We start from the raw sequence: 72,042 nt of genomic DNA on the forward strand, positions 1-72,042 counted from the left end.
AATAGAAAATGTCTGACTGGATGCTGATTGTAACAGGTGTGTATGTCACTATGGTCATCTGTGTGGATTGCATGCTGAAGCTTATCATTAGTCTTTTATATTGTCTTCACAATAAGTCAATTTGAGACATGATGATAAAAACATCTTTTGATGACCGTTTATCCTCAAAAAGCATCATGATGTATGTCAAAGAGTTTAAATAGAAATGTAGATTATGCTGTGCAGTGTCTATAAAGTTGGTTCAAACAAAACACTGGAAATATTATTTATATTATTATTTCTATAATAATGTATTTGAATGCAACAATGCATCATTCCTTTTAAATGACAGGTGACTCAAAACTTTAGAAACTATTTCAGCAGTTAATTAGATGGATTTATTGTCTCAAAAACTTCTGTAAAAGAATGGCGTATGCAAAGAACACATTGTACTGGAGTGGATTAAGGAAACATCAAAAATTGGATATTAGAATGTATTTAAGCTCTGTTTTGTTGTTGTTCCTTTTTCCCCCTCAGTTGCAAAGCCCAAACGAACAAAAGCACAATTCTGGTCAAACTCTGCCATCAACTGGCTGCTGCGTCTTTGTGCAGGTTGATGAACATTTTTGGTTTATTTTAAAAATCATTAAAGATGAAGAATAGATAAACCTCTGTTAGTCCAACTAGTGGGAAGTTGCAGTGTCACAGCAGTTGCTAAGTGGCTCATATCACCTGATGGCTCAATCTAGCTGATGGCACCTTATTCAAAGCAACCATGACTTCATTTAGTATCGATTGTTAAGAGCCTCCGAAATACCAAGATTCCCTTTTAACAGACCAAGTACAGATCATACAGTGTGTACCGTAAGTATTCATGGAGGACGATGAAAGTAGAAGAACAATTTCTCTTACAATTGCAAGGTTGAAGGTTAACTCCCACCCTCCCCTCTTTATATGCTGAGGTGCCCTTGAGCAAGACATTTTACCCCAAATTCTCCAGATAGTTGGATTGAGTGTGCATGTTGACCAGTATAACACAAAATCCATGTAATATTTCTTTGTACAACATGGGTGCCAATGGACCTCAATGTTGCAGAAGAAAAGGTTGTGATGAAAATAAGAGCATTTCACCAGAGCAAGCACAAGCAACCGTTTCAGTTAATGGTCCGAGAGAGAGAGAGAGAGAGAGACAGAGAGACAGAGAGACAGAGAGACAGACAGACAGAAGAGGGAGCACAGACAACAAGGGAGGGACAAAAGTTAGTGACAGGTAAAACATTGTAAGCGACAAAAAATAGATAGATAATAAGCTCAGTGAAGGTCCTCTAACAGTCTTAACCTATAGCAGCTTTAGTAGAAAATGGTTCAGGATGGCCTGCCTGAACCAGCCCTAACTGTAAGCTTTATTAGACAGAAAAGTCTTAAGCCTAACCTAGAGACTGTGAAACTGTGAGCTGGCTCCACAAGGGCATGATAGCTGAAAGCTCTGCTTCCCATTCTACTTTTAGAAAACATAGGAATTTGTAGTGAGCCAGCACTCTGAGAAGGAAATGTTCTGCTGGGCAAATGTGGGACTAACATTTCTTTAGGATATGATGGAGCCCGGTATAAGTTAAAAGAAGGAGTTTAAATTCTATTCTAGATTTAACAGGAAGAGAAGCTAATATTGGCGTGCCTATATTATCGCTGCAGCATTTTGAACTAATTGAAGACTTCATAAGCAGTCATTCGGACACCTTGTTGAACGTGAACATCCCATCTATGGTATTCAAAACGGTAAGCCAGCAAATTAAGCAGTAGGACAGAAAAAATGGCAGAAAAAAAGAGCAATAGCCTATGGCTTCATAGAAGCAACATTTGAGCAGAATTCATCTTTGGAATTTAAAAGCGGGCACTTTGGTTTAGACGGTTGGTTACCGCTGCAGCAGACCACCTGTGAGGAATATGTTGTTCCACTCCGGTACAATAGGAGGCGCTGCGCAGCAATGAAGCACGTTTTGCGCTCCGGTCAAGACTCATTAGAAGGAAACGAACATACAGAGTGAAAGTGGAGTGGACCTGAACAAACAAATGATTAAAGTTTACCCTCCGAACATCAGCTCAACCAGCGTGTTTTATGGTGAGTCCATTCGCTCCATTAGCACAACGACGCGTCATTGTTAATACGTGGTTTTGATTTTTTGACACAACAAAAATAGAGCTGTGTGGAGATACACAGAGCTAGCTCCTGCTACCTCACACTGAGTTCAACACCCAGCTTCACTTCCAGCACTGCTATGGTTGTTGTTTTAGAGACACTGGATCCGGTGAGACTTTACCGTTTGGATGGGTGTCATGACGGAGTGCTCTTGGTTGGTCGCGGCCAAGCAGGCGAACATTAAGTAGAAAAACGACAACTCGGGTGTTTGAGGAAGCAAGGTTGCGCTCCGACACCGCTAGATGGAGTCCGAGGTTAAAGGAACAGGGCGTCGTGTGGGAGCCTGGTTCCTCCTCCATCCCCCTGGATCAGAACCGCGGTTGGATGCCAAGGCCCGCCTCCTGATCCTGCAGACATTCAGACAGGGAGAAACAACCAGACTTGAGTCCTAAAAAAACATCCTCAGCCTGAAATCAGGTCTCATAGCCAGCTGGCACCCTGCCCTTTCTCAGGCTGCTGTTCCCACAGCTTTTCCCTGTTGCTCGTTTTAAACTACTGCATGAATAAAACTCTTTGTTCAGGTTTGATTTTTCACTCATTTATTTTGTTTTTTTTCATTTTTGTAACACTTGCATTCAAGTTTGTACTATTGTTGCATGCATACACTTGGTTGAATAGTATACCTGTGCATACTGAATCAAGTTCATCTTACTTTAGCACACACACAAAACACGTTTTAGCTTGGTAATATTTTTGATATGTTTGGATAACCGAGATCAGTACTTATTTTTACACCACCTTGTTCTCTTTTTCTACCTCCACAGAGTGATAGCCGCCACACCTCCTGTGACTAGAAATGTACTGCGCTCCACAGGCAAAGGGTTTGTACCACTGTTTCACTAACACAGATCTCTTCAATTCATTAAAAACAAACTCCAAACAGTAAGCATTTTCCTCTTGTTTGTGATGGATGATGGCGCCCAGGGTTGCAGGACATGTGTTTTATTTTAATGGATATATAGTCATTGACAGTTTTTAGCATTTTGATTCGGTACCCCGCCACAAAAGAGTGTGAAATGAAACAATTAAGATTTGCTTTCTGTGCAGACCTTCACCTTTTAATATGAGCATCTTCACCTCAAATCAAGGTTAACAACGTAGGATCTACAACACTTCTAGTGCCACTGATGTAAGGGATCAGAAGTAATTTGGCTGTTCAGCTGTTCAATGGCTTGGTGTGTATTATTTCCTCATTATGTCGTTCATAGAGACCATGTCAAAATCGGACTGTAAATTAGAGTGGTGGAAATTGTCTTTGGAATCTGGTGAAGTCAACTCTGTGAAAAACTAAATACTACAATGCCATACCTTTTTATTATAGACCTGACTGTGTCTGAGTTGGAGCTGCTTGAAAACACAATTGGGCCAATGACAAGACCTGTATTCCCATCGTATCTGATTAGAGCAATTTCTGAGTAAATCAAGACAAAGACGAGTGAATGAGAGAACTTCCCCTCAAACAATAAGCAATACTACAGCTACATGAGACGGAACAAAAGAGCGCGGTGTCATTACCAACATCAGTTGGTGTTTATCTAAAATATTTATTGGGAATAATGACGTGTACATTCTCAATGCAACACCCAGTAATGAATTACTGGCAAAAGACGACAAATAAGAAAACCAATGCAATCAGTCTGTTAAATTTTTTTTGTTTGATGTAAAGGTTTGAACTCGCCCTCACTGGATTGATGTTTTGTAAAACAATTTTTTAAAGGCTTTTTTTTAACTAACTGGCAGATTGTGCACAGTCAGCAATGTGTCTATATAAAATTCCCTTGTCGTACGCTTGTAACATATCCAATTTATTCACCAAATTCAGCTCAGGTTCTAATCCGTATAATTCCTAAACTCATTCCTGAAATAAAGCTTTATTTTAGAGTTTCTTTCCAAAGTTGGTTTGCTAAGCACTGCTGGATTAGGTCAAGAAGTGTTTCATCGTATCAAAATCGCCATTGTTTTTTCTGTGTAGGTATGCGCCTCTCGACATTTGGGGAGAGTAGGTAGTTGCCGGTCAGTTATGGAGAGGCAATTAACATGGAAACGCCTCTTTAATAAGCATCATATTCCCGAAGTGCGAGTATCCTGTGAAAAGCCCTCTCTAGCACCTACAACAAAACACAAAAGAAGAGAAGTACTTGTAGAAGAATGTTGTGGCATCCTTCCAGTGGAGTTGAGCCACAGCAACCACTGCCAAGTCACACTGAAGCCGTTCTGGTGGCTCTAGTGACACCAAATGCCCCATTTAGACACTTGATCTTTGTGTTTCCTTTATTTTGGCAACTGCCTGGCAACATGCAGTCAGACCTGTCTGTGGTTTTGAACATTTCTCATTTTACTGATATCAATTTGTTGAAGTGGGAGACTCAGATATTTTTTGCGTTACATGAACTGCATTTGCTTCTCGGATTTCCAAAAATCTTGTTTGGAGTGGGGGAGAGAAGGAAACGGAGAGAAAAAAAAAAAAATCACCTTCCCAGAGGTGAACGAGTGCATGTACTCAATGTGTGTGTCCGTGTGATTGTATGCGGTGATAGGGTTATTATGTTGTAATGAATGGGGAGCCTCTAGCCCTGTCATTCGCCTACTAGCCAACACTGTAAAGAAGCTATGTGCTCAACATTCCTCGACTCTCCCCATACAAACAAGAAGACTGAAGTGGGTTGCGCTGTTTGTGTTTGTGTGAGTCCCCACGCACATACTATATGCGTTTTCGTTGGTGGGATGAATGGGCGAGAGTGGCGTGCATAGCGCCCGAGAATCGTAGGAAAAGTGCTCAGGAAGCCCTGCAGCCAATCAAGGTGTTAATCCAAGGATTATTTTTATAAACTGTAAAATGTTTTTGATTTTCTTTACGCATGTTTATGTTGAAATTAATCTGCAGCTTTGAGTGTTTGTTTACAGAAATAAAAGTACTCATTTTCAATCTGAGGACCTGTAAAGCATCAGAAGCCCGTTGTAATCTAGTGTGGTCAACTAAAATTTGAGTGGATAGGTTATTGTATTGAAGTTGTGATGTTTAAAAATAATGTGAGAGAGAGAGGGAGGGAGAGCGAGCGAGCACTCTTTTGGTCTGCTTTCCCAGGCTATGCATCAGGAAGGCTGTATTTTTTTACACCATGACCAGCGCATAGCCTTTTCCTGGGGAAATCCGAGACAAAATCAAGAGAGGCTGGTGCAGGGAGGGAGAGGAGAACAGGAAAAGTAGCCTTAGGAAGGAACGAGGGCGGGAGGTGGGAAGGGGGAGACATGGAGATGGTGGTGGGGGGCAGGTACATTGGAGGCCACACAGCATGAGCAGCCCGTGAAGCCGGAGCTTTTTGGGAAAGCTAAGTGGGACCCACGCACAGACAGACAATAAAAAGAAATCAAGTGAAACGAACACTCGCATCGCCTCCTGTTTCCGAGCCCGCTGCCCTCCGCGGGTTTCCTAAAATGCACCCAGCGAGTCTTCTCAAGAGTATTTTGGCTGCAGATTTGGCTGGAATGCAGAGCTAATGCTGGGTTCCTCTGCTGTCCAACCAGCCTCAGCTGTTAATCCGATGTTATGGCTGCGCTGTCATGCCTGTTAAAGAAATAATATTTGACGTTACGGACAGTCGGTTATGCCTGTTTTAGAAAATATTATTTCCAGGATATGACATCCTTAGCTGGGTGAAGATTTCGGTGGCACACAAAAGAAAAAGGCCCTTTCATTGTTATAACCGGTCACCTGGTAATGCTTAGATGTAGTGAAATAAATGTGTCGTCATTGGAATCCAAAACTGTCCTGGGATCCGATCCACTCCTCTTTGATGGCCTTGGCTAATTCTCACACTGTGGATCTTATGGTTTTTGTAAGGTTAAGGGACATAACACAATTCTAAGACCTGAGAAAAGTAATGCAGCAGTGACGGATTACTAGTGAAGTAGCGTTAGCATTAAATCTATACTTTGAGAAAAAATTCATGAAAACTTCTATGATAAAGGCGGCAGAAATTTCTGGAAAGTTTATCAACATAAACTGAGATAGAAACCTCATTTTTAGAGGTGATTTCAGATCCTTTGGTACATTTGCCAAATTCAGTACAAAATCTGATCAGTTGTTGCACTTAATATGTAGTAGAAAAATACAAAACCTGATTTCTTTAAAATCGCGAAGACTATTTGGTAATCAGACCTTTTTTTTTCTTTTTCTTTTTTTCTTTAGTTAGAGGATTTATACCTTACCCAGTTTTCACAATAAGAACATCAACAGACCACTTTCTGCAACTATCAAGTGCCGCAAACAGCCAAAGATGAATGAAAATTCTTTAAGTCCTTGTCATGTCAAAGGTTGGTGTGAAACCTCATCTAATGTGTTTGATCCTCCCAGGTCTCGACCCCGCCGTGCTGAGAGAGGAACTCTTGGAGCTCTGGAGCTGGAAAGATCTGCCGACAGTAAGACTCATTTTTCACCCCGGTGTGTCGTGTCCGTACGTCCATTACCGCGTTGTGTTTGTTTACAAAGGTGGCAGGATGCAGTCTTTGTGTGTCTCTATAAAGTTTTGCAAAAAGAAAAAAAAAAGGGGGGGGGGGGGTGAGGATCCAAGACCCCAACGTCTTTAAATGAAGCTCGGCAGTGTGTGACTGAGTGTTAATGAGGAAACCAGACTGTCTGTCAGAAGGAAGGAATTTGAGTTGCTCTGAATGAACTTGAGATCAGTGCGAGGAGGATATTGAGTGGATGACATCTGTTTTGCAAATTGGGATGCAGCGCGAGGCTTTCTCACACAGATATTCTTTTCGCGTGTGGGAAGTTTATAATGCCGTCTTTAGCAATCTTAAGCTCGTGCTGATAATGTGTGGCGAGCTTCTGTTCCCTCTGCCGGACCCAGACAGGGAAGCTACGGTTGCGGATTTCTTGTCATCAGCTGTTGTGTTTCGGTGGTTTCAAAGAAACACTCGCCAGTGGCCTACTTTTACCAAACATGTTGCGAAAACAGAAGTCTAAAGATGATACTCTTTTGAAAACTATCCCCCCCCCCCACATTTTAAAATCATTAAATGTCATAATAACAATATCCAGGAACTGTAGCTGGTTTGTTATCTCCCAGTACGGTCACCAATTTACCGACATGACTTTTGCGTCTTGCATCCAACACCAGGGTTTTTCTTGTTTCTGAGAGACCAAAGATGTTTATTGTATGACTTTACCAAACACGGAGAGCAACCAAACAAGGGCAACTTCCCTCTTTAAGATCTGTTTTGGAAAAAAATTGGAATAAAAAAATTCACGTTCTGAATATTCCACTTTGGTTTGCTTCGTTGAGTGAAATTTCGTATTTATTTGTAATATTGTTTACATTCACCTTTTTCTCTCCCAAATTACTGTTTCACTTCACTTCCCATTTCATTTTTTGTTTTTTTTGTTTGCTGTCAGTTCCACATTATAGCTCATCAGGGCTTCTCAAAGCTTTCCAAGCCTCTGGAGGACCTGCTGACCATCCTGGAGAGCTGTCCAGGGAAACAGAAGGGCCGGAATCAAACCATCAGCAATCAAATCCTCTCAGAGTTTCACACATGGATGAAGGAAAATCCTCAGGTAGCTGGATACTGCATCAGCACCAGTCTTCCGGGTCACATCAAGCAGGATAAACCTTTCTCTGCTATTTCAAGACTTATAAATAAATGCCTTGATTTAAATCAGTTTGTAAAGTCGTTTAAATCGTCATAACTTGTGGTCAAACATGACTTCTAAAGGTTGTTTTTAAGACTGTAAAAGAATTGATTTGTTTTCTTTAATTTCATTTATCTCCTTCCAACAAGGTGAACCTCGGCTCTTTACCAGAAGACAAAGCAGCTTTACTCCAACATCAGGCTCTCGGTCTTTTAACAGACACACATCCCAGCTTTGCAGACAATCTAATAAACATCTACCAGCTCAATTCCTTTGATCGAGCCGCACTCAAACAACACATACTGAGCTTACAGGCTCTCCACTGCTACAAAGAGGTGGGCACCTGATTGTGTAATATTTGTTCTATGGCACAGATGGTCTAAATTATGTGTAAAGTAATTTTACTGAACTGCTGGCACAAAAGTAGTTTTGAATTTGGCATGATATGTCTCTACAGGCTGCAGTGCTCGGCATGAAGCTGAAATTACAGAATGAACTGAGCATGGAGGAGGTGAGATGAAACATCTTCGTGTCAAATACTTAATTGATCTCGGAGGAAGTACCTTCATGAAATTACATGCACATATAAGACTGAATACACTCCAGCCATGCCACTTTATAATCCTTTATAAATGTGTTACAGAAAGACAGTAAAATCCTAACAAATACCTATCTAATTAGAAAGAAATACACTATAACACCACCAACATAGTTCATTCTTGCAACTCTGAACATAATGCAGTGGGTTAGAAATGATAAACTATAAAACACCAGAGTTTACGCCACTTTATACACAAGCTACAGAAGGATGGCGATTAAGATACTAAAAATAAAACTGCCTGTATAAAATGAGACACACATGCACAACAGGACACCATATATGTACCAATACGTACAAATGCTACAGGAATAAAGTTGGGACAGACAAAGCTGTGAGCCATTTAATGCACTTCAAAAAATACAATATTTAGATTTCCCAAATAACCCGAATAACTTTTCTTTTTTTTTTTTTTTTCCCCACTTCTTCTTCTTCTGTAGATGTGCATCCCGTTAGTCTTGGCGGACAAACTTTCATTGGCGGAGGCCTTTGTTGCAGGCCATAGTCACTTAGAAAAAGAACTCGTCATACTGCTGGACTCTTGGTGCAACCCCAACTACAGCATGGAGAAGATAAGAAAGTCTGTCTGTCTGCAATCTGTACATGCAGTGTGCGTTTTAATAGATATATTTATTCATGTTTGCACTTCTGGTTCCACAGGCAGTTCCCTCATCTCTCTCTTTCCAAACGCTTCTCGAGCCAGATCCAACCCAAACTGCTCACCAAACATGTCCTACGGCTTGTGGACAAATTCAAGATTGATCAAGGTAGGTGACTGGGCATATCGAACAGTTTTCGCAGATCGTAGTTGTGAGTCTCAGGCAGAAGTGTTGATGACCTCATGTTTCTTATTCAGGACTGTGTCCCAATGCTCTGCACAAGAGGAGGCTCGACTCATTGCGGTTCCTCATGTACAAAACATTCGTTGAGGTAAATGATGCTGCACATTCTCTATGAGCATTATTGAATGCAAATGCCGTGCATCCATCCATCCATCCATCCATCCATCCATCTTCTACACCGTCTGAAGGTTGTGAGGGCCTGAAGCCTATCCCAGCTGACTGGGCGAAGGCAGGCCACACTTTGGACAGTTCACACCGTCACGGGGCAAACGCGGAGAGACGCACTCAAAATGACACCGAGGGCCAATGTAAAATCGCCAATGAGCAGAGTCTTGTGCATATTTTTAGACTTGAGTAGGTGGCCGAGTACCCAGAGAAAACCCACAAATGTACAGGAAGAACTTGTAAGCGTAGAAAGACATCCATGCCCACACTAGACTCAACTGGAAGCATTTTGCTTTGGGTTGTAAATACCCTTAAATAAAGCAGAAAATTGTGTCACTGAAAATAATGATCCACGTATCACACATCTAATCAACTTCTCACCGGTGAGTTTCACTTAATAGTTTTCTCAAGGCTATAGCATTTATTTCACATGATAGCACATCTACTTTTTTGGTTTGGTGTCCATATGAATATATAGGGCCTTCAGATTAGTAAGTAGAGACAAGAAGGTATACATGTGATTTAGAGGAAGGAAGGTGGAAAGGTGAAAATGCCAAAAGGTGATGTAGTGATGAATAAATGAATTAAAAGGGTCATCCATCCAGACCGACAGTGCACAAAAGAGGCGAAGAAGAGAGAGTTGGCATGATGGAAGAAGTGGAGACTCGAGTAATGTGCTCTGAATTTGGTTTGGGGACATTAACACTGTAGACAGGAGCCTGAGTTGGACGTGAGCATATTGAAATTACACTGACAGTCGATGAAAACATCCAGGTTAATGGTTTTTGATATTTTGCAGTGGAGAGTCAGCAATGTATGAGATTTTAAATGTTTGGACAGAATGGTGTGAGAATTAGGTGGAAGAGCTGTCCAAGCAGAGTGTTGTCATGCTAAACCTATTTGTTGGAGAACTATTTATTTACCATTTCAGGGTTCACACTGTTGACTTGAAATGCACATTTAAATACTCATGTTTTAACATAAATATATCAGAAATGGTAAAAAAAAATCACTAATTTGTTTTTCTTGTAGAAAAGCATGACTGAAGAAAACTGGTGTGACCATGTGCAGGTGGGTTTTATTTGAACATGCAGAGTTTGGATTGTCAGTAAAATCTGCAATGCAATATATATCATTGTAAAGTGTGTGTGTGCTGTCCATGCATAGTATGTCGTGGGAGACGATCTGGAGCTGCAAATCCAGTTGGTGGAGAAGTTGGAGAAGTACTGTGGCCAGCAGAAAGCCTCTCAGTGGTCACTCAGATACAATATTCCCAAGAATCGACTTCCTTTTGGTGTGAGGGAAATGCTGCAGAGTCTACCGCCTGATCTACAGTGAGTTGGCCAGAATATGTATAAACAAATGCTATTATGCAATTACTTTATAAAAGAGGAAGAACTGTAACCACAACCAGTTTTTTTTGGCTATACATGACATATACTCTATAGTGTCTATTTTTTCACCACATCCCCTTTCTCAGATGTATGTCTGTCTGTTTCCTCCTTTGGTGACAAGATCTTAAAGATTTTGTACTTTATTGTTTCTGATTGACGTTTTACAATGATCTTCTGACATAAAATTGTTTTTTGTGCACGGCGAGTATCCCTTTGATCATCGTCTACCACATTTCTACTGGGCGTCAGTAGCTGCAGCTCAGCAGGTGACACGGTGGTTGTGAAATTTCTGTCACTTTCAGAAAAAAAAGATATCAGGATGAACAGCTGTAAGAATAATCGCCTCTCTGTGGGACATAAATCCATGGATTTTAAGATGCTGTTGTCACAATTCTGTCTTCTGAAACGACCAGTATTGGTGTGTAGATGCTGTGTTATAGTTTTCTCACAAATCTAATTTGCTAATGAAAAAGCACGTATCTGCTCAGACAGATGTCGCTGAGTGAGCCGGCACAAACTCAGGAGTGGGTTCCCCCTCGGTCACACCAACAGAAGTTCTACCAGGTACCGATCCACAAAGACAAGGTTGAGCTGGTGGACACGCTGGAAGCTCTCCGGACCTGTCGAAACATTCTACTCAAGGTACAAAGAGATGAACAATACTTAAATCTAGAAAATATCAGCCTTGCTGACAACGTCGTCTCGGAACGGAAACCTTTATTATATTGTGAGCTTTACAGACAGCGTTTTAAGTTAGCTGCTCTGTCAGTGGAATTTAACTACATTTAAATATGAAAAATATTGTCTCTGTTCATATTATGAAGGTCAGTGTAAAAGACTATGAAAAAGTGGCATCTGTTTGTCATTTGATACACTATGTTGGTCTGATTAGAAGACAGGGTTTTATTCCTGGAAAGAGGCTTTAAAGAATTGGATCGTCTGATATTCAAGCGTTAATGTTGACGTGCAATGGAAAGAGAAGTAGAACTGAAGCATGAGAATCAAAATAACTAGATTGAAACCGGGTTAAGGGGAGATCTGTGACACTGGGGACTGTACATGAAACTGCTTGTAACCACAAAATATCTGACAGGTTTGGCAAAGAAGCCCATGAAAGGTCACATACAGGTGTCCTATTTACCAGCTTTTAGCTACTGCTGTTTACTTCCATGTGATGTTTTTTTTTTTTTTTTTTTAACATAAAATTCATATCTTCATAAACACAGCAGTTAACTTGCAAATCCCTTTTCCCAAACATTAACCTCATAATTACTGTTGGACTATTGGACCAGTATTGTAATAATTGTGCTGTGATGACTGTGACATGTGTATGCGTTTCAATTCTTCTTTTGTGCTGCTGTCATTCTTGGCCGGGTTTCTGTTGAAAAAGAGATTCTACAACTCAATGAAATTTCACTGATTACATGACAATTAATAGATGGAAGAAAAAAAAACCTGAAATAATTACTGACCATTATTCTCCGTCTGTCTTTTTTCTAGGAGGGTGTTATAGTCGGTGTGGATATGGAGTGGCAGCCTACGTTTGGCTGTGCCTCGGCTCAGCATGTGGCCTTGATACAGCTAGCAGTTTCTGACAGAGTGTTTTTATTAGACCTTTGTGCTTGTGGATTCAGTCATCACCCAGAAACCATTCACTTCATCAGGAGCTTGTTTGCTGAGCCAAAAATCCTTAAACTTGGTTAGTAAGAGTCTTTGAATGACAATCAAATTCATGTGAGCTGCTTGGTTTTTTGGTTGTTGGTTTTTTTTCTTCCATCCTTCATTTGTTCACATGTTCCCCTGTTGTTTCCTTTCAGGTTACGGTATGGCAACCGGGGATCTCAAGTGTCTCTCAGCCACCTGGCACAAGTTACTAGACGAGCCACTCAAGTTGGCGGGGATGCTTGATCTTCTTAGTATACACCAAAAAGTAACGTTATCCTCTTTTTCGCATAACTCTGTTCAAGTGGTTCTGAATTAAATCCAGCAGTTGGCCTGAGAGCATCATGTTTCTGTAATTGACGAGGTTTACGGTTTCACAAAATCTTGTTTAAGTATTTAAAGCGGGTTTTTGATTTGAAAGCTATTATAATAATCTCTGAGGTGGTTGAGAGTGTGACTGTCACAATAAGAGTCTGCGAACACAATCAGGCATTCACTATTCTAGAAATTGATTACCATATGAGATATGTAATCTGTCTCTCAAAATGATCATAGGTATCTGCTTGATGCAGGACATTAGATTGAAGGAATCATCAATCATATTGTCTGGTTACTCTCAATTTTCCATATGACTCCATGACTTGAAATCCCTCATTGCTGCTATATGATTTATTTCACCCATGTTAATCACTTTTTCTGGTAACTACATTTTTTACTTTGTATTTGAGTTTTAATTAGTATTATTTCATGTACTTTAAATGTCATTTTGCCATTTTCTTTGTAGTTTTGCCCTGTTTTTGCCATTATATTGATTTTGTTGTCTGCTTAAAAGTACCTTTCTCTATTATTTTCTTGTTTTGACTGGTCCCTTGTCATTCCTTGTTTTTTGATCAATGAAGCAATCTGATTTGTACCAATTTTGATTGATTGATCTCATACAGATTCAGCGGAGTAAGGTCAACCGTGCTAAAAATGGTCCCAGCGAGGTGCTCGTTGGAGAAAACGGTGCCGAAAAAGGCCTCAGTCTGCTGGTACAGCAGGTCCTGGGAAGGCCTCTGGACAAGACAGAGCAGATGTCCAACTGGGAGAAGCGCCCGCTGCGCATCACCCAAATTAGATATGCAGGTAAGGTATTATGCATGCATACCCAGACAGACAATGACACGGAGACAGATGGTCGCTGTTCTCTTCTCTATAGCGTAATCAGAGATTATTTTGTTATCCCCTGACAAACTGCAAGCTAATAAATTGACCCCCCTCTTCTCTCTTTTTCTCGCTTCTTAACCTTCTTCTAGTGGCAGATGCCTACTGTTTGCTGGATGTGTACTCTGTTCTCTCCAGCAACCCGCCGCAGTTCGGGCTGCCAGCTGACCTGCACAGCATTTCCTTAAGCCAATCAGAGACGACCTCAGAGAAGAAGCGCAAAGAGAAGCAGAAAACTACTAAACAGGCTCTTGGAAAAGAGGTCAGAGGTCATTTTCTTTGACTTTTTTTTTGCTGAAAGTTGTTATTGACATTAACTTCTTTCTGTTTGGATTGGTTAAATGAATAAGAGTAATAATTTTCTCCAAAAGGCCACTCATTGTGAAACTTGATTCTACTCTTTTCTGTTTTACATTGAAGAAAAGATTTAATAAGAGTTTGTTCCAAGCTAACGGGTGCATACGGTTTCAATTAAGAAAACAAAACATCACTTTATAGCATTTTGTTATTTTATTTCGTTGAACTGTAACCAACATTTCTTTTTTGATTTTTCTATGAGCTATTGTACTTATTTTCCCGCGATAACATGTGACCTCTCGCATGACATGTGACTGAATACAGAGAAGCCTTGACTGACGAAGCAGAGTTTGAGCATCCAGCCTGCAGGGAGGGACAATACGTATTTGACTAAGACACTTCAGCAGTTCCTATCAGCTCCAGGGGTGCAGTTGTATAACTCACCCTGTGCTCTGACCCCCCTGAACCATGGTGCAAGTGAAAAGAAAATCCCCCTGTGGGGATCGGTTAAGTATCACATTATTGTCTCTGTCCATTTAGGAATGTCAGGGGGCTCAAAGGGTCAGTTCCACTCCTTCTGACACAGAGAAAGGCCTCCTGTGTGGCAAGAAGCCCTCGCAAGATTGCCCCCCTCTGCCCCCGCAGCAGTTGCGTGTGGTGTGTGACAACATGCTGCAGGGACTTGGGAGATACCTACGCTGTTTAGGAGTTGATGTGGTCATGCTGGAGAGCACTGATGATCACAGAGTAGCAGCACAGGTGAGGCACAGAAATGTTTTGGGGTTTTTTTTCCTCCATGCTGTGACGTGAAACGCAAAATGCACAAACACTTACATGGTCAGTCAGAGTACTGCAGCTGTCATGATATTTGAAAGATCAACTGACTTTCCACCGTATGCAGCCTACCTGTCTCCCTTTAGGGGGTTTAGACTTAGTGGGCTGCTGGATCAGTCTGACAACGGCCCATTTAGTGGTGTTCACAATTGTATTGAGGGTGTCTAGATAGTCCAGGTACTTAAGCCTGAATAAAATAGTCATGACTTATGTTAATGTTAATACTAATTACTTCAATATTACGCTCTCAAATTTATTTTATAATTTTTTTATGTGAAATTGTCAAACATGAAATAAAGAACAAAAACATGCCCACTCAGGATTTTAGTGGCATTATTTACATGCCAGCTCTTGATTATTTTGTTGTTGCCCTATTTAAGCACTAAATATTTCCACATGGGTCTTTTTTTGGTCCACAGATGCGCATGTACTGCACGTAGTATCTACAGTCCCGTAGATAAATGAAGAACATCCTGGTTTTGAAATTAGTGCCACTTCTTCATATATCCTACAATATACTTCAAAACATATTTCTAATTTGTTTGGACGTGATCTGAGTACATCCTGATGTGATTCATTCTTCTTTTTATTAATGTCAGTTGGCACAAGCTGAAGGCCGTGTCATCCTCACATGTGGACAGCCGTTCCAGAGTGTAAGTGCAAGATGAACTCCATTCACGAATGCAAAGGTCCTGAGACTGTCTTTATTTTTGTGCCACGTTTGTTTGCGAGTATTTCCAACATTTGTCTCTGTCTAACCGTATAGTTGCGTTCCCAAGTGGGTGAGGGTCGCTGTTTGTCCCTCGACTGTTCGGATAAGGCCAGAGACCAGGCTGTGCAAGTCCTCAGGCACTTCAACATCCGGCCCACTCCAAGTGACATCTTCAGCCGCTGTCAGGTAACCCCGTGTGTGGTAATGTTTGTAATTGGAGGCTATTTGTGGGTTTGCCCTGGTACAGGAGAGTGTGTGAACTTTACATCTGTTCTACTTTCGTTCAGCGGTAAGATAGATACAGTGTCACGTTTACAGCAAAGTAAAGGACAGCTGGATGCAGAGTGGATGGACTAATAACACGTTCCTTCTTAAAATTCCCGAACTTTTAATCACTGCCTCTCTGTGTCTTTAAGTCTTGTATACAAGTAGGATGAAAATAGTGACAGTTTAACAGTCGGGTTGGTACAAACCTGGCAATAATAGGTTGTGGAGTGTCCAATATTTGGTAGAAGCAACTGAGAAGATGGGGCAAAATTTAATTCCTTTTTGCAGTGTCTTGTGTTTCACCTTGAGTAAAAGAATGATGATTTTGAAGTTGAAGCACTGTACTTTCATGTTCAGAGTATCTAATTAGTCTCCCTCCTGGTTGCCTCCCTGTGGAGGTATTTTGAGCATGCCCATGTGGAGGTGGGGGGTGCCTTGGGCAGGCCCATGGGACTCTGAAAGGGATTGCATATCCCATCTGGCCTGGGAATGCCTGGGGTCCCCCAGCAGGAGCTGGAGGATGTGGCTCTGAAGAAGAATGTCTAAGTTACATTGTATTCAGCCACCAAAGGCTCAACCTGAGTAATAGTGAGTGATAGGTGAGAAAATTAATGGAGGAAAAATAAAGGGACGTGAAGGGATATTGGCATGATTTAGAGTTGGAGGATGAGAATTTGATTGAGCAACCAGGAAATCAAAATAGGAAGAAGTAGAACTCGAAGGGGAAATGAAACTTTATATATTTTAATATATTTACCTCTTGCAAAAACCTTTTCAGCGACATTTTCCTACTTCTTAAAAAAACAGTGCATACTTCTTTACAAGTACACTTGGAAGCGCCTCTCACCTTTGTTAATCAATCCCCTATTTATCTTGTTTGTGCAGCCTTTGTTGAGCAGATACTATCAATAACAGTGTGATTTACGGTACCTGACCTATATATATCTCAGTGGGTGGCTGTTTAGGAAGACTGTGTGCTACAATGATGGTGTTTGTGTTTGTGTGTGGTGACTGTGAGGGGGATCCTTGCTGGATACTTTCTAAACTTGGGTGTTCTGGCCTGCTCCGAGTAGGGGGGGGGGGGTCCCAAATGTGTCAAGATACACCACCAGCTGCTTTTCTTTCCAACACAAAATGCTACAATCCTGGACCACCTTGTTGCTACCTCCTGTCCTGATGATATGATGACACGAACACATGCTCACTCAGGAAAAAAAACAAAAACCTCCCCTCGAACAACCAGAAGCCAAATGGTGTACCTATCTGCCCCATTTATCAGTCAGTCCACATCATCAGGGGCAAGTCGTTGTGAACTCGGGCCAAATGTGACCTTTAAAATAATTAAGTGTTTCATGTCACTAGTTACTGCTCTGGTACAGATCCGTCTTTAACTTCAGGAGCAACCTGAGAAAGCTTTTGTCCTTCAGCGTGGGAAATATCTTCCAAACGTCTGCATGGGTACGACTACCTCTCCCTGAGCCAGAATCCATTTAAAGTGACTGACTTTGGTTATTCCCTGGAATTGGTCATATTTTATAGTTTCAATTAACTATGTTTAAAATAATCAAAATGGTCATTCTGAAATTTAAAACAAAAGACCAAAAATATAACATTTTTATAAAACTCTGTTTGTTTTAAACTATTAAAATTAGTCGTCTAACTTTTAAATAGTTACAGATTATCCCGTTTCTGTTCTGGAGAGTGAGTTTCACCCTGCAGGCTGCTCCTCAGCCCACCCAGGCAAAGTTAACCCCTTTGTTATCTGATTAAAAAGCTCTCTGAATAGCAATGGAAGGGTTAGTTTCTCTCTCTTTGTCTCTCCGTTTCTTCCTCATTCACCAACATCACTGATGAACGTCTCGAGAAAAAACAAGTTACATAATGAATGAAGCGGCCACTAAAGAGATTAATCACAAACCTGTACACTGTGGTTATGTCGTAGGGTTTGTGTTCGTCTATCAGTGGTTTACACAGAAATTAGAAACGGTGTGTCCACCATTGAGACCTCAAGAAAGAGTGTAGAAAAGCCTCTTGTGTATACGTGTGCTTTGCCTGCAACGCCGGATAATAAATACCCACTGAATCACCTGTCTTTAATCTGAAATGTCATGTAGAGTCTGAAAATACTTATCTGTAAGTCATCAATCTACAGTGTGCTCTGAAATAGAAAATCTGTTTTCCTCTTTATAAGAAAAAGTTCTTATTGGCTTTACTTCATCCAGCTTGTGGGAACGCAGGTTTGCGGTATGTTTTTTTGTGTGTGTGTGTGTCAGACAGGTGTACCACTCAAAAGATGGTACATAATCTGTCCTGTCGAGGAAAAAAAAACAGCGTTCACATTTTTCTTTTTCAGTAACTTAAAATCTTTACAACTCCACTTTTGCTATAGTCTGAATCATCTTGCTTCCTGTAGTAGGATGTAGCACATTCTAATGTTGAAATAGTGTTCTCAGTTATCCTGATTACATCATAGCTCCGCTACATACCACAACTTCTTAAGTTGTTTAGGGAAAGTAATCAATTTAATTGAAAGACAGGCAGTGATGGTTGATTTCTATTTTTATCAATTTCAAATGGCATCCGAATATAGGTAGTTTCTATATAGGTGGGATTGACATTTTCTGTAAGTCACTGTGCCAATATTTTGAACCGTTATTTGCTGTTGGTGTAGAGGGCAGACACAATATGATCCCTGTGACTTTTCATTGGATGCAGAAATAGGGAAAAGCCCCAAGAACAGCCGGATTCATAAGATATTTAGGAAGAAAAATTCTTCAAGTAAGTATTTGCAATTATTTGATACCAAGTGAAAAATTGAACAGCCTGCCCATGAGCAAAAATCAAAAACTACGGAAATCTGTTTCTAACTTCATGGGGCCTTGCATCTACTTGTAGTGCTATTAAGGCTGTATGCATTTTTTTTTTTGTCTGTCAAAAATATGGATTGAGTGAGTGCTTCTGTCCCTCCTATGGAAAATAACCAACTTTCTATATCTGCCGGTTATATAATATTACGATGTTTTACTTATTACATGCTGATGTTACAAATGCACGATGCTCGATATATCTAATCTGCGATTGTTCGAAGTATCGTCAGTCCTGCTGACGGGACGGGAGTACCGGAGTCGATGGTCATGTTCCAGTTATCATATTTGGAAAAATCAATGCAGCTCTTCGTTTGTTCAGGTGGGGCTTTTTTTTCCCCAAGACAGGATGAATTATGTGAAAATGATTATCTTGAGCAGTGAGCACAGATCCAGAAAATCCAGCAGTGGACTGATCCATAGCGCACGTGCAGAATATATGCTATTCTTGACATGTCTGGACTTCTCATGTTTGGGTGTACTTTAGGTCCTTGAGATAAAGTGGCATGTGTGACATCTTGCATCACAATTAGAAACAAAGAAGGAAGACGATAAAATTACAGGACAGGTTGAAGATCTCAAACTCTCCTCATTTTATTTGAAATAAGTACTTTTTGCTATAGTAATACTCTATTTAATTATATACTTTTTTTTTTACCACACCAATCTACCTGATTTATTTTGTTTCTGCATGTTTGTAGTTAAAGGTCACAAGTGTCATACAGATTTTAGCAATAGGTTTTTTTTTTAATTCTTTGTTTTGTTTCATGTAAACCCAATGTTTACATGAAACGAAGCTTAGTTTTGCATTATTTTCATTCTGATAGAGTTTTGGTAACCTCAAAGAACCTTTTGAAGTGTTAATGGGTCAAACACACGTCAGCACCTCTGTTAACGACAGTAGTCCTTAATCCTCGGTCAATCTGCACAGATTCCAGCATAGGGTTTGTTTGGAGGGTGCAGTTAGTTGCACATCACTAATAGCTGCCACACACACACACACACACACACACACACACACACACACACACACACACACACACACACACACACACACACACACACACACACACACACACACACACACACACACACACACACACACACACACACACACACACACACACACACACACACACACACACACACACACACACACACACACACACACACACACACACTTCCGTTGGGTTGTGCAGATATATCAGATGTGCCACACTGGCCTTTTATAGACATGTTTAGATAGCAGAGATTTCCTGAGAGATTGTCAAGTCCCCAACACACACACACACACACACACACACACACACACACACAGATTTAGATACACATTCAAAACTGATATATAGAAAAGGAGTAAAGTCACCACCATAGAAATGTTCACATCATCACCTTTTCACATATGTTTGAGGAGGCATGCAGTCTCTTTTGCAGCAGAACTGCTGGTTCCCACGCACCAGACTGCTGGGGAAGTGAAAACAAGAGCAACAGGAACCGCCACACTGTCAGAGGGAAGGGTGGGAGAGATGGCGAGGAGGAGGAGGGGGAGGGAGGGGAGATGAGAAAGAAGTGAGAAAAGAGGTGATGGCATGCAAGTATGAAGATGAAAAAAGGCAGCACAATGAAATGAATCGAGTACCGGCAGGTGAGTCAGTGAGCGAGACAAAAACGGAGAAGTTTACAAAAAAGGGAGTAGGTCAGCACATAAAAATTCAGCTTGTGTACAAGCGAGGTGTTTGTGGAGTGCGGAAGAGAGAGTGAAAGAAGAGGAGGAGGAGAGCAAGGCGATAGAAAGACTTGTCTGTCCTTTTGATCTACAAAGAGAGCCGCAGGCTGAGAGACGGGAGGAATGTGAGAGGTTGAGACACGTTTAATGTTAACCTTCAGAGTGTGTGTCTGTGTCTCGGTGTGTGTGTGTATGTGCACACGTGTGAATGAATTGCTGAAGTCAATGTCTGGACATGTTTGTATGACATTCCAAGATTAGTTTTTATGTCATTGGCTCGCGTGTTAATTCATGTTTACATTTTCAAACGCAACATTTGGACAGAGCCACAAATATGCACTTTGTCATCTCCATTTCACATTCATGCTATGAAACAAAAAGAAAACATTCAGAAAATTTTGCAAACCATTTATTACCCCATATCTTTTTTTTTTATTTCTTAACTCTTAACGAGTCGGAGTGGCCGCATAAAATCGACCTATTTGCACATAAGCATCCAAAGTTCAAGGAATTTAAACCTAAGACCTAGTAATGTGTGTGCGTGTGTGTGTGTATATATATATATGTGTATATAAGGGAAGGAAAAAGTTTACTTGAATGAGTTTCATTAGCGAGCCACCTTGGCGCACGCACAATCTGGTGACAGAGCGGGTCATGTTTGAGTGTCCTGTCATTTTCCCACTCTCCTTCCCCTCTTTTCTTCCCTCGCTCTTTTGGGAGACAAGAGGGGGAGGAGGAGGAGACAGTAGACAGGAGCAGGAGGAGGGGGGCAGCGTTCCATAGGCACGCCAAGACATTCCGAGGGAAACCATCCCAAATATTTCCCACTGTGTGGGGCGAGGGCTTCGCATCTCCTGTTACACACACACACGCACACACACACACACACACACACACACACACACACACACACACACACACACACACACACACACACACACACACACACAATGCGCTACAAGTGAACATTGGGGTAAAGTGTTGTTTGCACACAAAGTGACTCACTCTCACCCCTTCTGTTGATACACATCCAGGGGCAGTTATGAGTGGCGTATATGTGACTTGTATGTCCATGTCTTTTGTTTGTTTTCTCACTTCCTAAGGGCAGCATGTTGTGCGTTTTTCCTCTCTGTCAATAGGAGGGCCAAATCAGGGAAAAAGGTATTGGGATTCCTGACATTCCAATATACGGCTCTATGAATGAGCAAACAAGTATGACAGTTTCAAAAGTATCCTGTTGCTTGCAATTACTTACTCAAAGCTTTCATTATGGTTATGACCTCTTTACTGGAGACATGAATATGCCTCAGAAACTTGTTCATACCAAAAGCAAAAGTATGTCAGTTTACTTCACTAGAATTTCAGAAGCAGTTACTGCAAAGGGAAACAATTACTCAAACGAATTAGTCCTGCGCAAATAAAAATAACTAGCGTCGTCCCAAATTCATAGACAGTTGAGATACAATCTTCTATTTCTCCATGATTATATTAAGTATTTTCATTTATAAAGAAATGTTTGTTTTCTGACCGAAAAAAAAATATATAGTCAGCCAAGGCAGGTGCGAATCCCACAGAATAGAACCGCCCAAAATTTTCTAAAATAACGATGAAAGAACAGTACACTAAAATATTTCAGCTAAACTCAATTAGGTTCTCGAGGAGCATTAGTCTGGAAATATATCATAGTTTTTATCATCAAAATCACTTGTCATATTTAGATTTACATTTGTATTGCTGTTCAGTGTAAAATTATTATTAACAACTTATGTTTTATGTAACTATCGGCATTAACATTTATGACTAAAACTTCCGTTATCCATCGTGATATACTGTGCTTATTTGACTTTTTCCTTCATCTACAAAAGGATTTTCCCCGTTTTTTAATTTTTATAACTTTATTGTCTTAAATGAGATTGATTTAACTACAAAGTCTGTGTATGAATAACAGCACCTGGTCAAAACTAGAGAAAAAGCCAAAGGCTCTCGATGTGACACATAGCTTTGAAGTTGAAAGAAATGGATAAAAATATCATTTCAATAAAAAAGGTTTTCCACATCAGTAAATACAGAAATGTTTTTTTGAAGTGCAGTAATCTGACAATAGTAAAAATATGAAATTATGACACTGATCTGTTTAAATTTACTTACTTGCCATTAAAATGCTTCCTCGAACTTCATGTTCATATGCATTACATAAAGCTAAACTTAACTAATCATTTTCACATTTTGGAAATTTGCAGAAATATGATGAAATAATTTGTCATTTTAATGTGAAATCGTAAACAGTTGTTCACTTGTCGTCCTCCAAATTACAATGGAATGCGATTAAAGTCTTATCCCTTATTGTCATACTCTTACTGTATTTTCCCATGCATAGTTATAGTAGGTAAGTAGTCTATAGTTGCTGTCAAATGTTGAACTCTTATGAAACAGCTGGGGTTTTTTTGGAAATAGTGTGGAAAAACCCCCAGCTGTCTGGGCAGACACAATAGCAGACACATATATGCACGGCTAGATACCAAAGAAGATGAGCAATCACTCATCAAGCATTGAAAAAAAATCAGGCCTGCCCCTTTTCCCACAGTCAAGTTGGCCCCAGGATAGCATAGCAACGCAATGACACCTGTGTGTGCGGGGCATGCATGACATGTATCTGTGTGAATGTCTGTTTGCATGACTGTGTGAGAATATATAGTTTCCTCGAAGCCGCTCAGGCTTCTTGAAGGCGTTAGAAAGCTGGATGACTCTGCATGCACGTCGTATTGCAAGATTGAGTTATAGTTGGAATCAGTCCAGGGATAGAAATCTGTTAAGAAGCCATGTTTACAGTTTTTCCCCTGATGTGTCTTTTTACATGCACATCGAAATGTTAAAATGATAGCACTTCCTTTACTGTTAAATAGTTCATTCGACGATCCCACTTACAAACTTGGTTGAAATTGACTCATTTGCTTACAAGCAAAATTCAGTTTGAATTGAATCTGCAACGTGAGCGAGCCCGGCCTTTACCGATCAGGCTGGCTGAGATGCAACTTTAACAAGTGTTGTCACTTTAGTGCTTTTCTGGTTGTATTGTAAGCACAAATATAAAAGAGATGCTTCTGATAAAGGAAGATGAATTTCTTATTCTGTCGGGATTATTTTACAGTTGCATAATACTTGTTTGAAAGCAGATAGAAATATAGGGCAGTATGAACACCTGCATTGTGTCACCTGTTTGTTTAGGCACAAAGTAAACTCTGTCTGGAAGATGATGTCAACGTGTTAAATGGTTTAAGTTTGATCACTTCAGCAGATGGTGCTGACCATAATCTGTGGAGACTGCTTTTGTACATCAAACCCCCCCCCCCCCCCAAAAATTTGAAACAACGGCAATCGCAGAAATATATATATATATTTTATTTTTATTTTTTTAAAGTATACCGATATCTTCCCTCTCATCAGCTTTTTTTCCCTTCTGTCCCACTTTTTGCGCTTAGTCTTATTTTTCCAATTTATCGTAACTCCTCAATAATACAGGGGCAGTTTTGAAAATATATATTATACCATGATCAATGTAACCAAACGTATAAGTTCCCAGCATCTATTTCTCCTCAACAGCTGCTTTATCAAGGTGTGAATGGCTCGAGCTGATCACCACTCAATCTGGGTAAAAGAAAGGACAACCCCTTTTGAAAATCAAGGTTATTGTCATAAAACCAGTCAATAAATATAAAAGTAATACATCATAAAAAAGAAATATAGAAAAATAGATTAAATGCATCATTTAGGTATCGAGACACAAATGTCATGGTTAACCAATATTGGTTTAAACTGTGTTCACACACCTGTTCCTGTGAATGAGGATGTGCATTTGGCGAGGACCAAAAGATAAATTTCATATGTCGTAGTTCACGGTCACTTTGAATGCTCTGATGCAAATGCCAAAACAACAGGCAAGGTGTCGTCACGGCTGAGCACGATGATCTGAAGAGGGCATGTTCACATGGTCCCAAGTACTTTGTGCAGCTTGTTGGACCACCTTTTCTCTTTCCTTTCCCGTTTTAATAATGGCATTGCACGCTGTGATATATAAGTGGTTTGTGAAGACGGCATATCTTTGTTGTTGGTTGTGGTTAGTTGCTTGTTAATGGAGTTTGGTTCTAGGTTGGTGAGGGTTTTTGCCATTCTCTTTCTCCATCTTTGTCATTTTCAGTATGCTTCTGGAATAAGCCTCAATACATAGCTCCTCTGAATGTAGGAGCATTTTTTGTCCAATCTTTAAAAAAAATAAAGCACACAGGGACATTCTGGTGTGCTTGTGTTCATGTTACACTCTCACTGTACTCACCTTCTTGTACTTCGTTGCACCCCAAAACAGCCACACTGAGACCATTGTAAAAAAATGCTGTTCACACCCACCCTGCCTCAGTAGTCGGTCCCAAACACCAAAAAAGCCGACCTTGAAACCGGTGTCAAATCACCCACATCAGAATTGCTCTTATAGCATTGCTTCATCGTCACAACACCCCAAGAAGTTTTTGAAGTGTTCCCCCACTCTGCTCAGCAATCTGAGTTTGCCCGGCTTACCCTCCGTTTGGCCTGCTGACTTTCCATCTCCCCTCCTCTTCCAAAGTTCTCACCCTGCCTCCCCGCTCCGCTCCACTCCCAGTCTCACTCTCCGTTTCAGATTAGCCAAGGCGAGGAATCCGGTGCAGCCGGCAGCTGGAATGTCCTGTTTGTCTTGCTCTGTTTGTGTGTGACTGCATGTGTGAGTGTGAAGTTGGTGAGGCTGGTGCTGTTTTTTTATTTTGATGTGTTCCATTGTCTAAGAGCCAAGCTGCTTCCTGCCTCTGCTCCCCCCCCCCCCCCAAAAAAAAAAGCCCTGAGAGAAATACGGAGGATGAAAAAGAAAGCGGGAGAGAGAAATGGTGAGAAAACAGGACAAGGTGACAGGCTGAGATGGAGAGAGGAAAGAAAGTGAAGTAAGAAGGTGAAAATAGCAAAGGTGGAGATAACCAGGAAGAGAAAAATATGAGGCAGGAAGAGATGGAGGGATGGAAATGGGAGGAGAGAGTTGGCGAGGGAGGAAGAGAGGTAAGAAGGAAGGAGCGAGAGCTTCAATAGGGCTTTTCCTCCAAACACCAATACAATGAAGTAGTGCGTAATTTCCCATGTCCCCCCTCCACCCCACCACGCACGCAAAAATACACACCGAGATTCTCATAGGTGATACAGTTCTCCTCTCTGCGGTCAGGCTGTTATATATTGGTCTTTCTCATATGTGGTATGTGTGTGGTCCTGACATTGTGGACCACGCAAGCAACGCAGATATGAAGGATGGGGAATCTTTGAGGAAAGAACTAGTAAACAGAGCGATAAAGATAAGGGAGGAGATGCGGAGGAAGAGGACGTCTGACAAATCAAAAACGATTGCCAATTAAGAAAATGTAGATGAAGATAAAATAGTTCCAAATTCCATTGAAGTGTATGTGATGCATTTCCCTGCAAACATGTGGACGTGCATAAATCTGTGTGTGTGTGTGTGTGTGTGTGTGTGTGTGTGTGTGTGTGTGTGTGTGTGTGTGTGTGTGTGTGTGTGTGTGTGTGTGTGTGTGTGTGTGTGTGTGTGTGTGTGTGTGTGTGTGTGTGTGTGTGTGTGTGTGTGTGTGTGTGTGTGTGTGTGTGTGTGTGTGTGTGTGTGTGTGTGTGTGTGTGTGTGTGTGTGTGTGTGTGTGTGTGTGTGTGTGTGTGTGTGTGTGTGTGTGTGTGTGTGTGTGTGTGTGTGTGTGTGTGTGTGTGTGTGTGTGTGTGTGTGTGTGTGTGTGTGTGTGTGTGTGTGTGTGTGTGTGTGTGTGTGTGTGTGTGTGTGCGCGCGCGCGTTTCTGGTTGGTGTGGAGGGCTTTGACGTGGCAAAGCGGAGCATTCCTGCTGGGTGGTGATGTCATGAGAACTAGCTCTCCACTTGCAGACAGACAGCCCTGTTTATGTTCCCCTCCAGAGGAGAAACCACACTCTGTGTGCGTGTGTGTGTGCGCGACTGCGTTATTGGCTCATGGGGGAGGTGGGGAAGCCAAGAGGCACTCGAGAGGGTCTACTTTCCCCTGCCGCTCGGGGAGAGGGAACCACTTACTGATGCCTTCCTCTCAAACATACACAGAGAAAGAGGAAGTTTCTCATGTTTTGCAGAGCACAGTAGCTGCACAGCCAGACTGTGCTGCCGTGAGTGATTGCCCCCTGCTTCCAAATAGTCTCCTAAGGGAGGCAAAATTCTTTGCAGTGTAATAACAAACCCCAGGTCAGCTAATGACCGCAATACTACTCGGGGAACTGATCTTAAGTCATTAAAATTGCATTTGAACATGTCGTGTTGTGTAACTTTAAAGGTGCATTTCTTAGGTTAATGAGTCAGACCTCCAACATGTTTCAGGCCTCATGAGATCTGAATTACATTAAACTACATCTAAAAGTAGGCCAGATATTTGTTAGCAGTAGCAGTTCCTTTTATTTTACCTTTCAAAGTGTGTGTGTGCGTTTGTCATCTAGATTCGCTTCAAGATTATCCACGAATTCAATCTCTATCAGTAAAATTGAAATCAAGTAGGTAACTTAAGAAGAATGTTGTGAGAACCAGCTCTAGTAATCATGTTTTCCTCTCCCAGATACTGCTGGTATGATCGTCTTTGTGTCTGTGGTCATGGTTTAATGGTTTCCCTTGCGATAGTGAAATGTGATCTTTGGTCTTTGCAGCTTAGTGAATCGTAGATCATTCTCCCACACTCTGCATGCACCGCAACAGAGCAAGCCATCCGAGCTTGTTCAGCCTGCGCTGCTGCACACAACCGGCAATGATAAAGAACTCTTGTCAGCCGTGCTAATACCTGCCAGTGAGAAATAGCTGAGAGGTTTAAGGTTGTTATTATCACAACTCTCAGGCACACGGGCCCACTTTAGTGGCATGAGCCGCTCCTCCTCATGCAGCCCAGCTTTTGAGGTGGCCACACTTGCTCACATGTGAGATGACAAATGAGCTCTCTCAGCAATTCTTTTTTTGGGGGGGCGCAGGGGGCTTTGATCTGCTTGCCATGACTTTCAGATTTGAGGATAACTTGAGGGTTTAAAGAATAACGATGTGAAATACACATGTTTCTGTGCAGGCTAAGGTAGCAGCTGTACTCTGTTCATTGACTATTTCAGGACCATTTTTTAATGCAGTAGTGTCTCTGATGGACAGATGACCTGTCCAGAGTGCCCTCCTTGCTTTTGCCGATTCTCAGCTGCGATCGGCTCAGAACCCAAAGTCTGGATGAAGCTATAGAGGAAGTCTTCGCTGCATGATTATGATTTATTTATTTTTCCTACTGGTAAAGAAAACTGATTCTGGTTGACGTCTTTTTAACAACACTGGAGAAGGAGTAAGACATTGTCCTCTCCAGGTTGGTGATTGCAGCTTGAATACACTTTTCAAGCAAATTATGCTCCATTGCTCCGTGATGTTTCCTTAATGTTAGGTTACCAGATGAATCATTTTAGCTACTGTTCAGCTTATGATTGCTATCTGTGTGATGGTTGTGTGTGGTCTGTTGTCAGTGCTTTACAGTAACACAAGAGCGAGGGTATTTAAATTCTGCAGCTGTATGGGTCTTCCTGTCTGCAGTTAATGGGTTTGAACTGTTTCATAGTCAAAGTTCATAAAGGGGTGGATTTGTTGACTTCTTTTTGTATTGACATTAAACCCAGAGGGAAATTCTTTGTAGAGTTGCTGGAACAGAAAGAACATACAACATCTGGGATTAATAAAGTATTTCAATTCTATTTTATCAAACTTTTAGTTCACGTGGTCTGCATATGACTTCTACTCTCTGGTCTAAATTCTGTATTGGTCTGCAGCAACTGGTTTCATTTGTAGCCACCAATGGGGGAAAAAAAGTAAATTTTCATTGGCATGTGAATTTGAAGGCATGGAGAACCCCCCCCCCCAAAAAACAATACTGGAGTTCACTGTCCCGTATCTCTGTACAATACTAACCGTATGTCGACCATCTGTGTGTAGATTGATGCTGTGTGTTAGTTCAAGCTGGTGTGTGTTCGTTTTCGTGTGTGTCTTGCAGTTTCCGAGAAGTAGTTGTGTCAACAATTGAATTTAAACCTCATGGAGACGGAGATAATCAATGGTAACCCCCCCCCCCCCCCCGTAACAGTTTGTGGTTTGTGAACTAAACTAAACCACAGTGTGTGTTTTGATGGAAGTTTATGCATTTTGTGATGTATTGCTGTTTTGTTCTTACTTTGTCTGTCATGGGCAAAACTGAGTGCCATCATTCCAACTGTTTGTTTTCACAGTTCTTCGCAGAGGTATGTGCAGTCAGTGAGCGTTGTTTAAATAAGTGGAGCATGTTCGCTGCTTGTAACGTGCACTTGTACGTCTCTGGAATGCAGACTTGGATGGGCCAGAAAACCTTCAGCTATGTCTTGCAGTGGGTTCTTCCCAAAGCCTGCCTCTTACGTGATGTGATGTTATCAGGAGGTTAAAAGTTTGTTTGCTTTGGGAGCTCCAGGCTTGGCGGGTGCACACATGCACACATTTTCTCTTGTTTTGTTCTCTCTTTCTCCACTGCTGCTCACGGAGTCAGATTAAAGTGAAAGTCTTAGCGGGATGGGAATGGTCAGAGGCACACACCCCCTAACCCCTGGGAGCAAAGAGGTAGACGACTGGAGAGGTCAGGCTGCTTGGCCTGGGAGAGGCCTGAAAAAGCAACTGGGGGTGGTAGATAGATGGATGGGCATATGTAGATGGATTGATATAGATCAGAGGACAACAGAGAGCTAACTGAAGTGGGGTTTGTGGTCAATACACCCGTACACCCGTAATCAAGAGAAAGAGAGAGGAGGTGGTATATGTTGATGTATGGGGCAATCAAGAAGGTGAAAATGACAAATAGAAAACAGACTGACAGGATCATCTGCAAAAGCAGTAAGCTTTGTGAAGACGGAATGAAAAATAAGATGCCAAGAGTCATATCTTAGACTTTAGACTTACATGAAGCATTGGTGATATAAATGGAATGGAAAATTAGACCCACACTAGGTTTAAAAAAAAAAAAAAAAAAAGATGATGCGCTGCTTGCGTCTTTCCCCTTCACCTCCCCTAGAAGAACAAGGAACAGCCCTGTTTCTCATCGGAAACGCATCCCAGACCATTAACTGAATCCATGCAGTCTGAAGACTTTGCTTGCCTTTGTGTGTACTTTTTGGTACATCAAACTTTGCCTATGGGCCAAACGTACAAAACAAAAGTCCTGCTGGGTCTGTCCTGCTGGGTCTCGGTATCTCTCATGTGCAAATGCAGGGAGACTGTTAGTTTTGTCTACAAGTGCAGTAACATTATACACCTTTATCTGATTTCAGTACTATGTCAAAAATTAAAAATGGTTTTCTATTAGTGTTATAATCTTACCTTGAGCAAAGTTGTGACACATTACAATCAAATGTGAAATCTCTAAACAGCTTATGTGTGTTTACCGTTAAGTGTCAGTTCATTTGTATGAATAAACACTTGCCTTGTATGAATACAGTAACTTTCTCTTCTTGCTTATTTGAAGCTTCTGAATACCAACCATTCCAGACTCCTCATTCATTCATAAGACAGAGTGCTGGCCTTTGCACGTGTGCGTGATTGTTGATGTGCATGGGTGTGTGATGGTGTAATGTTACCGACTTGTCTGGGTGTGGGTATTTGTGGCTTGGGCGTTGCCTTTTTTCCATGAGCCTCGGCTTTTGACTGTCGGACCGTTAACATTGTCCATGTGTGGATGTGAGAAGACGCACCACCAGCGTGTCTCATCACCTCAAACCAAATCTGCCTATCTAATAATTCAGTAATGTATCAAGTCAAGCTGCCCAGCATCACCCTCTGTTGGGGAGAGGTGCGTTCCTGAGTACCTGTCGGTCTGAGCAATCCCATGCACCCACTACGAGCACACACATACACACTCGTAAGGCCTCCTTGAACGCAGGGTGTCCTTTCATTTCTTTCTTTCCCTCCATTTTCCTGCTGTCTATTTTGGTCAACTGGTGGCCCGTTCCCACAGTGCTGCTGTTCCCATGGTTATCGCCGCGGAGATAGCGAATGGGGGTTGGGGCGGTGGCGGTGGTGGGCTTGACAGGGGGAGAGGGAGACAGCGTTGCTCTGTTCGAAGAGATAGGGGACTATGTGGCTGTAGCAGAGGAGGAGGGAGTGAGGCGGGGTGGTTTGGGGTTGGGGTCAGGGTGGTGGTGGTGGGGGGGTGCATGAAGAGCATGGGGTTGAGTGTGTGTGAGAGTGCGAGATGCATAGCTCTCATCAACATCACAGGTGGCCAGTGAGGATTCAGCCAGCATGAACTTGTCAGTGTGGGATTATCTGATCTATCCTCAAAATTTCTAATTAAGGAGATTATTTGTCTGGATGAGAGCGTATGGTCACATTGGACATGGTTGGTGCAGACCTTCCAGAACCTTTGATATGAACTAATATATATATATATATATATATACACACCTTACCAAACTGCTGGGTGTGACATGTTAAGATGCTGTCTTCGGTAGTCGTGAATTTGCGCTGGGGTGCAAAAATAAAGGTGGCAAAGGAAGTAAAGGCGGAAGGGGGCAGTGATAGTGAGGGGTGACAAGGGCCAGCGAAAGGAGAGAGAGCAAGGGAGCATGGTAGGGCAGGCGGGGGGAGAGGAGGGGAGTGCGGGGCTCAGAAAGAGGGACGGATTCAGTTCCCACACTTCTAATTACTGTGTCACTGGAGACTGAAAGGGGACTGCCCCTGGCCCTAGGGAATTTGCCGGGGCCGGTCGCAGAGAGGGTGCAGTGGAGGAGGGAGGGAAGGGGGACAGGGGAGGGGAGGGGAGGAAAGGGAAGGAATGGTGAAATTACAAGAGGACTTAACAACACGGGAACTCTCTCCATCCTCCTTTCTCTTTGGTCTTACCTCACTGCCTTCGCACTAGAGGTGAACCCCTTCACTGCGAGTTCCCCTCACCCCTCCTTTACTACCCACATGCCCCAACCTCTCACCTCCGACCCACTTCTGCTTAACCCTTCTTTACCCTCCTCCACCTCGGTCCACTCTTTCCCTTTGGCCTTTGTTCACCATCGTGTACTGCTTCCTTTTTTGCCCCACACCCTCTTTTTTTAACCTCCCCCTCTACCTCGCCGCTTACCAATGCTGTGAGCCTCTCCTGCGTGTCCTGTTGACATGAACAAGGCTCCCAGAGACACTTTGAAGTGAGTTTGAATTCACAGACCCACACACACACTGGTGTCTTATCCCGTATCATTATTGCCACTTAACCTCAAGCCCTTTCCCTCTTTTATTTACCTTTATCTCACTCTCCCATAGCCTGTGCACTGTGGGCTGTGTGTGTCCTGATAATATCCATATGATGACTCTGATTGATGTGCGAATCTCTTGTCTGCTTTGGCCTGCAAGCTCTGCAGAGTTTGAAGCAGTAATTATGCACTATCTGGCTGAGCATCTTCAGACTTAGTTATGCCTCTGTGTCGATCGCAAATGGCAGTCCGTTAATTCAAAGCTGTCGTGGACCTTTTCAGACTTCTGCGTCAATAACTCACCGCCATTAACGCCAGGGGGCATCGGGTTTCTGAAGGATTTGTCTTGAAACCGCATGAAACTTGTTGTTAGTGTCATGGCACACTTGTACAGTGATGAAAACATTCGCCATGTGATTTGTTATAAATAATTTTATTTCTGGTGTATACGGATCAAACTGGAAAAGCGCGGTACCATAGATTTTGTAGTAGACCGGACCAATTGCAGCCTCTGCAGTCTGTGTTGGGTGAGACTCTGCGGGGGAGGGTAACGGCGATGCAGAGGGTTTGCGTCGCAATGATGTCGATGTCGATTTATTTCCCCTGGGTCTTTTGCAGTCGATTGGCCAATCAGACAACATTCACCAGCATATCACACAGATTTAACATGAGCTTCTCAGCACTGTCAAAAGCAGAAACGGTAATATTTAATTTAATACTTTTCACTTTTTGTGACTACTTTACAGCTATAGAACCCCTCATAACTTGTGAAATATGCAAGCATGAATAATTGCAGTGGATCTGCAAAAAACTCAGTGGCTCATGTTTTCTTGCTGTGTCTGGTTACCATCAGTCACATCTCATCAGTGAAAACCTGCTTTAATTTAGGAAGAGTGTGCTCTTTAAATGTCATGGTTTTTGTGTGATTGCATTTTTAAGTTAAATCTTTCTGTATTTGATTGCCCTCTGTGTTTAAGGTGTGGCGTGACAAATCGTTGGTCTGGGCCTCCACTCCACTGTCGACTTTCGCCTTGATTCATTTATTTTGCTTGTCTTCTACATACAGTGGTACTGGATGATGGCGATCAATTGTTTTTGAGCTTGTAAACTTGTACTGCATGGGTTTTTTTTGTTTTCTTTTATCGTTTTGTGTTGATGGTGTATGTTACTGAAAATCAATGTAGGTGACCGTCTTTTTTTTTTTTTTTTTTTTTAACATTTTTCAAGTAAGGGGCAGATAAATATAAGAAATATTTTCTTTCTCCTTTCATATCTTGGAGGTGTTCATTTGGAAATGTAAAGTGCATTAATGTACAAATTCTGCTTCCACTTTCATGAAATCAACTATATATATATATATATATATATATAACAGGTGCTAAACACCTTTCACTGCATGTTCTACTGTGTATAATTATGCTTGTGACAAATAACGGTCTTGACTTGAAATGACTCTCTACTCTGCATGCACATGTTGCTGCCCCTGCTGTTTATGTAGTTGGCAAGTTTTACGCATGTAGAACTCTTTGAAGAAATGAGGCCGATGATGCACAGATGCACAAAAGCACATAAAAGAACCTTAAAACTTGAAAGCACATGCATGAGCTCTGTGGCAGAATGAGAATTTTGTCATTTCCTGCTGTCAGCCGCTCGTATCTGATTATACAAGATTCACCTTTGATGTCGGTGAGCGAGCCTGTGAAATTATCTGGTGGAACCGCACTTTGACATTCACACTTTTTTTCTGTCAAAGAGCCATGTGAGAGTCTTTTACCCGCCGTTCCCTCACAGCTCGCGATGAGAGAGGAGACCAGACCAGCAGCAGCCACCACTGTCAATATTTACAGTCCTAGATGAATCACTCTGCATTACAATAACATTCCCTGCGTGCCTCGGCATCAGGAAGAGATTAGAAAAAAAGGAAAAGTGAGAGGAGGATTGGGGGGGGGGGGGGGGGGGGGGGGGTGGGAAGGTGAAATATGCGCCAGCAGCGATAAACGTTGAGCAAAGGAATCTGCCGGTGGCTCTCCCATGACGAGGCATTGTGCATGTGCAGATGAAGTTCAGGTTTGATGGATCCAGTGGGTGGAATTTCAGTTTGAGTGTGTGGGTGGAGTGACAGTTTGAGAACTGTTAGCGCATGTCGAGGAAACGCTGCGGATGTCGTAACGTCAGGTCGTATGAGTGCAATGAGGGCATGGGCTAAATAAGTGGATTTGACCGTTTTGATCTGGGGGGAGAGAAAACACAGTTGTCCCATCTGAGACAAACGTCAGGGAGAGGGGAGGCCATTTAGAGCCCCAAGTCGGGTCCAAATGTCGGCTAACTGTTGTGTGGTTGCTTTTTTTTTTTTTTTTTCCCTTCCTCATTTGAGAGAACCAAGTGGTTTTATTGCCCATATGACGGTACCACAAAAGCCTCCATTTGTGGGACCTGGGCAATTGTGCAACATTCAAAGGAAAATAAGCTGAAATCCAAAGTGTGTCAAAGGACACACTGCGATTCCCACAGGATTTCGTGAGAGTATGGTGGCTGGACCTCATTTGGTTTGAACATGTGGCCCTTGTATGTACTAAAATTCAAATACACTCTGTTATTAACAATATTGTGGCGGGACGTATTGTACACTATTGTACGCTGCCTCAATCAGGACAATCAATAAGAAAACTGGCCAATCTTTAATCAGTAAAATGAGCTTTTGCTGCTGTTGCCATCACGTTTCTAAGTCAGTCGGATTCAATGGCTGCTAGTTTGAAATGTTTCACATCTGATTAAGTCAGACTATGGGTGGGTGTACCTCTCTTGGTCCCTTGAGGGTGTCCAAGAAATTGGTGAACGTCTTGTTTGATTCGAATTTAAGTGCGTCATTCTGGTGCACTGATGCACAGGCTGGGTTTAACAAACACGCTGTTTAAGAAAACACAATGAAGTGTCTGTTATTTTTAGAATTACAGGGACCCTTCAAGTTCATTAAGAGTTGTGGTGAGACAAAGTAGACAATGGCTCACGACCACAATCTCCGTAATTAAAGGGGAAACATTGCTACATTTAAAACCTGCAATTATTTAGTTTGACTGCAACAATTTACAGGTCGGAGCTTCTCAAACACTGTGCAAAAAGTTTATTCAACATTTGGAGCGATTTTTAGCTGTGACTTTCAATATTTAGTGTTTTAATTTCAAGCCCTATTAAAGAAGGAACATATGAATAGAAACTGGCTGGAGGGTTTAATCCAGCTTTATGTTTTTAAGATGAGGTGTTTTCATCCCTCTTCAAAACTCATTGCCCAGTGAGCCGCATTGTTAACCGGCCTTTTCAGCTCCTTGTTTTCCTGAGCTGTTTGGCTTAGACCGGCCCCAGCTATCTGGCGTCTGAAGAGAGAGAGAGAAGAAAAAGAAGCACTTGGGGAAGGAGAGAAAGAAATGGGTTAGAGGTGATGGACAACCAGAGAGAAATGGAAGGTAACACTGGAAGGGGGTAGATGGAGCTCCGAGCACGACACGGAGGAGGGGAAGACGTCGGCTGAACTGCATCGGGAGGGAGAGATGGAGGTCGGGGTTGAAGGTTGAGTGTGTAAAAAACAGAATGAACTGGCTGTGCCAAGCCAAGGGAAAGCATTAGTGCTATTTGTGTGACGGCTAGACTGTTATCTGCTAGACTCTAGACTATTATCTTCTTCATTACCCCTTTTAGTGAGCACAAATAAAGGCAGGCCGGGCGAGCGAAAGAGGAGGGGGAGAGAAAAGGCAGAAATGTTGAGGGCAGGATGAGGGTGAGAAAGTGGTCGAAAGTGTAAAACAATGTCGACAAGGGTATTACACCAAATGAGGCAGACGACCCCTCAAATCTTAAAGACGGGATTTTGCAGGTTCACTAAATCAAGGCCATGATAAAAAGAGATATATGGTTAGTCATGCCTAATTGCTCAGATCTGAATGCACAGTAGATGCTTTTCAATGATTTATATCACTAAATGGCCTTAAGGGCTTTGCACACCTGTTTGTACGGACTGGGGTGCACATTTGAAGCAGACCAAAATGTAAATTAGACACAGAGCTGAGGATTAGCGTCTTGTTTCCATGACTACTGAGCATGACGACATCGGGAGTGGAATGTTTACGTGGCAAAAAAGGAAGCTCTGAAGAAGAATTGAGAGAAAATAACAATGAAGACAGAAGCACTGGTGCTGGTATTGTATATTTGTTCACAATGAAGCATCAGTTAGAAATAAAAAAACAACTAAAGAGCTCAGTCACAATGCACAATTCAGGTGGAGGTGTGAATTATTATTACTGTGAAGTATTGATCAGACAGAAATTATGACAAATTATTTCTAGGAATTATTATTGAAGACAAACAAGCAAAGCATCAGGTTTTCTACTGGAAACACTTTTTTTTTTTTTTCCATAAGTCATGGATGTTGTGTCCTGTGGGCCAGTGATCCCCGGGACCGTCCAGCACAGTTTAAAAGCTTCCGTCTGCAGTGGTTTTGGTTTTATCTCGTGCTCATTGCAATGTTATTGCTACTTGACATTTTCACGTTTTGTACATATGAACGCTGATTTCTACATTGTGTCACCTTTCTCTTTTTTTATTTTTTAATTAAAAAACATATTCCAAACTGCACTTTGCATGTTTTACTACAGTAAGGCTTTGTGTAAGGGACAGGATGGTGAAACATTTAACACGTGCACCGAGACCTGACAAGGTACTGAGGTATCGGGCAACAAAAGGAAAACCCTTCCCTGTGAAAATGAGAGACGCTGCTCTCCTCAGTTCCCATTTGCTTCCAGTTTAGTTAAAAGAAAAAGTGTCAAAGAACATAAAACTAATTGCCAGGATATGCAGTGATGCACTATTCTGTGATTTGTGTTCCTGGGAAAATCAAGGACAACATGATGGGACTTTTTATAATTTGCACTCCGTGCAGGTAAAGCGATTGGGTGCAACGTGAGTCAGGGATGGGCAAGGCTTTCATGTGAGAGTTGCATGTGGGTTTTTACATCTTTTGCATGCCTCTGCGGTGTGCGCCAGTTTGCATGTGTGTGTGCGCGAGTGCGGTGAGTCAGACTAAGGTGTGTGTGATGTCAAGTCCAGACAGGCTCTGCCGTGGTCCAAGTTCAGGTTGCTGTCAGGTGGTAGTGGTTAGTTAGCAGAGCTGGTAATTACCTCAGACTGTCGGGCTGAGATGCTGGCCAGATACCCTCGGGATACTGTGGGAAAGTACATTTAGTAGGTCAGCACAGTTTCCCCCACAATGCTCATCTAAGAGCTGAAAAGTGACCTTTACTCCAGGTGTTAAAACACTCGTGGACTTAAGGAATTTATTATGACCGTGTCCACCAGACAAATGTAGAAAGCGCCTTAAGATAACGGCACATTGTAAAGGATACAGTCGGTTGTTCATGTCAGTGTGGCAGTGCCTGCAAGACATGTGACAGTTCATGAGCTTGTGGTCAGAAAAACAAGATTTTTGTGGCAAGACAGTTCTTGTTTGTGCTTTTGGGTTAATTACTGTCATTAGAAAATGACCTGATTTGATATGGCAATACTTGTCAGTTACATGCTGCAATTTGTTGGGTTTTTTTTTTTACACTTTGATAACCCACTTTGTAAGTGTATTTTAATAATACTGTGGTTTCACACTTCATTTGGGTTCACAACATCCGATTTCTAAAGTGTTTGACTTGTCTCTTAGGTGAGCTAACCTGAGCAGCAATTTTCAAAACTGAGCTGTGTGAATGCTGCAGTTAATCATTTAAATCTTTTCTACCTCATTAGGTTTTTACTTAATGTGATTATAAGTTGGACAATTAGATTAAATAGTGGTTTCAAATTGTGAAAATGATCTTGCTCTACGGAATAGGTAAAAATCAAACTGTTGCTCACCTGAATATTTAATTTTCACTCAAAGACTGCGATTTGAGGATTAACACTTAAAGGATGCCGGCTTTTTTTTGAAGGAGTGATCTTAAATGTTTTAATGTTTTCATTCTGTTAAAGAACAAACTAAGGCACTGAACTTTCCTGCAGTTCTGTATCGCATGTCTTTCTGAAAATAGGCATCCAAAGTCACTGAACGTGACCTTAAGCACAACATGGGAAGCCACTGCTCTTCATGTCTGCTTAGTCATCGTTTTCTCACCAGAAGAGGACCGATGTGAAAAGGCAAATTTTTCCCAGTTAGGCATGACATGCCTCTTCCGCTGAGCTGGCATCAATTTACAGTGACAAGCTGTCAAAGTGTTTCACATTCTCTTTCATGCAATGATGGCAGCAAAAATGGAAGAAGAAAAAAAGTTTTACACCACAGATGTCCTCAGGCAGAGGACTACAAACTTTCTCAATGTGTTCATGCGGTCATGAAATTTACATAAATTACTGAATTTTCTTTTTTTTTTTCTTTTTTTTTTCCAAAGGTAAGCAAAAGATGTGTTCATGCTTCCCTCTCACTCTTCTTCTCTCCATTTCCCACGCTGCCCTCTTACCTGACTTTCCACAATTTGAATCAAATCAGCAGTGCCCAATTGGCTGGTCTAACCATGTGACCTACATCGGCCCTAAAAGCACCGCCTCTTGAGATCAGTTTAGGATTTTCCCATGGGAGCTGCCTACAGAGCCAGCGCAGTGTGTTTGAGCACGTTAGGGGGGGGGAAATCCCCCCCCCCCCCCCCCCCCCCCCAACCAACTCCTTTTTTCTCACCCCCCTCTTTCCTACCTCCTCCTCACTATCCCCCCCTCTCTGTTCTCTCTTTTTTTTTTTTTTTTCCACCATCTCCCATCCTTTGAAACACAGTATCACACTTTAGATAGCTTTTGTTGTCACGGCAAGGAGCGTTCAGAGTGTGAGAACGCAGGAGGTTCCCTGAAGAAAACTCCGAAAGAGCAAAAGGACAGAGCGAGCGAGACAATGCAGCAACCGCCTGAAACTTTGCAGAGTTAAATTAAAAAAAATAAATAAAAAAAGCCAACACTGTTAAATGCTTTGGGACGTTGGGGCTGGTTTGAATTGGGTGTTGAGGCCCTCCCGCAAGCTTTGAATTGCCGTTGGAAAACGGTTGAACCGCTTCTTAGAGCCCCCAATTGAAAGAGTTATTTTTCATGTTTGCAAATGTTTCAAACCGGCGCCGTTTGTGTCAAGCAGGGAAAGTTTGTGGTTTTGCACTTGGAGGAGAGCGGCGCGCCAATGTGACATCGGCATCAATTCTTTAAAAAGTGTCGAAGCAGGTGACCAATCTACATGTAATTGAAGCCGCATGAGGAACTCAAACATGCACGGGGGTTGATTTCTGTCCTGGAATTGGGTCAGTGGTGCTTTAAAGCTCCACAGGAGGCAGCTTTGTTTATTACCTTCTCTGTGACGGCGACATGCCTCCGGAATCCCGCACTTAAGTACAAAAACAAATCCCGGCTGTTCGCAGATATATTTTATGTGTTAGATCGGCTAATATCAGTGTGTGTCTGTGTGTTTGATGTAAATTAAACACACACACTCAGTCATCCTCCCACATTGCTGTCTGGTGGATTTCTGCTGGATCATTGCTCTTGTACCTAAGTGTTTGGATTAATTGTGGAGTTATTTCCATGCAGGTTTGCGTGTGTGCCCGCCTGTCCGTGGCTTAGCCCCGAGAGTTCAGAGCAGGTTCTGGCTTGCTCAACTCTGGGAAACTTTGAGCTGAGCAAATAGCTCGCTCTGCTTTCCTGGCGGCTGCCGCTTTTCGTATGTGTGAGCCATGTGTACAAGCTTGTGTGCGTTTGTATGCTTGCGGTTTATGCGCAGTGTTGTGTAGCTCTCTGCAAATTGTAAAGTATTTTCTCTCTGTGGTTTTTTTTTTGGGGGGGGGGCCTGTTTGAGGACAAGCATAAAGAGGTGAATGTGCTGAAGGAGAGGGAAGCTTCATTCCCACAGTCGAGGCAGGAGGTTACACCTCTGCTATTCCCACACCTCTGCTGTCTCTGTCGCCACTTTCTCCAGTCCTGAGCTCCGTCGCCACAGAGACGGACGCTGCTGCTCTGCGTGAGCACACAGAGGAGAGCACCCACTTTTGTGTTACCCACATTTATGCTCTTTCGGTTTTTTTCTTTCTCATCCCCTCATAAGTAGAGATGAACCTCAATCGGGCCTAAGATCCCGGGTTTGATTTATTGCGCACCTCTAAGTGGAATGCTGTTTGCTGGGTGGAGCTCAGGTGTATTGACAAGGTTTTTAGCACCGACACGCTGTCAGGATGGCCCACAGACAAGTGTGTGTGCTCACGTTGGGGGCCGGCAAACAAGAGCTCACTAATGTCCCAGCAGGGAGGCCTTTACCACCGAGGAGGACAAGGCAGCACGGACATGTGAATATTACCTAGGCGTAAACGCTGTCTGAACACTCACTCACACCGATCTGATCCCTCCTCCTGTGACACTTGGGCCCTTTCACACCAAAGCAACAACCTGGGAAAAATGTGCCTCTGCTGTCGACGTGTGAACCGGTCAACACAAGTTATCAAGCGGCCCCATTTTTACTTTTACAGTTTTATCTAGTTTATACAGGGATGTTTGGTAAACGACAAGCAGTGACTGATTATATGCCACCGTGTTGGCATCGTGCCATCGCGGTGTATCACAGCACAACAGTGGAATATGTGTGTAGCTCTTTTGAGTGAATTGGCAAACATGAAATGAAGTCTGTCCACTATTTCAGTTGTCGCTTTAGTTCTTTGTTCCTCTACACTAAATGAACAAATGACTTCTCTACAATAAAATTACTCGTGCCACACACGAGCTTCTCAGTCCAGTTGGAAATGCACAATAACATTGAATGGAAGTTGTTTTTGAAAGAGGAGCGGAATCATTGTCTCATTGCATTTTTCTGCAGCATGAGAAAATATGATGCAATCTAGTTATTAAAGGGTTAAAAACCATGTTGAACATCCGATAACTCGATGTTTAGGAGGCGTCAGAGCACAGTGTAAAGTGACTGCACAACTAGGATTAGACTGTCGCATATTTGAAAATGTTGTTTATGGTCTCCCTTCCCGTTTAAATAATCCAATTCTGTTCTCTGCAGGCGTGCAACAGCGACGAGTATGCGCCCGTACCCAGAGAAGACATGACCAGGATGCTGAAACAGAAAGGTGCATCAAACCTTTATCTCACCTCATGATACAAATCAGTGTGTTTAAAGATATATACACATGCCAGGAATGCTTCTCTCTGCTAAAGCGGTGATAAATTTGTATTTGCTTCGCAGGGTTTTTACCGGAGCAGGTCGACACTGACGACACGTGGCAGGAGTCCCACCACCAGGACCATGAGGATCTCACCCCCTCCGTGAACCCCAGCCTCCCCAGGTATGCCCTTCAGTGTCGCTGGGCCTCCGTCTCAGGGCTGGACCCCGACACGCTGGCTTTCCCCGGGGGGTCGCCCATTCAGCTCCACACCGTGCCCCCTGGACTGTTGCCGAGGATACCGCTGTTCTACGTCTGCACCAGGTGTGGCAAGGTGTTCTGGGAGGGCTCGCACTACGGCCGCGTCCTCTCCATGTTTCAGGAAGTCTTAATGCTGACCGATGAAGACGATGAAGCAGCTGCGGAGCCCTTTGCTGCGCTGGCACTGCAAAACTGACAAACCCGCCGGCAAATTTCATCTGTGGTCAGACACAAGTAAACGGTTGATTTATCAAAATCCCAGAACAGGAAGTAAAATTAACGTTAAACGTGAGAAAAGTGGAACTTTATGTTTTAAGTTATTTGGACATATATTGGCATATATCAAACATTTAGTCCCCCATGAGTATTCACCGATTGGCCTTGACATTATGTCGTTTGACAAGTCATGTTAGTGTCAAAGGGGAGCAGGAGAACCTGCATGACGGTAATCAAATGGTCTTAATGTTATTGCTGATCCACGTACAGGTGAGTTTTATTGTTCATGTTTTAAATCAGAGAAACTTTTCTTTAATTGTGAAATGTTGAAATACGATGGAGTCGTGATTAATAGTCATTTTCGACAAACTTTGTTATTGTGTGTTTGAAGTGAAGAAAATATTGGCTCACGTTTTTCCAAATCTCGACATGCAGCCTAATATATGTTGTTAAGTCTCGAACAATTATCCTCAAGCAGGAGATAATAACTGAGTTTTCATGGAGGACTAAATGAAGCAAATATCACACCTTTTTTTTTTTTTTTTTTTTTTTTTTCCCAGTCGACTTCCTGCCCATCAATTACTCTGAGATATAATGTTGTTACGTCTCTACTCCTAAATTTTAGTTGCACTTGTTTTAATTACATGATGCAAATAAGACCAAGTAAAAATTCACTCATCAGCTTCGACCTTTGGGGTTTTAACTCCAACTGAGCTATTTAAAGTGACGACAGTGAAGGACTCTCACGTGTTTTTTGCTGAATATCTGCTTTATTCTCACTGCCTCTCTTTTTTATTTTTATTTTTATTTTTTTAAATTCCAGAGGCATTTCTCAGATGTACGCTTTTATATTTGGGTTTTGAAATGGTTGTTAACGTGAGGCGAAAGCATATTTAGATTTTAGTAAACCAAAGAGCGTTGGTCGTCGGGATGGCATCGTTCGCGTACCTGTTAAGAGAAGTCATGATCGGAGTCGTTCTTAGTTTTAGTTGTGGCACGTTGACCTGCACGTGATATGTTAATTCCTCGGGAGCGCATTCATTCACTGAGGATTTATGTGATCAGACTGTAAAGCCTAAAACGTGTGCATCGCTGTGGATTTAGTTGCATTCGGCACTTTATGGGGTCACATCTGGTGACAGCTGTTTTTGATTTTACTGTTCTGACTTTGCCAACATTTCTCAAACTGTACTTTTTTCATTGTGATTACCTTTATGCAATGTCTTTTTTTTTTTTTTTTTTTTTTCGTTCCAATAAATGTTAAAGTGTTATTTTATTCCTTATCTGTGGGAAGCAGCATTAGCTTGTGATGGTCAACAGATGGCTTTTTCTAAATTCATGAAGCAGATGGCCGAGGACTAAAGGTGGGCAGATTGATGAGATCATCTGAGCTTCACTGATGCCTCTCAGGTGTAACATCAGCGTGGGGGTTTCCTGCCCCGGAGCCGGAGAGCAGTTGGGTCACAGAAGGTAACTCTGCACATACCGACACAATCCCCTTCGCATTTTCTCCTCCAATCCCTCAAGCAAGACTGAGTTTCCGTGGATTAGAGTGCGATTCTGGAAAATTCTGCAATTTAACTGTTGAGAAGCCAATTTTTTTCCTTTTTAAATTGAGTTTTTTTTTTTTTATTGAATCTTCTGGCAGTTTTTGGCTCAGTTTGACTTTACTTTGATTCATTTTCGTCCAGTTATTAAAAAAAAAAAAAAAAAAAAAAAAAAGATTTTTCCCACATTGCACAACATCATGCATATTCTTTATCCGGTGAAACTGGCTTGTCACAAACAAATTCTGAACTCAAGAGTGAAGCCACAATCGTGAAAAAGAAACCCATCACTTTATTTTCTTCACTTCTTGGTTCAAAGCTTTTTAATTTTTTTTTTTTTTATTGCTTTGCGATGAACCTGAAAAGTGTCATGCAGAGATAGACAATACATTTGTGTCAGAACATGTGGGTAAAGTAATTGCATGTGCAGTACTTACATCTTTGCTGGGTTTCTCGTGCTGGAAAATCAGTTTTTTAGGAAATTCTGGTTAAAAAAAACAAAAAGTCACACTGAAGATGTGGGGGTCTCAAAATCTCACCATCCCACATGTAATGTGCCTTTAAAGGGTTAATGTTACGCGGTAGGCTTTGCGTTGAAGCTGCATCGTATGGGTGAGTTCAGATTGTTATACAGTCATAAAATGTAGGGATCTCTAACCAAAGCCAGATGTGTGCCTCGTTTTATTGATCGTGTAATTTGCATGGAGAAAAAAGCCGGAGTGATTCTCAAAGACGGGTCACACTGAATCACCGACATCGGCGTGTTTTCAATGACTGCGCTTGATTCACAGCAGCTGCAGGATGAACAAGTTTTGTATCTCTGGGCATATCCTAACACTCCAGAACATGCACATTATCATCCCACTAATAACCACATCACAGTCGCGTGGAATTCTTCAAGTGTTTGATGTGTGCAAGTTCAAATGTGTCAGGTGGCATGGCACGTTATTACAACTGATGGAAGGTAAAAGTTACTGTGGAAAAACGCTGGACTCGAATCAAAATGCCGGGTCTCTGTATCCGCTTACTCTCCAGATGTGAAACTCATTGAAGTCTATTGAAAGAAATTGACTTTTTTTTTTCTTTTTTTTTTTGTAACCTTCCATGTTCAGAAGAAAGGATGCGGACTAAACCGCCTCAAGTCTGTGCAGCAAATGTTTTTAAAACGGATTAAACCTAAAATTCCTAAAAATATAGACGAAGTCTGACGTTGAATCTTTTCTTAAATCAATGAAATATGTTGGCCTTTCTCCAAAACGGAAGGGATCCGTTTTGCCTTAGCTGAGCAGCTCAGTATGAAAGCTGACTGATGTCTGAGGGTCGACTGTGAGGGAGAACAACCGACTGCACCTACAGCAGCTTACACATTGTTAGCCAGCTGGGCACTTTTACTTCCTATTATTCTTGGTATAGTCCTGCTATATAAGAATATAGTTTATTCCTATTGAGCAAATGAGGGGTACATAATCCAAAGACACTCAAAAGCACGTTACTTTGTCTCTATTTCCAATGTTATATAATTCCGTTTGCACTGAATTTGTGGGCCCAGCTATGAAAGGTCTTGCCTCCCTGTTATTTTCACTTACAGTTTATACTTTGTTTCCCATTGAGCCTCCGAAAAACTGGAGATGCTTGTCATTCTTGGATGCAACTCTGTACCAAGTCATCTGAAATGAGCCTAGAATCAGTGTGGAGATGGGACGGCTGATCATAAAGTATGTGGAGATAAATGGAGCAGATTGTCCTGCAGGGGAGTTTGGACCTTCTCTTGCCAGGTTACATCGTTAAAAAAGGAAGCGATCCACCAAAGATGAGATAATGTATATGATCTGTTACATTTCAAGCATACATCCTGAAATACAGAGAGAGCGAGAGAGGAAAAAAAAAAAATAATTCTTGGCATTCAGCCACCCCTCCTCCCAAAGCAGACTGTGTCATAACTGCAGTGACATCCAGCTTTCCGGAAGTGTTTTTATTGGTATGAACAAAGTTGACACCCTATAGCTCCCAAAGTAACCCTCTCTGCCTTGTCCTGGTCCTTGTCCGGGTGGTCGCAGCCCCGGCCTCTGCAGAGCGCGAGCTTTCTGCTGCAGCACCGTGTTATTTGATCCTTGCTCTTTCTTTGCTGGGAAGAAAAGCTCGCCTCTTTCCCACGCTCTGAGGACACGTGGTGCCCGGAATGAATTGGATTCAGTAAGAACCTCCCCGCCTGGTGAAACGTCACCTCCCTCTCTCTCGCTCTCCCTCTCTCTCTCTCTCTCTCTCTCTCTCTCTCTCTCTCTCTCTCTCTCTCTCTCTCTCTCACACACAGACACACGCTTTCAGTCATGTAAAAGAACAATACTGCCACAGCGTTGTGGCATTTGTGCGACACGTTTCATTTAGCTTCCCTCTTGCATCCCGCAGAGTGACTTTTTCCTATCTTGGCTCTCCAGCGACATACATCTTGTCCGGGCGACTGGACTGGACGGGACGGGAGGGGAGGGGAGGCTCCTCCCGTCTCGTCTGGTCCCGCCTGGCCCAACATGGGTGTCAAGAGTCTCGGTCCAGGTACACCGGGCTCTCGTTGCGCGGTCTGGCTGTCTCCATTCGAAGCTCACGTCTCTCGCTTCTTTCTCTTTATGGAAAAATATGCACGCCTTGTTTATCAACACATGGCGGCTGGGCAGAGATATGGCTGCACAAACAGAACCAGAATAGATTTGCGCTATCTTGGTGGAACCAGTTTCCATTCACAAGCTGGAGGGGGTACTTGATTCAGGGCACCAGTCAGACTTCACTGCCCCCAGTCGTTGAAAGTGATGACTAAAAGTCTTTGGGTTGAATTGCTTGAAAGAAAAAGAAAAATCTCATGCACTTTTACACAGTACAGGAATGCAGAAGTGTTTTTTTTAGCCTGGCAAAGTAGCGTAATAATAATTGGACATGAGGAATTAGAAAAAAACAATGGAGCAATTATTTTATCTCTGCTTAAGCGAGCATACCTTGGCTGCTCCCCAGGCACACATTACCAGGAAAGACTCCAGAGTGGAGTGTACTGTGTCTTGGGGAGGGTATTTGGGGAGAAACTCATCCAGTGGAGAAACTTTTGGCTCCTGCTGTCTGTGCAAATGTTTTCCAAGTGTCCAGACGCATTGCAGCTACAGCTCTGATAGCGGACAGATGTTCCTGATTTTCCAGAAAATGTTCTGCACTATTCAGTAACCAAAGACAAAAGGAGGAAAAAAAAATGCGGAGGATTGTGCAAAAGTTTTAGACATTAAATGTTAAAGGTGGAAAACAGTGTCTCCACCAATGAACTTCATTCAAATACAGTAATCTGATTTTTTTTAATTTTTTTTTATTCACTGAGCTAAACTGGCTTTAAAACCATACCAATGCTCCTCAGGTTGAGGTTTTGCACACTTGTACGTGGCAGGTATGCCGATGGGAGCATCTTGGAGAGCAGTTTCTGTGGCTTTTCAAACTCTCGGTTGTTTCTGTCCATTCATGTCATGTGCAGGTGGAGAGGGGACACGGAGGAAGCTATCTGTTGGTGTATGTTTGGATGTAGTTGTCACACTGCACAATGAAGTTTGCATCTTGGCATCTACTTCTATATCGCAAGTATCTTAAACTTTGGAGCATTACTACATGCATTAAATGAATGCACTGTTTGAACGGAGCATGCATTAGTCAGAATCTTTTCACACCCGTCAGTGTAAGCCAAGGCTGCACTTTTCTCATGGGTTGTTGATATTGCGTTATTTCTTGCTCACCGAGACAAGCCACACTACTCACCACATGAGGATATGGCAGCATTATTGATTTTAGCTCAAGCCTGTGAACGCGTGTTGCAGATGGTTGCACACCTAGTTGTGGTTGCTTTCACACTACATGCACTTCACCAGCGTGCGACTGGAGCTGCACCAGCAACCAGCCCGCTTGTTTATTTATGGCAATCCGTTGATCTCTGACATCACTTCACTAGTTGTCTTCATCTCTATTAGTTAGACATATAGACACACGAGCAACTAGTGACTAATAAAAGTCTTTCACGTTTAACTAGTTGGACCATACTAGATAACCACTCAAGCGACTTTCACTTCAGACTTCACTAGTGAGCACTTTTTGGAACTCACTAAATGAACTACTTCAATAAAGTATTCGCCAAGTAAGATGATAGAACTTGACTAGTTGCCATGTTGTATATTTTGGAATTTGCTCGTGACGGTTTCATTCTCATTAGAAGAAAAACATGATAGTTTATCGGTTCTGGAGCCATTAGTGCATTAAGTACTGGGGCTTGTTTTACAACCACTTCAACAATAGCATCACTAGTGAATGAAAATGAGTGAGTAAGACAATGTTTTACTGATTTGCCCAAGGAGTTTTGAAAAAGGCTCAACTCGTGAAGGACACTTATCGTATACTAGAGATAAGGCATACACATTTAAACAACTTGAAATAAATGAAAGTATCATGTTCACATCTGTCCTGTTGCACCTCAGTCTCTCTCTCTCTCGCTCTCTCTCTCTCTCGCTCAAGACTGGACTTGTCCTGTGACTCCTACTGACATGGCAAATCCACAGTTTTCCTGTCATTTTTTACTTAAAATTGTTAAGACTTGACAGCTGAATATTCCTGTTGTTCAAGCGAACAATTGAAACATGTCATCCAGTGGCTCCCTTTTTTTTTCCTGTAGCCGTGTCCTCACATCTCTGAAATGTACTAAACAACGTACAAATAAATATTTTTGTGTGTGATCTGTCTCGTGCATTAATTTTCATCCATCCTGACGTGAAGGCTCTCAGTGATGCATAAAAAGTAATTCAGTCTCCCAGGTCAAAAACTAAATTAATCCTATCATGAAGATTGGCAGTTAAGGTTAACAAATGCAAACTGCATTTTCTACTTTTTTTAGTTTTCACCTCTGGGAAACTACATCTGACTTTGGACCATATGAAACTGTTTTCGTCACATTTCTATGAATGAGTCATAGCTGAAGTCTTTGAGTGTTTGCAGCTGTGGGCTGCTTGATGCAAAGGAACTACCAAAAAAACAAATAGTCACAGAAAAGGAAGAATACAGATGAGTCATCGTCCCTCAGGTTTGATCTTTTGGACCTATTGTCCATCACTGGCAGTCATTTGAGCAACTTTACAGACATAAATATGAGCATTAGCAGTGTGTAATTACATAGCAGCTGACAGACACACTTATTTCTGGCTGGCTCACATAAGTGTGGTTAAATTATACTGCACAATGAGACTTTTCACCACATCGCCACGTGAACATGTGTTTACTGTTGGCAAAGACAGCGTTGCATTATGAAGTCAATATGTAGCTTCAAAGTGACTCATTTTTATTCAACATACAAAATACTCCTTTTTCAACCGACTACAAAACACGGTAATGGCCTGTTGTCAATGACCTTGGTGTGACCTTAATGCACTTGATGCACCCAAGCTGTTGTACAGTCCTTATAAATGTGGATCACACCACTTTGTGGGTGTCGTGGACGAATGAGGTGTTAGAAATGTGTCCATATTTATTTCAATGTATGCATTTAGTAAAACTTACATGTTTGTTGTGAGTTCACATTGTTGCACTTTACACGAGTTCACTAATAGTCTGTTTTGTGTGATATAACCAATGGCTGTAGCCAGTTTTCAGAGATGGCAGCAGTAAGCATATATACCCTGCTTAAGATTATACAATTGTCATTTTACCTAAACAGTCTGAACAAACGCATTTGATCTTCCATAGAGTACCAACTAAAACTCATGTGTGTAGATGTTTTAAACTACCTAGACTACATCTATATAAAACCATAGGGAAATGTTTGTATCCTAAAATGACATATGATAAAGGATTTCATGGGTTTGTCTCCAAATTGAGTGTTGAAAACAAATTGGTCTTTAAAATGACCTTTAAAGTATAGCAATAGCTTTTTACGCAGTAGGTCCTATGGAAAGTTTAATTCCACTCTAAATATATTTATTCCTTTATTGTGATGAAAATACAAGTTACTCCACTTGACACCAACTGGCGACACCACCTCACCAGGTTGCAAATATCAGGGATTCGTTAAAAAATGGGAAAACAAGGCCAGCTGATTTAAAAAATAAATAAATAAATAAAATCGTCCCTCATATTAAATAAAACTACTTGCTCAAGCCAGAGTAGGACTTCCTGTATTTTCAATCCATAGGTAGAGAAAGTAGATTTTATGGCTGCCTTCAGGAGGCTTGCCTCGCAGTCATAGGTCATGGGGCCTGTGTGTGAAGAGTTTACATGTTCTCCCTGTGAGTGGGTTGGTTTCTTCTGGGTACCCATCGTTTCCTCCAAGTTCAAAAACTGCTTGTGGGGTTAACTGGTGACCCTAAATTGCTTTTGCTCGCAGTACCATGCGCAAATGTTTACAGTGGCTCGTAGAAACGCCGTCATTCTAACCAGTTTGAACCAGAATCTGACCAAGGAGGAGCGGATCCTGAAGAAGTTTGGACTCTGCAGCTGCAGCAGGACGTTTTGGAACGGTTAATTAAAAATATTGTTTCTGAATATATTACTGGGTTTAGTCATACCTGTTGTTACAGTTAAAACCAAGTAGCTAATGCTAGCTCCTGCTAAGCATAAGATTAACTGTTGGGGTTTTTCATATTATACTGAATTTATTCAGTACAACTGCTCAATGGAGTATCCACTCCCAGGGCGATGTTTTTTTTTTCTCTCCCCTACATGACATCATAAAGGGAAAATTTCAGATTTACCTGTATGAGAACACATTCAATAAGTGGAGTAAACAGGTGAGGGCGATTACAGACTTCTGGGGCTTCATACACAGGCTGTGGAGACACGTTACTGTTAGAAAAGCATTATAAAGTGAATTTTGCATATTATTGAACCTTTACAGACTACAACAGTCATTCCCAAAAACATGGTATTAGAAGGCTGTTGATGAACATTGTAATTATTAACAATGAAACAAAGTGAAAATGTACACATGGGAAATAATCTGGAAAATATATTATTGTAATTAAGTAATAGTATAGTTACATAATGTGATCATTGACAAATGGAGAAGTGGCAAGTCTTACTTCTTCCTATCCATTTTCAGACATGTCGAATTTGAATCTACACACACACACACACACACACACACACACACACACACACACATATATATGTATTTATTCACATGTCACCATGGACTCTGAGAATGTCATTGCATGACGCAAGACTAACCTGACTCTTATCTGGAAGGTCGCTGACATTTGCGGTTTTCCATTGAGTGGAAATATAAAAAAGAAAGGCTATCTTCTTACGTGAGATTTCTTTAGCTGTTTTCTCCCACACAGACACACACACACACACACACACACACACACACACACACACACACACACACACACACACACACACACACACACACACACACACACACACACACACGGAGCTGCAGTCGCACTCCCTTGCAAAGCAGATGCGGTGGCAGACGTGCGCCAAATGTACAGTTCATAGTGTGGGAAAGTGAGGACAGTGTGAAAGCCGCCAAACCATCAGAGCGCAGAGCGGCTTTTTACGAAGTGTCACGCTCGAGACGGTGGAAGTTATCGGGGGCCGATAAACGGAGTAGACGGTTTGAGGAGGGGGCTGAGAAAGAAGGCTGGAGCCGCTGTGGTTTCCACGTGTTTTTCTCCATCTATCTATCTGTCTGACCATCTCTCTCTCTTTCGCTCTCTCTCTCTCTCTCTCTCTCTCTCTCTCTCTCTCTCTCTCTCTCTCTCTCTCTCTCTCTCTCTCTCTCTCAAAACACACACACACACACACACACACACACACACACACACACACACACACACACACACACACACACACACACACACACACACACACACGGGCGCCCAGTTCCCACGGTGGCGGGCGCAGCTGAGCGGCGTGTCAATCTGCGCAAAGCGTCACCTCTTTTCACTTGCAAAGAGGAAGTAGCGCAGGGCTTTTGTTATTTGAAGTCCCACAGTCTAGTCATTTAAAAACAACTGGACTATATCCGCCGTTTATGATTTAAACAGCCACCTATAATCTCCTGCTCGGAGGTGTTTTTATAAACGGAGAGGTACGGAGACGCGGACCGTTTGGAGTTTCTATTTTACTGCCAGAACCATTTGGTGCGCCGAGAATAAACCAGACTCTTCACTGATATTGGTTGAACATGTTTAAATGGTAAAAAGGTCCCACGAAGAAGCATATGTTGGCTATTCAGATTTTTATTTCTTTTAAATTCACAGTTCTGGTTGACTCTTGCCGTTAGATTACGCAACAAACACCAAACAGTTTTTACTTTTATTTCATATCTGTGCACAAATGAAGTGAGATCCTCACTGACATTGAAGAAAATTCGTGCAATTCTCTGACAATTCAGCACGCAAAATATTTAATATGTCCATGAATTAATTTAAATAAAGTGCCTTATGAAACTTTATTATGCAATGCATTTCAATAAATCAATCTCTCAGGTGAACATCTGTGATGTTTCACTTCGTGTCGTGACATTATTAATAGTCACATTTCTTCGGTATTCCAGAAATCTATCATTTCATTTGGAATTGATAAACTTCTCCCTCATACTCCCTTTGTTTATATCCCAATATATGAACGAGCCATGATTTGGATTTTAAATTCTCGCTCCTGTTGCTCATAATCCGATGTCCCTTCTCTCCATGGTGCGCTCCTTGTCATCATCACAGCCTCCTCCGGCTTTCAGTCCGTCTCACTTGGAGGGTCTGCCGGAGATCGGATATGAAGATCACCATTGCTGCGGGCGGCTTGTTTAATATTTCTGCAGCAACATTTTGGCGTCCCCCGATCAGTCCAAGCATCTCGGAACACCACGCCCCCTCCCCGCAGATTCACAGGGCTCCTGATCCCTCCCTCTAACCGAGCCGGCAGCCTATAACCTCCGCGGGTCTCCGCCCATTCCTTCACAGTTGATTCTTTGGGAAGGTATTGTCATGCAAAGCAGCCTAAAGGACGCGTAAAATATTCCCCCAGAGCGCAGCGCCGGGCAGAGACTCACACGGACCGCGAGAGGACACAGACCGGGCCAACACGGTGGATTTCTATCGTTCGCGTCGCTACGGACCCGTCCATCTGTCACAGGTAAGTCCCAGATCTGCACCGGATTGCCGCTCCAGACGCGTTTGGTGGCACAATTCACGCTGTGTATCCGCGCGTAAAACTCGTGCGCACGGAGGTCTCCTCGCTCCTGGATGTGGCGGAATGCGGGGTCTCTCTTTCTCTCTGGCAGCCTGTTGGGGAGGAATCGGGATTCACGTGGACCTCTCTTGTCTTTTTGTGTGTGTCTTTCCCAGACCCGCTGGCCACATCAGCAGTGACATATAGCGGGGATACAGGTTGGACCGTTCAGGGGAATCCGACAAAGAGGAGGCTGCCCTGTGGAGATAGTGCACCAGTCCCCCCACGCCAAGTCGGAGGTGTTTCTCTCTTCTCCATCCCCTGTGTAGGCTACCTGCTGCCGCTGCTGCTGCTCCAGAAGGGGAACTACATCTAGAGAACCCTGGATCGTTTGAGAGCACCCTCTTAATGTTTTAGGGGATTTAGGATCTCTCACTAATTAACATTTTTTTGCACACCGAGTGTGTCGTTTCTTCTCTTGTCCTTTTTTGGGGATATATCCATTTGTTATTTTTTTTCCCTCCGTTTTAGTACTTTAAAGTGCCTTAACGACTGGTTGTAATCCAGTGTAACTGTGGCATTGTTACCACACCAGAGACGCGCAACAGGGAGAAGACGATTATTATCAGCTTTAGAGCCCCAGGCAGGATTACCCTCACCCCCTCATCCACCCACCCTCCCTCCAGCGAGCTGCAAACATGAGCCAGGCGGATGTGTCGACTTGCTCCGCGCCGCAGAGGGTTTTCCAGGAGGCGGTGAAGAAGGGCAACACCAAGGAGCTGCACTCTTTGCTGCAGAACATGACGAACTGCGAGTTCAACGTCAACTCCTTCGGGCCTGAGGGCCAGACGGCGCTCCACCAGTCCGTCATCGACGGCAACCTGGAGCTGGTGAAACTGCTGGTGAAGTTTGGCGCAGACATCCGGCTGGCCAACAGGGAAGGGTGGAGCGCTTTACACATCGCGGCCTTCGGGGGCCACCAAGACATTGTGCTATACCTCATCACCAAGGCCAAGTACTCCTCTGGCGCCCGGTGATCTCTCTCTGCTGTCAGGTAAAATATGGAAAAAAGTAGAAAATTAAAAAAAGCAAAACAAAAAAATCATCAACAACAACATGTGAAATATAAAACTGCAACACAACACACAGGAAAGCCGGGCTCTTGTGGGGTTATTTACATAGTTGTGCCAAATTTTATATAGTAAAAAGGAAATAAAAAAAAATTAAAAAATAGGCCTGCACAATAATCTTTCCTCACTGTAAACCAAAACGGGGCCCTCTCTGCACTCCCGAGTCGCACACTGCGCCTCCAAACAAACCCCATTCCGCTGATTTCTCTTGGTACTAAAGCTTTCCTCTTGAATGTGCATACTAGATCGTGTCGTCCACTCTAAAAGAAACCAGTGTCTGTGTGTATACACGTGTGTGTGTGCGTGTGTGTGTGTGTGCGTGCTTGTGTGTGTTTAGACTCCTGAGTGCAGATGGCCCAGTTTTTTTTCTATCCCTGACCTCCCATTCTCAGTACAGTTGAATAGTTTCTTTGTGAGAGCAGCAGATTTGACCTGTTGCTCCTCATTGTCTGTAAAACCCTTAAAAGAAAGAAAAAAAAAATAAGTTATTTTATATGAAACACGGCACTTGATGCTACATGGCTGCATGCTGGAATATCTGAAAGGGAAGACACATGAACTTGAGAAGGGTTGCCCTCTGTTGGCACCCAGAGGTCTTTATTTTCTTTAGTAAATTCATTGATTCATTACTTTTTTTTTTTTTTGAAACTCAAAGAGCGGCATTATGGCTATCCAACACGGTTTTTCTCATGTGTAATCTTTATGTAACAACAATTCATAGTTGTTGTGAAGTACTGTACACAATAGCTTTACTTTGTTTCTGTTTTTTTTTTTTAAGGAAAGAAAAAAGACAGCTGATTCTTGCCATGCTGGCGTCCAACTTTTTCAGGCCAGTGCGACCACTTTGCCAATGGTCATTGTGTTACTAAAAAAAAAATAAAAAAAAAAACCTAAAAAAAAAAAAAGTACAGCTGCTTTCGCTTTGTGTAAAAAAAAAAAAAAATACAAATCGCATTTTGGAATTCACTTTATAATCTCCTTTCAGTATTTTATTAACATCCTAGTCATCACTGTGAAAGCAGGCTGGGTTTTTTTTTCTATTTATGAAGGTACATTGAGAAGATGCATTTTGAATATGTTGTGGTTCTTCTTTAAAGTTGAAAAAAGTCTGTGTGAGAATATCATGGGTGACTCAAGCTGCTTCAGAATCTTTTAGTGTAACCTGTCCCATGTGGCGGTAGACCTGCCACCCCACCACCACCTTCCTCCTCCCCCACAGTCCTAGATACCCTCTCTCTGTCTCTCACTTTCTTATGGCCTGATGACCCTCAAGAGGACTTTCTCCTCCAATTAAAAAAAGAAAATGACTTTGTTTGGTTGCCTTTTCCCAGCTACCTCGACTGTAAAGTATTCTCAAGTTGTCTCTGCTTTCTCACCACTCCTGAGTCTGAAGAGATTCACAGTTTGTCCTGTGATGTTTTCTGCTATGTAAAGCCACATGGACTTCAGTACAGAAGATGCAACGACAAACCTTTTTCCTGCATCCTCGGTCGGGATTGTTTTGTTATTTTGTTTTGATTTTTAAATTTTTTTTTTAATTTACACTACAACCAAACCAGTGCTGACAAGCAAAGCATCAAAGCATCAAAGCATCATTTCTGCAAGGGGAGTCTCTGTGGTTCTCTCTCAGTCTTTCTTTCTTTTTTTTCTCCACACACATACTGCCATTGTTGCATGTTTCCCCCTGTAAACGTACCCCCACCCCCCCTCCACAATCCCCTTCTCTTTCTCAGCCTGTATCTTTGTTTTCTATTTGTTTCACTCATACAAAAAAGTGGAATTGTATCGCATGACTTATAAATGCAGGGAGTTTTATTGCACAAAACACCAAGCCTTGTGCGCCCCCAGTGTTCGCACGGGGTAACTGCAGGAGCCAAGGCTTTGGAATAGTTACTACTACTGAGCAGGACCCTAATACTGTTGGACAATGAAGACTTCAGAGAAAAAAAAAAAGCATGACTATTGCAGGATGTCACAGAAAAGGAAAAATTGGTTTTTAGAAACTTGCCTGCTGCATTTCGAACGTCGTGGCAACCCTAACATTTGTAACAATGCTGCTTGTATGTTTCTTTTCTTGTTAATGTTGATGTTTTTGTTTGCTTTTACATATTGTTTTTAAGCCTACTGCTCAAACGGCCAACAGGCTTGTGTAGAAGCTTCGCAGCAGCACTGGCTCACTTCACGAGAAGCTGTTGAGAAAATGTGTGTCTGTGTGTGTGCGCGCGCGTTTTTAATGTGTGTATGTGCGTGCTTCTCGTGAGGCCTGTGCCACTGTGTTAGAGCAGTCATCCTGACTGAAAAAAAAAACAACTTCCCATAGTGCAACCTGGAAAACAAAACAACAATTACCTATACAATAGCTCCACACTTCATAGATTGGTATCAGGCAACAAATGAAATATGCATCGCTTGTCTTAAACTTGATTATTTTTTTTATTTTATTTTTTTTTGAATATTGCACTGATGACTGTCGTTGAAAAGTTGGCTTTTATGTGTCAACATTTTAATTTTTTCTGAATAGAAAAAAAAAAACAAACACAACAAAATACTATTGTATAAATATATGCTCCAGGTGATAAAGTCCTAATGTGTGTATTACTTTGTGGAAAAAACATGGTGTTTTTCAACAAAGGCGCGTGTATCTCTGTGATTGGGTGTATGTATATATACATATGGATATATATATCAATGATGATGATGATATCTTGGGGCACTTTCTTTTCTGAAGTGCTGTCTTCCTGTTTTTGTTTTTTAAGGGGAATAATACATTTGATGGTAAGATCATTGTGACAAGAATAAAAATTGCACGCTTGTGCAGTTATTTGGCTAACCAGGGTCATAACATTTATGACTAAGGAGCCAGCTGCCGGATTGGTGTACACAAATGAGAGGATTTTTTTTTTTCTAATACAAAAAAGAAAAAGAAAAATACAGAAAAGAGCAAAAGAAAGGAAAAATTGCTGACTTCTTTGGGCCAACTTGTGTTTCTGGTCTTGCTTCATTTCAAGCGAGAGGAAACGGTTGAATTTTCATGAGTGATGCAGATGTTCCATCATGTCTGATTTTTTGGATGTTATTATTTTTATTTTTTTGTATTCTTTTATTTTTGAACATTTGTAACACTGTGATGATGACGTGATGTCATGCGGAGATGAGTGCTGTATTATTTTTGTACGTTTGTGTACAAGCCAGTAAAGAAATCATTAAACCTAAAATGTCTGTGTGAACGCATACATTTCTTCCTCATCTTTCCGTCCTCCAAAGCAGAATGTTGTGGTCTGTGCCCGGCTCAACGCCCTTCTCACCCTCCCTCCTCCTCTCTTTTCTCACAGAAAAAGGTTGGTTTGGGAATCACACCCCCACCCTGCTCTCGCTCTCTCTCTCTCTCTCTCTCTCTCTCTCTCTCTCTCTCTCTCTCTCTCTCTCCCAAGCCGAGCCCAACCCAGATCTCCATTCTCTCCTTTTGTCATTTATCTGGCCTCATCCTTTCACTGCCGGGATAAAGGAGCCCAGTGCATTGTGGGTAGGCTCAGTTTAAAGAAGGGTCCCCTCCCCTGTGTGTGTTGTGGGAGAGATGGTTTTATGTTACACACACACACACACACACACACACACACACACACACACACACACACACACACACACACACACACACACACACACACGGTCAAAGGAACCGTTCCAATACACACTCTCCTCTTGTGCTCTCGTTCTAATGATTAAGACCCCAGATCTCTGCAACCATTCAGCTCTTTGCTCACAGCCTGCTTCCACCTCTCGCTCTGAGCTTTCAGCAGACACTCGAGTGTCTGTCACTCACGGACAAATACGGTTTGGCAAGATGAGCAAATTAAGAACCTTTTACAAACTTGTTTTCGAAGCTTGCACTGGGTATGTCAAACATGTCCTGCCTGTCCTCACGTCGGTCTCTGAATTTGCATTTTGAGAGAAAACTGCATATCAGTACTTTTCACAGTTTTTTTCCTAAGATATTTTTTTATTGGAGTTTTGGAAATCATGTAAATGTCAAATCTTCCCAATACTTTGCACAATAATGTGTCCCTGGAAGAGTGCGATTGTTTATATAAAATATCATTGTGTGTTTGTAATAATCCAGTTTGTTTCAAATGAGCAAAGCACGTCTTTATATTTTGCTTTATGTTTTTTGTAACCTTTCTCCTTCTCTACAAGATACCGTATGTAATTGAAGATCTTCTCACCTTTTATATTGAGGCATGAAAAAGTCCTGGAAATGGTTTGCAAAGGTGACAAGCACTTCATTTCCACTGTATGGGAAAAAGGAGAAACTACAGTTCTGATGCAGGTGATTATTGATTACTGCGTGTGGAACTTTAGCCTAAGTTTCTTCACACTGATAAAATGCAATGAGTTTCACCTGATAGAAGACAAAATCCCTTCACAAGAAAGATGAACCGAGGAGTGTACGGGCTCGTTTTAAGTTGCAATAACGAGAAAACGGATCCTAAAGGGTTTCTCCATCTCGCATCTCATGATCGTATGTTGCATGAAATCCATTGTGATACTTTGAAAACGAGACAACTGAACTTGGAGGATTTTCTGTGTTTATTTGCTGTACGCACAGGACTGCTTAGAATGTATATATCGGTGTGCATGTTTCCCCGTGTGCCTGTTTTTCTGTGAAAAAAAACAAAAAAAAAAACTTTAATTGACTCACATTCACTGTTTCTTAGAAAGTCGCAACTGCTTTTGCATGACTGTACTGAGGGACTGTGGGAACCGCCACACAACAATGCATTTTTCTACACGTCGGACCTGTTTGTGTCGCAACATTTTCTGGGTGTCGACCAACTCCTCGCTGTTGCGAGCGTTTGAGTAAAAGTGGATTGCGGATGTGATGGAAATAACGGTTGTGGTTTGAGACGGTTCATGGGAGAGGAAAAAAAATGGTGTCTTTACTTCTGGTTTTCACTGGCCAAGTGAAAGTTTGCCGCTGTCGTTGCAGCAGCTGTTAGGGTCTGTTTCCCGGGCTGCGGCTGAACTGTAGTCGACCTCAGCTCAAATTTTCAGCAACGATTAACTGCGTCGGTCTGATGTGCTTTCTCGTCGGATACAAACACCGGGAAAGTTCGCTCCTCCAAACACCAACCCCTCTATGTTTTGATACCGTGGCGGGCAAAGCGGGTTATCTGGCCTGCTGCTGGCTTGTACTTTCCTCCGTGTCTCTCTCTCTCTCTCTCTCTCTCTCTCTCTCTCTCTCTCTCTCTCCCCCCCCCCCCCCCCTCTCTCTTTCCCTGCTAGCCTCTCACTTCTGCAGGATGTTTTTGTTGAGCTGGGTTCCCATTGTTCACACACTGAGTTGGCTGGCCTCCCAGGGTTGCTGCTGGCTGCTAGGCCCCCTAATAGGTTCTTCATGTGCTTTGGCTTTCCTTGCTCATCTCAGTCTGGCCTTTGGATGGAGGAGACTGCGTGTAGTCAGCCAGACGGCACAAGACATTTTGCAGAAAAGACAGTGGGAGGAAAACAAGATGAATATTTGTTTGGGGAATTGCAGCAAGTCTGGAAAACAGACGAGGACTACATTGAAATTCCATCAATTTAAAGGGAAAGTTGAAGAGTCCACAATGGAAAACAGAACAACCCTTAGTGGTGTGTATTTGCATTGTTTGTGGGTGTTTTTTTGTTGTTGTTTTGTTTTATTCCACAGACAGGAGAGACACTGTTCCATATTGTTTCTGGGTTGATGTCACAGCAGCTGCAATCAAGTGCATCTGTGTGACTATCTGCCACCTCTATTCAAAAGGCCATTGTTAGGAGCCTCATAAAATATTCATACCCATGCTTGCACCCCTCATTTGAAGGGTTACACCCAATCTGTGGCACACAAGATTAACTGAATATCTTGTGATACGTATAAAATGCTATTTAACTGGTTTCGCATCAGTGAAGTCCTAATTTTATACCGGCGACTATTCAACTTTTGCTCAGTGTTACGCGGTTTGATTGCACCATCTTTCTCACAATGAGCTGGTATTGACTTGATTACTGAGTAATAATATTTAACTTTAAGCAACCCGACTGTTGTACAACGTTATTTTACCAGGCAGTTGCTCGAGATGAAATGATCTCTTCTACAAGCCAGGCCTTGCCAGAATGGCTGCAGGTTGTGATTTATAATAAATATCTTTTGATGACATATAACAAGTGAACAAACTAAGTTGGTTGATTTACATTTGATCAACAAGTTTTTATATTGTATTAATACCAACAAACAGATTTTTATTGATGTTGATGATAAGTTGTTAAAACGGCATGACATGACTTATATCATGTGAGTAAATGGCTCTACAGGTAATTGTTTTTTAATATCCAGCCAGATTTGAGTGGCTAAAAGTAAAGTATGCTACATATGATTAGGTCTTAAAATCCTGCAAAAATTGTTAATTGGTGGATTTACATCAGTTGATTGCACTGCAAATGACAGTGAAACAACCTTTTTTGTTTGTAGCAGTTCAAGAAAGCTACCACCTTTCCTACAAGAACCTTTAGAGTAAAGAATACTGTTTAATTGACTCATTGACTTTGGGAGGAAACTGTTAGCTCAACTTAAAATGATTTGTTGCCTTAAAATTCTGACCAAACCAAACTGATGCTGCATTCCAGTTGTCCCACTGCTCTGAATTCTTTTTTACCGGCTGTTAGGCGTTCCAGTTCCATCGTAACATTACAAGTCAGACAACATCATCGACCTGTAAAGTTATTCTTGTGCATCACTTTGTTAAAAGAAATTGGCTCCATTTTCATGCATAAGAACAATGTAACTTGACAGGTCGACGCAAGAACTTTATGTTTGTCACTGAAGTGGTTGAAAAACATTAAAACATGCCATAAGCCAATTGGAAACAAAAAGCCAGGGTCCTGAAAGCTGCCCCGTGTTTACCAACAGGTTACTACTTAATCTGAAACACTGAAAACTACTCAGAATTCATTGTAAGTGTGAGGTGGGAAGGTCCTGATCAATCAGGTTTGGAAAATATACTCTGAACTTCTCAATGAGACTGCGTGATCGTTCAGTGTTTTCTTTCTTTTTTTTAAAATATAACTTTTACCAAACCCAACAAAGTGGTATTCGTGCAACTTCACCTAAACAGTAATCTTCATTAATGCACCTTGTATCGACCCACCATATCGAAATGGACGTAAAAGAAGAGTCCATTTAGCGTAGCCTACATGACAAAAAAAAAAGAAAAAAGTATTGTACTCACAAGCATCACTTCATCTGTGACAATGATCAGCAGATTAAATGCCTGTTAGAATTATCATGTGACACTCTTAACTATGAAAAGGGAAACTTTCTGAGTTTCCACCTGCATAAACATCAATGCATCCATTTCAATACTGACTTATCTCCCTCAGGATCCCATGTCATTGGTACAAGGCAAAAGGAAGAAAAATACAACCTGAACTGTTCATCACATGTTTGACACAGACAACAACACACCTCCACAGTGAATTCAGAGACGTCAGTTCAACTAATCCTCGTGAATTTTGGCTCATGCAGTCGACTCGAGTACCGAGAGAAAACCCACACAAGGGCAGTGAAAACATGCAAAACCTCACACAGGTTGAAAACATTAACATGATAAACTGACAAAACTCAAATACTTTATTACCATTTGTGTGTGATCAGTACAAGAACACTTCACTAAGTTGTGGTAGTTTTCATTCACCACTAAACAAGACAGAATCCTTTTTGAAAATGTGAACATAAAAGTTGTAAATCCTGTCTTATTTGAAGTTTTCATGAAAAGATTATCTGACTTGTTGAACGTCACTCAACCTCATATGGGATGGGGATCACACAGCATTTTTAAAAGTGACTTTTGGAAATGAGCCAAGGTATAGAAACCAAAAAAAACAACATTTTATCTATTAATATATATGAGATACTCTTGCTTGGAAGAATCTGTAGCTATTGATGCCATTGGCTAAGAAAATAAGGTGATGATAGTGAAAAAATGATGATGGAAATGGCAAAGATAATATATCAATATAGAAGTTATCTCAATCAATAGGCATAGTTTATTAGTTGCATGATTTATCTTTCAACTACACCCACTGTATATTGAACTTGTTTATCTAAAATAAACTGAAATGAATTTCACTTTTAAAATGTTCAGGCTCACAGTCCATAGTTGTATTTTCTGACTTGTCAGCACATTTTCTGTAAATCCAGCACTTCAAAACTTCTTTTTACACACTTTATTTGGTTGCATTTGGGATGATTCCACAGACTGCGGCCTGATTCCATTTGAACCTCATCACTTGGCCAAGTCTGTCCAGAGTCAGCGATGCTGCTGGATGACAGAGAGCTTTAAATCCTGCTGATAGTGCACTTTCTTTCTCAAAACAAAAACATGTCTGTCACTAAACACGACCAGCGAAACACCACCCTCCCCAAAGTCTGCCTATGAGTAAGAAGGGGAGTAAAAGAAGAGTGAGAAAGAGAGAGAGAGAGAGAGAGAGACAGGTGGTCAGGCTGGTCTTTTCCTTGCCCTCCGCTCCTTTTTGAACTTTTCTTTCATTCTTCCAGTTCATTCTGTGCTTCTTTCCATAGCTCCAGTGACAAGGCGCTCCATTCACTGCCTCATTCTTCCACCCCTCTCCCTCCTCCCTGCATCTCCCTCGCACACCCCGACCCTGTCCCCTCCCTCCTGGCTCCTTTTGTCTCGCTCACGGGGGCCTGCTTTAGCTGCTATTCACCAGCCAGACGGACCGCCATTGACTGGACCCCCACCCCCTTATTCACTCCACTAACATCCCTCCCTCTGCAAAACACCCTCACACACATATGCACACAGCAACCTGGCCATTCTCCACCCTACGCCCTGTATCAGGCAGCTGCTATGCTAATGGGGAGGAAGGGATGGATGGAGAGAGGGGAGGGAAGGAGGGATGAGGAGGAGAGACAGAGCAGGCAGCCTATAGTAAAAGGACAGAGGGAGGGAGAGCAGGGAGAGTGACCCCGCTCCTCCATCTCCATAGCCATGCCAGAGCAGCAGCAGACCTCCTGTTATACAAAGGGAGTCCCCCGTACCTCCTCCTCCTCCTCCCCCCACTCCCCCCTCCCTCCACCCCTCTGTTCCCCTCTTTCTCATTCAAATCCATTTTATACCCCAGTGGTAAAGGGAGCTGTAAGTGCAGTATGTAAAGTAACCTCACTCCTGCCCTGCGGGCGTAACCATTCAGTGCTCGATACACACAGAGCAGCCTGTGTGTGTGTGTGTGTGTGTGTGTGTGTGTGTGTGTGTGTGTGTGTGTGTGTGTGTGTGTGTGTGTGTGTGTGTGTGTGCACCTCCTTTCCCGTGCTTTGTTTAGGACTGCAGCCCATACCTACACACACACACACACACACACACACACACACACACACACACACACACACACACACACACACACACACACACACACACACACACACACACCTGTCTTTAGTCTAGTTGTTTTTTCCTTCACTGTCAGATTGCACATTATAGACCCGCTTCCTTTGCACGAACAAACACAAAACAATTCTTGCTCTTTGTAAAAAGACACATTTGTTGCCCAGTTCCCAGTTTTCAATTTGCAAAGTGCAATCACTGGCAATACCCAACGCTCATGCCATAAATGCTGACTTTGCTATATTTCAGGGGGCCTTAGTTAAACTTTTCGGTTTCGTTATTGGTGTTTTGTCGTTTTTTTTCATCTGCAGCTGCAAATCTTAATTAATTAATTAATTAATTTATTACAGCTAATCAACTTAACTTTGTTGATGTTACGACAGGAAAATAAAATGTTGACACAACAACGATCTTCATTGATCTCTTACAAACAAGAACTGTTCCATTGACTTATTGACAAAAACCACAAAGCAGAACTAACTAACCAGCAATAACATGATAGAGCTTATTGAAAATGATCGAATATGACTTTCCAGATGAGTTCTACTTTAACTGATGCCACATTTTTAGTGTTCTACTTTTACATCACTGGGGTTGACACTAATACTGAAATGACCGACATCTCGCACTACAACATTTATGTCTCCATTTTTTTTTCCAATTAAGAAAAGCCTTACAATCAGAGAAAAATGATATAAATGTACAAACAATAGACACATTATCACATTTTTTTCTTCATTTAAGCAAACTTGAGAAAAGTAGGATTTTATCTGCACGTGAGTGAATGTAATGTTATGCAGTGTGGTTGTGTGTTGGCATGTTTGTGTCAGCAGCTTTTTCCCCCTTGCAGCATGTGTACACATCTCCTTTTGCTGTGTTTTGGGGGGCGGGGGTGGGGGTGAGTGTGGAGGGGACCGGGTGGTTGGAGGTTGGGGTGGGGGGTGTTGGCAGGAAGGCATTTCTCTTTCTCTCTTTCTCTCGCTCTCTGTCCCTCCTGTTCTGTTATTTGCCCCTGTGCAGTGTGACCCTGTGCCCCATCAGGGAGGCACGTCCTATTTGACATCTGCCTGTTTGCAGGGGGAGGGTGGGAGGGTGGGGGCATACAAGGGGTGGATTGCCCATATGGAGCTTCAATCTAACCCCCCCACCCACCACCACCACCACTCCACCAATCAAGCCTTCCCCTCGCCTCTGTCACACACATTCTGCACCCCAGTGTTGTGCAAAACTGAAAAAAAAAAAAATGCAATAAAAAGTATATTTGATTGAATACAGAACAGTGTGTACCCTCTACAAAAAGATACTTCATGTTCTGCTCTTCCTCTCTTCTTTACACTTTTTTATTTTCAAACAAATGATTGTGGTCAAGTGGTTACACATGTGGTACTGACTTATGTGATGAACTTGCAGGTGAAACTCCTCTCTGATGTCGGGATAGTATTCTGTGCACTTTCACTTCTGTGTATTATGTTCAACCTTAAGGCAGTTGATCTGCTGTTTTCAGTAAAAATCTGAAATCTTTTTTAATCTTTCCGATTGGGACTCTACTGTGAGTTGCCACAGCAGGTCATTGACACTCGCACCCATAGATTTCGCTCGATTTTAACCAGAATGACCTTCTTGGTGCAACTTGAATTCACACCCGAGTCCCAAGAACTCAAGGTCAAGACTCTGACCAGGGAAGACGATCAGATAGAGGAAACTGTAAGCTGGAGACAATACTAACATATTTGTAACCCTCAATATAAAATAAACAACATAGTTTATATTTGCAATCTGCCTGCTATAATATGTTTCATTTTCAGAAAATAAGTATTTCAGTTTCTTCTGCAGAGAATCAAAGATGCATAGTGATGAATATGTGGTTTGATCCTGTTGTGGTGTTTCAATTTGTTTAGAGTCTTAATGGCTAAATGATCCTTGTGTTTCAGTGTTTCATGTATTACTTTTAGGTCTTGTAATCCTTTTGGTACTTTTATTTCTCGCCAAGTTATGAACCTCATCAAGCCCTTACTCTTTATGTGGGCATAAACGTCTCAGCCTCTTTTTGATGGTCTATTTGTTTAGTTCCTGTTGTGTTACCAGTGTCGGGACCTCCTCATTTCAGGCCTGGTGATCATTGATTGATTCAGACCTTGGCTTTGGCTCACCATGTAGAGAAATTTCTGTTCCACTTTAGATTATCATTGTCTTCAATTTAGGTCGCCATCCCTGGTATGGGTCCTTCATCCTCGCAGCCTCAAGGCTCTTACAGACTGTGTGATTCATCAGTCTGATATGTTTATGAGCTGCTACACTGTCCAACATGGATTTCAGAAACTACGACCACGACAGCGTACTTCAGTACACATGAATAACAATTTCATCCTGTCATCTATGCACAAGGGTGCCTCCAATAAATAGATAAACAAAGTTAATGGAGTCATTGTTTTTGTGACGTTGAAGCGTGTGGAAAATGTTTGGCATGAAATTAGATGTAAGAGTTAGTCATGGTCCAGAATTGTAGCTGATTGAGAATCTGCAATCTATTGTTTTGGCGCAGCACTGATGTTGATTGATCATCACCTCATTTTCTGCTGCATTTCTCTTGGTTTTTAGTAACTGTAGCTGTCAACAGCAGTGCCACTGTGAGTTGTAGTCTGTTGTAAAATTCCCCAAAATCATTTTCGTGCTATCTATAGTCAAACATCTGCGACCCAAACCTGCTGCAAAGGCTGTTATTATACCACGGATTGAAAAAACAAACAAAAAACAAATATTATCACCACATTGCTTATCTTTCATCTGAGTGAAAATCACACAATGTGTAGCTACATCCTGTGCTACACCTTCCAGTGTTTCTGCGTTGCCTCTGTCATAGACCGTACTTGTCCAGGGTGCATTTACTTCACCCTACAGTTGACTGTCATGGTCTCCAGCCACTTGGAACTGCAGTGTGGAGAAAGACAGAATTTAAGACACACAGGAGAATTTGGTTTGTCGATAAGGCTGAAAAAATATTCTGATCTTGTTTATTTAATCTGGACATTTTCGTTTTTAAACTCGACACATTCTAGGTCATAAAAACTCAAGAGCATTTGTAAACTAAGAAAACCAATACATTTGAGTTGACATGGCAGCAAAACAATCAAAAAACATCAAATTACTGCCACCTTGAACTTACTGTGGTAACACTACATTGACCATATATAAGTCCCTTTTGAAGAAAAGAATATCAGGAGGTGAAAATATTGCAGAGCAAGCTTTAAACATGATAATTCATCAGGATTGCAAGAGGTAAGATATTCAAGTCCTCGTTGTTTTGAAGAAGCATGAAGACAAAAAAAAAGAAAGTAGCTTCGCTTAAGTAGAAGGTAACTGTGTGTATTGCCAATGTGAGTTCATAACAGAGAGAGTTAGATGGATAGATAGATAGATAGATAGATAGATAGATAGATAGATAGATAGATAGATAGATAGATAGATAGATAGATAGATAGATAGATAGATAGATAGATAGATAGATGAACATACTTCAAATGTAATAAATGAAGCCCCTGATCCGTTCACATCTCAACGCTGCGTTCCTCATGTGCTGCATGACAGAGTCGTACAGTTGCCCTGTATGGATTATCCTCCCACACAATGATTCAGTGTGCTGGGCGCACAATGAGCAGGCTGGCCGAAGGGCTGGATCTAGGCTAACGAGCTCGGTGGAGTTTAAATGGCTCAGTGTAACATTGACAAAAAGTGACGGTGATACCGCACTCTGTGACAGCACTTTCTCTGTGGAGCCCCGCTCCCTTTGTCTGACAGGCTGCTTACGATAATACCTCTTGTTAAAGGGCTTACAGTGAATTAGGTTGTTAACACATATTGTGACACAGCTGTTGCGGCAATTTTTTTCTATTACAGCAAAGAAAATGAGGCTTGGATGGCTTTGGAGATTAATCTCTGGACGCACTGGCTGAATTGTTTCTCTTGAAGGTGACCGGGTGCACATCCTACATTCAAGCCATCCAGATGGAGGGTAGATTCAGTGAGTGGGAAAGCACAGTGTGGGCATCTGCACGGTGGATTAATGCTTCTAAATTTTAATACACCGTAATATCATTAGACAAATGATCAAAATGACAAAAGGTATGATGCTGATATCAAAGTCAACTGTTTAAACAAGCTTTCGCAAAAAAAATCCTGTTTAATTATTGAAAAATAACTTGCGGGTTAAAAGACAGAGGCAACAAGTGGAGTCAAATACATCCATCTATCTTCTGTACTAGTTTAATCAATGTAGATGCTTGTAGGGGGCTTCAAGAGGGTCCTAGCTGGTTAGGGACAAAGGCACTTTACAGCTTGGAAGTCCAGTCCAACAAAGGACGACACACAGTCACACAGGCAATTTAGACACCTCACTTAACCTGAAAACTATGTTTTTGGACCGAGGCAAGAAACAGGGGTGCCTTGACCAAATCCAAACCCGCACAGAGAACATGCAAACTTCAACCTGCGACAGTCATGTTGTGAGGACACTGTCTCAGCGTCAATCAAATACATTGCCACTACTATATATATATCCAAACCCTATGCTCCCCATGGGAGGTGTAGATAACATTGAGGTCATTTGTTTATATGATTATAATTATGTATTTAATACACTTGTGGCTGCAACTTGCAATATTTTACTATTAATCAATTTGCTGATTATTTTCCTCACGTAATTGCTTCATTCATGTATGAAATCATGACAAAAAGGGAGAATGGGATTCAGAGATCATAGCTGTTATAATGACTGTATATTTTGTCTGATTGACAAAAAAAGACTGTAATTTTGATATTATTACTGATAGTAAAAAAGATTTATGAGCAAATGTGGAAACAATACATATTTTAATGTATTTTTAAATCAATCAATAAATGGATGAATGAATAAATGAGTTAATTAAAAACAGAAAATGTCACAAAAAAAGTTTTGTATTAACTTTATGTATCCCAAAATGTCCTTCTTGCAACTTGCTTTGCTCTAAAACTAGGCAGTTTTTTCTGAATATATACACATATCCATTCCATAGTGAGAAATATACACACTGCATTTAATACATAATGCATTTAAGACCAGGTATTCATTGGGCTGCTGTATGTATGTAATCTGTTGACTAAATAATTACAGGTAAAACTTTCACTCTTTTAACTAAACATGCCAGAGTCAGTATTAATACATCAATTAAATATGGCGGATTTAGCTTCAATAAATATATGTATGTGTTAATATATCCGTGTGTGTGTGTGTGTGTGTGTGTGTGTGTGTGTGTGTGTGTGTGTGTGTGTGTGTGTGTGTGTGTGTGTGTGTGTGTGTGTGTGTGTGCACGCAAGTGTGTATACATGTGTATCAGGGAGTAATTATGGAGAATAAAGGCCTGCTTGTACAGAGTGAAACTGTGGGTTTTGAAGTGAGATGGAGATGATTTTCTGTTTGGCTGAGCAGGCTCAATGGTCCTATTCAACTGGTCCCCTTACTGCCCATTGTCCTCCCACCACCAGCCCTCCACACACACACACACACACACACACACACACACACACACACACACACACACACACACACACACACACACACACACACACACACACACACACACACACACACACACACACACACACACACACACACGGCCGTCGAGCCTGGGGGAGACTGAGTAATGAAGAGTTGGGGGTTGATGAAGCTCCAGCTGAATTTGAGACCTGTTGGGGATGTTGCTGTGTTGAATGGGAAGAAAACTGTGACACTCAGAGAGACATGTGTATTTCTTCAGATGGTGGATCTCTTCTCTGGCTGCAATCAGACGCTTGTAGTTTCTCCTGTGACAACACCTCAGTAATTGATGTTGTACAGCTTGAACACTCATCACAGTCCCGCCAACGTTTTGGTCCATGTCCAGTTTTTTTTTTCTTTTTTCTTTTCTTTTTTTGTGAAGGCAATGTCACGCTCTGGGTTAGACCTGTTGTCCAGCACTTATCCAGATCCACATGACAGAGAAGCTTCACACATTACTCAATGTACCAACACCCAGTGGTCACACAATAGTCTGGGAAGGCGAATGAGGGACTTGCGCCGGTCAGGGGGTTAATAATCGTCTGCCATTGGTTTGGAGCCCATTAGGACATTGATCCGGCTGCGTCTTTTATGCCACCTGGGGAAAGGAATGTGTTGGGTCTCCTATTGTGTCTGCCTGTCTGAGTGCACAGAGTGGTCATATGCTCTGTGCGCGTGCATGTGCCTGTGTGCGTGTGTGTGTGTGTGTGTGTGTGTGTGTGTGTGTGTGTGTGTGTGTGTGTGTGTGTGTGTGTGTGTGTGTGTGTGTGTCAGAGAAAGGTCAATCAAAGCAGAATGGGCCAGAGCGTCACACTGTGCAGCGAGACAGTGGAGTGCTGAGAATTGTTGAGGTCAGTTGGGCACTGGTCACTCAGTTTGTGGGGATTTCAACAAGAGAAACAAATTACAGAGGAGGAACGATATTTACACATTTAGAAAGACTTGATGACATGTAAATACCACCGGGGACACCTGCAGCATTGTTTCAGAGGGGATGGACACCAGTTGGATGACGAGTATTTGCTGATATCCTGACTATTTTAATGATGATTGAGATTCCAGCACCATTGATTTGTTGGTAAACTTCTCTCATCTCATCTCATCGCACATTTCAAGTTTATATTTAATAGTACACTATTTTGGAAAAAAAGACTTGTTCGATGGCCATGCGTATTTAACACAAAACTAGAATATGAAATGAATAAGTAAATAATATATATTTTCTTAATTCTACTTCTCGCAAAAAAAAAAAAACACAGCAAAAAAATAACAAAACTTCACAATGTAGATGTTTTAAAGACAACCTTTGTATTTATTGTGAGCACAGCATGATTACGAGGTTAACTGAAACTGTAATATAAAATTCATAGTTTTACAGATAAATTAACTGGGATGCCGGTGAAACACAACTTGTCACCTTTTTTCGAATAGCGAACTGCTTGTTTTTAATGATCTGGAATGTAATTTAACTGTTCCTTTCTGTGTTTCTTTTTTAAGTTTTGAGTATGATGAATTGGCTCGTGCCTCGATGGTGCTGCATAAATAAACTGAATTTCAGCTAAGACAAAGTTAACTGAAATGATCACAACATAAATATACAGTACATGTTAACACAAATGCTTGTTTACCTGTAGTAGCTTGCATTTTAAGCTCTTCTCTAAAATGTGTACAAAGTGTTAAAGAATAACTGGAATGTGTTCGCTTTGGGCTTCTGGAAAAAAAAAACAAAAGAACATTTAGAAGCTAAAGTTTAAATTCAAAATTGACAGACGTATGAACAATAAAGTTAAAAGAGGTCAAGTAAAAAGAGTTTTAAAAGGTCTCTTTGAAAGAAACCAGGTTTAGTTTTATAAATCCAGGTTTGTTCCAGTTGTTTAAATGTAAAATTTCTACTCTTAGAAGTCCAGGTCTGAATGTGAGAACCCAAGTCCAGATGTTTTGAAGGGTAACTTACAGGTCAGGTCTAAAAAAAATTTGTTTCAAATCTGTTTCTATTTTAAAGAGTCTTGGTCTTATGTTTAGTTTTGAGGAGTTGTGGTTTTAAAATTCTTCTTTTTTAAGGAGTCTGAGTCCATGTTAGAGACTCCGGATCGGTTTAAAAAAAAACTTTACTTCTAATTTAACAAATACATTTTCCTGACCTTTTTTCTGCTGGGTGTAAAAGGTTAACTTTTTTTTTCCTCGTTCAAGAGAAAGAATTTAAAGTTCTTTTTTGAAGATAAAACTCTTTGAGGAAGGAAACATACTGTCTGACCTGAAGAGAGTAATTGTTGTAATCATTTAATGTTCCGTTAGAAATTGTATGGGGTTGTTTTGAGCGGTGGCGTTGTGTTCTTGCCTGGATTTCCCATATTTATTCTACTTGAGCAGTATTTGGACAAAGTCTAATCTTTCAGCCTTCTTTTCAGACCTAAACTTCCCAATTCTGCTTTCTTGGACAACCATCTGTTGGATCTCAGACGGGCTGAAAACACTCAGATGACACAGCTGGGGTTCAGAGGAGGGGGCAGAAGAGGGTCTTTAAATGTTTTGCGGCCGCCAGTTGGCCGGCTCCGTGGTCAGATTTGAACTTGAAGTAAAGAAAGTCATGAGGTATCACATGTGGGTCGGGATTAGGCAAGTGCTGGTTGTGGTGATGACACATCTCCAAGAGATGAATGGAGATCAGTGTGGTGTCCTCTGAAGTGTGTGTTGTTGTGTGGAGGCAGGGGTCCTCTGTTCGCAGGACAATAGACAGTGGAGGCAGCAGCGGCAGCAGCAGCAGCTTGCTGACCAGAGAATCCCTTCATCCTTTGTCATGTTCTGAAATAACGGGTCTTCCAAACACACTTACCCATTTCCCTGCTCTCACTGATGATCACGTTTTCCTCTGTATAACACACACTTCATGTATTTATGCATTCTGCGTCGGCTGCATGTGTGTCCTTCTGCTCGTCTGTTTGTGCAAGTGAATGTTTTGTATATAAAGTTTTCTCGTCTTCACTCCTCAAGAATGTAAAGTCTATAACACACCCCAAACTCAGTAAGTGCCACTTCTACAGACCATATCTTCACATATGTCTGTTTCCTGTATGATAGTTCTGACACCTCCATTTCCTTGGAGACGACAGTAAACCAAGTATCAGAGTAAAGTGTATTGTATTTTATCAATTATTCCTGTGTTACTTTTCATGTAAAACCTGTAAGGGTTTGGAAAATGTGCATTATTAACAAACGTAAGCTAACAGTAACAAAAACCTCAAACCTGACCAAATACTTATGTGCAGTTTCAAGGTAAGCGTCTCACTCAATACAATTCTTTTTAACTTATTAACAAAGAAAAACTAAAAAGAAAATCCTATGGGATCTTTGCTTTGCAGGAAAAATGGCTTTGAAGCAGTTGTTCCCCGTCCTTGTTTTTCTACCTGGTGCCTAACCAGAAACTGAAAAAAAAGGCGGGCAAACCCCTCTTCAGGCGCTGATTTGCAAAAAAACATTACAGTGAAGGCAAACACTGGTGGAAACATCCACTCACACCTACAAAACAAAAGCAGGAACCTTCACGATAAACACAATGGAGGCTTTCCGTGTCTGATCTTGGTTTTATATAGCGTCTTATTATGGTTTCCTTTAACACGTTCAGATCTATTTTGACAACCGCAGAGTAGAAAAGGCTTCCATGAAATATCTGGAGTGTCCACCATAGTGCTCACAACCCCTGGTTGGGATTATGGCGACCATTAGTTGAGTTGTAATTTATTTGAGACTCAACATGTGCGTTCTAATCAGAATTAATAGAGCTGTCACAGTGGTGTAGTGGTTAACATGTTCACCTCACAGAGAGAAGGACCCAGGGCCAGTGCTGGTTTGGGCTCGGAGGCCTCTGGGTGTGCATTTCCTCCCACACTAGAAA

At 41.8% G+C, this 72,042-nt stretch overlaps 2 protein-coding genes across 3 annotated transcripts; both read left to right on the forward strand.

Moving 5' to 3' along the window:
- The first annotated feature begins 1,980 nt into the window (after positions 1–1,980).
- exd3 (exonuclease 3'-5' domain containing 3) lies at positions 1,981–42,578 on the forward strand. The gene is made up of 21 exons (XM_080476847.1): positions 1,981–2,098; positions 2,941–2,997; positions 6,531–6,595; positions 7,578–7,739; positions 7,964–8,149; positions 8,272–8,325; positions 8,853–8,992; positions 9,073–9,179; positions 9,269–9,342; positions 10,452–10,490; positions 10,587–10,753; positions 11,302–11,455; positions 12,314–12,512; positions 12,631–12,743; positions 13,417–13,600; positions 13,771–13,940; positions 14,516–14,734; positions 15,409–15,462; positions 15,576–15,707; positions 40,732–40,798; positions 40,915–42,578. Exons 2-21 carry the CDS (start codon positions 2,973–2,975, stop codon positions 41,286–41,288), a joined length of 2,685 nt encoding a protein of 894 aa, XP_080332973.1. The 5' UTR covers positions 1,981–2,098; positions 2,941–2,972; the 3' UTR covers positions 41,289–42,578.
- A 9,006-nt stretch (positions 42,579–51,584) lies between these two features.
- nrarpa (NOTCH regulated ankyrin repeat protein a) lies at positions 51,585–54,090 on the forward strand. 2 transcript variants are annotated; one of them, XM_080476849.1, is made up of 3 exons: positions 51,585–51,996; positions 52,209–53,086; positions 53,941–54,090. In XM_080476849.1, the coding sequence occupies exon 2, from the start codon at positions 52,731–52,733 to the stop codon at positions 53,067–53,069; it is 339 nt and encodes a 112-aa protein (XP_080332975.1). In that variant the 5' UTR covers positions 51,585–51,996; positions 52,209–52,730; the 3' UTR covers positions 53,070–53,086; positions 53,941–54,090. The 2 variants fall into 2 exon arrangements, with proteins under 2 accessions (XP_080332975.1, XP_080332974.1); XM_080476848.1 differs by having other exon boundaries at positions 51,817–51,996; positions 52,209–54,090.
- Positions 54,091–72,042: the final 17,952 nt, after the last annotated feature.

The sequence above is a fragment of the Lipophrys pholis genome, assembly GCF_963383615.2.
Source record: "Lipophrys pholis genome assembly, chromosome: 12".
Taxonomy (NCBI): Eukaryota; Metazoa; Chordata; class Actinopteri; order Blenniiformes; family Blenniidae; genus Lipophrys; species Lipophrys pholis.

Coding starts and splice junctions, on each gene's coding strand:
- exd3 (XM_080476847.1), top strand. CDS start 2,973: ATGTACTGCGCTCCACAGGCAAAGG. Junction 10,491..10,586: donor ACTGGTGTGACCATGTGCAG/GTGGGTTTTATT, acceptor GTCCATGCATAG/TATGTCGTGGGAGACGATCT. Junction 10,754..11,301: donor AGTCTACCGCCTGATCTACA/GTGAGTTGGCCA, acceptor GTATCTGCTCAG/ACAGATGTCGCTGAGTGAGC.
- nrarpa (XM_080476849.1), top strand. CDS start 52,731: ATGAGCCAGGCGGATGTGTCGACTTGCTCCGCGCCGCAGAGGGTTTTC.